Source organism: Arachis stenosperma, chromosome 7 (genome assembly GCF_014773155.1).
Source record: "Arachis stenosperma cultivar V10309 chromosome 7, arast.V10309.gnm1.PFL2, whole genome shotgun sequence".
NCBI classification, from domain to species: Eukaryota; Viridiplantae; Streptophyta; class Magnoliopsida; order Fabales; family Fabaceae; genus Arachis; species Arachis stenosperma.
In genome coordinates, this window is record NC_080383.1 from 77,530,991 (window position 1) to 77,603,079 (window position 72,089).

Consider the following 72,089-nt stretch of genomic DNA (forward strand, 5'->3'; position numbering starts at 1 on the left):
AAGTATCTCAGGCCACCAACAGCCACTACCAGCCAGTCCACAGAACAAGCTGCAGATGTTCCCCCTTCCACACCAAGTCAGTTGCTCCATCAAATACTGGAGAGGTTGGACCGGCTAGAACAGAAGACGAAGCTACGAGAGCGCCGCAACCAGCGCCGATTCAAATACCTCAAGGAGCTATTCACAGGCAACCACAGACCTGACGAGGACCCAGACACTCTGGACTCCACTTTCTTTACCAGCACAGGGAGTCATGACGGTCCCGACTGTGAAAATACTGCCACCAGCCCACTCTTGTTCCTGACAGATGGCACTGAGGACGGTGCAAAGCCTTAAGTGTGGGGAGGTCGGTCAGTACCTGACTTCCGGAGGTAATTCTTTCCCCTAACACCAATTTCTTTTTCTTTAGAATATGATAGATTGCATAGTAGTAGGTTAATTGCATGCATGTTCTACCTGATTGAAAAGATAATAAGTTTCTTTTAAGGCCATATTTTTTGAAAATTTCACTAATTTAAATCAAAATATTTATGTTAAATTTGTTTGAAATTGAAATTGGAACATGGTTTTCAAGCTAAAAACACACAACCTGTGAGACTTTGAGCCTAAATACATGGTTACACTATTTAACCATAAATATCTTTTTCTTGTATGTCTACTTCTCTATGATTGTAATCTGAATTTTGTTTTATCCTATATGTCCAGTGTTAATGTGTTATGTGCATGCATATGATTGAGGCCATTGCTTGTTTAGCTCACTTACCCTAAATAAGCCTACCCTTTTAATTACCTTCGTTAGCCACTTCGAGCCATTTTAATCCCATTTGTTCTACATTTTACCACATTACTAGCCTTAAGCAGAAAAATAATTAAATACCCCAATTGAATCTTTGGTTAGTTTAAGATAGAAATGGTGTGTTAATTGAGTATGGAAAAATTGTGGGAATAAAGGGTAATAATGGAATATATATATATATATATATATATATATATATATATATAGTTATTTTAGTAAATAAGTCAAAGTTCAATAATCAATGTACATATGATAAAATTAAAATAAAGGTTGATGCATGAGTATGGAATGTGAAAGGGAAAATCTGGGTAACTAAGTATGAATGTTGAAATTATATAGAGTATATGTATGTTAGGTGAGAGCTTATGTTAATTAAAGATTCAATGTATAAGCTCACTTAGCCATATGTGTACCCTCACCATACCTTAGCCCCATTACAACCGTGAAAAGACCTCATGATGTTTGCATTGATACTTTAAATGATGTTGATTGGTTAGGTAAAAAACAAAAATTTTTTGAAAGCATGATTAGAGAAGGATAGAGTGATTACCCCATATACTAGAGAAGATTAGAGCGCACACGCACCAACAGTAAAGGTTTAATGCTCGATCTTGTGTTCCCTGCTTTCACGAGCTATCTTCTTACAAATTTACTTGATTTTACTGCATGATTTGAATTAGTGGAATCTGCTCCATGCTTTGTCTTAGAGAACTTATCTAGCTATTTTCAATCATAGGGACTAAATTATATAGTTGCATTCATATATATATATATAGGTTACATTGCATTACATGAGTCTTACATGTCCCTATTCATTCATATTTATCTCCTTCAACTTAGCATGAGGACATGCTAATGTTTAAGTGTGGGGAGGTTGATAAACCACTATTTTATGATTTATATTGTATTTAATTGTGTGATTTTATCAAGTCTTCACCCACTTATTCATATGATTTGCATGTATTTACAATTCCTTCCTAAAAATATTCTATGATTGAAAACTTGCTTCCTAAAGACCTTTTAATTGTATATTTTTATTTTCTTTCGTACCATTCGATGCCGTGATCTGTGTGTTAAGTGTTTCAGGCTTCATAGGGTAGGAATGGCGTAAGGAATGGAGAGGAAGCTTGCAAAAATAGAAGGAACACAAGAAATTGAGGAGATGACCAGCGAGAAGTGACGCAGGCGCATGGCTCACGCAATCGCGCGAAATGGAGGAAATCACAGTGACGCGCTCGCATGCCTGACGCGACCGCGTGGATTGAAAACGCTGAGTGACGCGAACGCGTGGACGACGCGGTCACGTGATGTGCGCGATCTGCAGAATTACAGAAGTCGCTGGCATAGATTCTGGGCCGCGTTTTAACCCAGTTTTTGATCCAGGAACACAGATTAGAGCCAGGAAACATGCAGAGACAAAGAGAAGGAATTCATTCCGCATAATTTCTAGTTTTTAGATCTGAATTTACTCCTCCCCTAGGTTTCTCTTTTTACATTCATAATTTAGGATTTGAAGATTTTTTTGGCTTTGGCTTTTGAGAAGAGTCTACCTCCGAAACTGGTTATTATAGTTTGTTATTTACTTTTCATTTACTCTTTCATATTCTTAATTTGTCCAGAGTTGATATTGGATTATTTTCAGAATTCATTAATACAAGACTATTTTTACTTTTACTTAATCTCTTTGATTATTGTTTATTATGGCTCTTTTTATTTTTCCATTAATTTTGTGAAGTCAATATTTATGATGATGGAGTAGTTCCCCAACTTGATTGAGAGTTGATTAAAAGGAGAACCTTGAGTTAGAATACTCAAGAGTTCAATTGTAATTGGCTCATTGTTGGTTAACTTGTTAGTCACTAACTCTAATCCTTCCCAAGGGAGAGGATTAGGACTTGTGAATAGAAGTTGATTTTTAATTTGACTTTCCTTCATTTGTTGAGGGTTAACTAAATGAAAACAATGACTAATTATTAATTGATCTTGACAAAATTCCAACAAGGATAGAACTTCCAATTAATCTTCTCCCGGTCAAGATTTTTATTTAAATCATATAAATTCTCTAATTTAATTTTCTGTTCATCAAACTCAAAACCCATTTAGAAAACCTCTAATTGATAAAATAGCACATTTTCCTGCAATTCGTTGGGAGACGACCTGGGACTCATACTCCCAATATTTTATTTCTAAAATTTGTGATAACTCTTTTCTAAATTGATAAGTGAATTTTCGCCGGTTAAAAACTGTACTTGCAACGCCATTTTTTTAATTAATTCTTAATCTGCCAATTTCCGCCTACGTCAACCGGTTCGTTCTCGCAACCTTGCTCAAAACTCTTAATAGTTTCTTATCTTATAATTTTGGCAATTTTTTTAGTAGAATTTGGGTGTTTTAACATAAAAATAGTAATAGAAAAAAAACTGTATTTAACATATTAAGAATGCACTTGTTTAATGTCTTATAATGTATTAATTATATTATGTAACTATTACAAAAGAGTATAAGAGACTACAAATTCTAATTATAATTCCATAATACTATTAATACATTACAGGGTTATTTTTTAATTATTAATTGTATAATAATAAAAAATTAATTTAAAAAATATTGTATCAATTTTTTTAGGATAAATAGTTCTCTAATAAATAGATCTTTAATTTAATATTAAAATAATGTTGTTTTATTTGAATGAATATAAACAAATAAATTTTCATTAATTTGAATTTAGAGATAAATAATTTTCTGTCTATTTTATATGGACACTTAACATCTAACTCAATATGTTAATATGACATATCAACAATCTCTATATATTATCAAATGAAATCAAAAATAAAAACCGAAGTAGATCATTTTTTAGTTAAAAATCGCGTTATCATTTTAAAAAAAAGACAAGAATTAAATTGGTGCTTTATTCTTTTATTAAGTAAAATAAATAACTGCTGAAAAGATTTTTCTAATAGTGATAGATAGTTCACACATATCTTAGTTGGTTCTTTGTGAGGTTTTTCTGTTGCGATGTTTTTTTAGTCTCTGCTTCAAAATAAAAGTACTGATTTTTAAAAAGTAACAATACCTACCATAGTATAGTAATATTTAATCAGTGAAAATTTTTAGTTATTATGTGAAAAATAAAAAAATTTATTTTAATGCTCATATTAATTAGGAGTTAAGTGCAAATTATATATTTTTGTGTGTAAATAACTCCTCTAAAATAACATGTAAGTTACCCTTTATTATGTGTCACATTGTAATTGGTTCTTATCTTAACCATAGTTGAGTTATTTTATAATTTATTATTCTTAAAATATCAAAGCTCCACTCCCGTTAATTGAAGCACATTCCACTCCTCTATTTTTTGTTCATCACTTCATCACCTAGATTCGGTCCTTCCAAGCACCGTTGCGTTCGTGACAAGACGCACCAACGTCATCGCGATCTACTGCCTTCCCACACAACCTCTATTTCTTTAGTGCATCATCCCTTAGTCATGTCGTTGAATTCCGTCGCCCATAACTTATCCTTCCTAGTATAGTCAGCGCTTCTTTTTGCCATGTATCACTGCTTATCCATATAATTAATGGTTAATTTTAGTTATTAAATTTTTTTATTAAAAAATATATCTTTATTTAATTACGTGACGGAACATATATTTATATGTAAAATATAATATAATAAAATAAATCTATTCAAAGTATTTAAAAGTATAATTAAAATTATGAACATACAAATATAATAATAAAATTTGTACTCCAAACAAATAAACATATTTTTTTATCATACATATATTATTTAAAAAATAAATATATTATTAAAATTAATAACAGAAATTTAAAATAATAAGATTTAACTTTCTTACCGTATTTTTTATAATATTTTTATTTTTTTAATTTTTAATTTATTAGTACTTTATTATTTAATTAAAAATTAAACAAATTATTTTTATAAAAAATTATTATTTTGTATTATATTAGAGAAGAGACCAATATAGCAGTTTAAAAAATAAATTGTATAAATATTTAAGAGATAAATATGAAATACATACCTAAAATAAATAAAACAGACAAAATGGGAGTACTATTGAGAAATGGAAAATTATTTTTGTCTGTTTTATTTATTTTAGGCATGTATTTCATATTTATCTCTTAAATATCTATCTATATAATTTATTTTTGTATTTAAAAATTTTAATATTATCTATTTTTTATTTAAAAATCATTTTTACATTATTTTTTAGACTGTTATATTGGTCTCTTCTTTAAGATATTACAAAAAATAATTTATCATGAAGATAATTTATTTAATCATTAATTAAATAATAAAGTACGAATAAATTAAAAATTAAAAGAATAAAAATACTATAAAAAATACTTGTAAGAAAGTTAGATTTTATCATTTTAAACTTGTGTTATTAATTTTAACAATTTATTATTTTTAAAATAATTTATGTACAATAAAAAATATATTTTTTATTTTAATTATACTTTTAAGTACTCTAAATAGAGTTATTATATTATATTTTACATATGAATATATGTTCTATCGTGTAATTAAATAAAGATTTATTTTAATAAAAAAATTTAATAACCAAACTAAACATATGTTCTATCGTGTAATTAAATAAAGATTTATTTTAATAAAAAAATTTAATAACCAAACTAAACATTAGTTAGGTATGTATTTCATATTTATCTCTTAAATATTTATACAATTTATTTTTTAAACTGTTATATTGGTCTCTTCTCTAATATAATATAAAAAATAATTTTTCATAAAAATAATTTGTTTAATTATTAATTAAATAATAAAGTACTAATAAATTAAAAATTAAAAAATAAAAATACTATAAAAAATACGGTTAAAAAGTTGAATTTTATCATTTTAAATTTCTATTATTAATTTTAATAATATATTTATTTTTAAATAATATATGTATGATAAAAAAAATATATTTATTTTTTTGGAGTACAAATTTTATTATTATATTTGTATGTTTATGATTTTAATTATACTTTTAAATACTTTAAATAGATTTATTTTATTATATTATATTTTACATATAAATATACGTTCCATCACGTAATTAAATAAAGATATATTTTTTTAATAAAAAATTTAATAACCAAATTAATCATTAATTATGTGGGTAAGCAGTGATTCACGCCAAAAAGAGACACTGGCTATACTATACTGGGAAGAGAGGTTGTGTGGGAGGGCATAGCGATGACGTTAGCGCTTCTTGTCACGAACGCAACTGTGCTTGGAAGGACCAAATCTAGGTGATGAAGTAATAAACAAAGAATGGAGGAGTGGAATGTGCTTCAATTAACGGAAGTGGAGCTTTGATATTTTAAGAATAATAAATTATAAAATAATCTAACTATGGTTAAAATAAGGACCAATTACAATTTAACACATAATAAAGGGTAATTTACATGTTATTTTAGAAGGGATTGGATAGCATTCAGCTTCTTATAAATATGAATATAAATTATTACTAACTAAATACTAATTTAAAATAATAATATTTACTAATTACGTAGCATTTTTTATTTTTTTTTACGCCTTTCAAAATAAATATCTTTTTACTTAAATTGATGTATAGCTAGAATGTTAATATAAAAAAGCGAAATATAAATATATTAACTTTTGGAATTACGAATTTATCCAAAGAAACATTTCTTTTAAAATATAATGAATTTTTCGTTATTACGTACTATAAAAATAATTTAGTCTAATTTCAATATTATCATTTCAAAATTTACCATCTCTTTTTATTCACCTATTTCAAAATAAATGTCGTTTTAGATAAATTAATATATTATTATTTTTTAGAACAATTAGAATATTTGTTTGAATGATACTTTATGGTCTCTTATAAATAATAGAATAATACATATTTATTACTTTGATTGTTTTCTGATTTATTTCTTACTTATAATAAATTGATTGAAAATTATATTATATATTCACACAGTAAATATGCATAACATACATATTTCTCAAGCATCTTCCCTTTGATTTCTAACAATATTGAAATATGAATTAATTACTTGCAATTATGTTGCTTTTTAGAAGTATACTAATTTATCCGAAGAAGCATTTATATGAAAAATTATTATTATTATTCCAAAATTAAATTCACCCCAAAGTGTACTGTTTTGATGAATATTCATGTTGATATCACGGTTGATACGCATGAATAGATACATAGGACCAAAGAATCTTGACCAATGACCATACATATATCTTGTCCAATAATTAAATGTTTTTTTTTTTCTATCGGACTAAGAAAAGTAGAAAACCTAATAAACGCAGTAATATTAAAGGATTGTTCCTAGAAGTTGGTGTATATGTTAACCGCTTATTATACGTTCAAAGTTAAAATTGGTGTTGCAAAGAAGGAAGAAGAAAAGTTCTTTCTTGTTGAATTGGGTCATTGCTTCAAACCTTGAAAATTCTTCACATACACATAATAAGTCGGGTCACTAGTCACTAGTCTTCTCTCTAGACCCAAAAGAAAAATCAAAATAACAATAACAATAAAATAGTTTGAAATAATTCATTCTAAGTATCTTAGACCAAAGACAAAGTCTTCATTTCCCACCCAAATTTCACATTATTCCACTTTAATTTTCTTTATTTTGGTACGTAGTGCCAGCCATAATGTTAAATGGAAACACAACATAAGTGCTTCTTTTTTTAAGCACCAACGTAGAAGTTTACAAAGAAGAAAATTTGTATGTGTTTAGTTCTTAACAACCCTCCTTTACATATTTATTTTTCAAACTTGAAATAATAACATGGAAAGTCACCAAAGGTAAAGAGGAACTAACATCAAGAAATTAAACCATGGAAGAGGTGTTGAATTCGATTAGCCATGGTTGCGAATTAGCGAAGAAAATAGAATCGGAGCAACTAGCAAATATGGCGAATAATATCCAACCTGATATATTGGTTTCTTCTATTGATGAAGTTGTGAAGGCATTCAATGGTGCAAAGGAGAAGCTGTTGATGACTATGGTGAATAACAATTCTTCTTCTTCTTCTTCTTCATTTGCTCAACAACAAATGGGTGCATGCGGGGCAAGTTCTTTCTCAATTATGATGCAAGAATGGATGATGAAGTCTTCTTCTTCTACAAGCTATGCTGCACAGACAACAATGGATCAGGTTTTGTTGCAAATGCAAGGATTCCCTGCTGGCGGCGGGGATCTTCAGCAGTTAAGAAATGTTGAAGGATCATCATCTATGGAGAAATCAATGAAAGGCCTTGAGGTACATCAACTATCACCTTCAAGGCCACGGAAAAGGTATCTATATATTAAAATTAGTTACTGCACATCAAGAATAAATTAAATATAAATATATAATTACTAATTTTTAATATCTACGTAACATTTTTGTTATGTGTATATAGTTTTTATATATTTTAGTTTCCCTTATGATTGTAATGTCCTACAATAACAATGCGGGAAAAAAATAAAAAAAAAACCAACGGGGAGTACTAAGTAAATAATGATTATCTTGAATAATATGAACAATCACCAATCAAATAAAAGTATAATATACTCTAATTTAATGTTACTAATCAAATTTACTCTTTTAACCATATTAATTCACATTATTCACAGATTGCTTAAAAATGTTGTTAGTTACTTATACTTTTCCAAAACCAATTTTTATTTATCTAGTATTACTCAATTTTAGGGTTTAAGTTTACAATTTAGTATTTAAAAATAAAAATTTAATAATTTTGAAGAAGTTAGTTGACGTTGGGTTGAAAATAGTTGACCCTAACATTACTCATGCAAAAATTGTAGCTCCAACTTCCAACTGTGACTATATATAGCTTATCATAATTTTAGAGTAGAGAATGAGTCCAATTCATAAACTATCTAACTGAACTTATTTTACTCTCAAAAACTAATTCAAAAAGTGAGAGAATATCAGAATATTCGTACTTAGGTATTACCTAAAAGTCATATATATCCTTAGAAATTTTAAAACTTGTAACAAGTTACAAAAATAATTATGTCAGTTTTAGAGACATGCTAAGTGTATGTATATAGTTGTCCAGTTTTGAGTTTAGTTTGCATTCTGTTATATATATGAATTTTTCGAACTCTCCAAAAATTAATGAACGATTGAACTTTGTCTAAGTGACAGATTAACCCCTTTGAACTTTTTAAAAGAAAAGTGTATTTGATAAAAGGTTAAAAGATACACACGAATCGATTCTATCAACATCCTCTGTTTACTCCTATCATCTGTTTTACCTAACCCAAATTATTTGGTACTTATTAGCTTCTCACTTTTCTGGTCGGGCTACTTTGTTTGATACAAAAATTCGTAGAGGTCAAATTGCAATGTTTCTCAAATATACATATATATATATATATATCTTAGTATTTTGGATTAAGTTGTATATATATCTAATATGTTTCTATCATTTTGATCACTTAACCCGTTGGTTTATGGTTACAAATGGTTGCCTTGGTAGTCGGGTAAGGGTTTTTGTCTAGTTTTGACATGTGCAACAAATACAATTCATTCCATCTCCAATAATTGATCAAAAGAATGTTGTTTTCAGTTTTGGAAGCTTTAGCTACCACAAATCATACTCTATAATATTGGAATATGAAAAAGGGGTTTTGTTAGGTAGAAAATGACTTTTTTAAATAATATGAATAATAGGTTTTAGAATTGACATAATAAAGTAAAAAAAATACTTCACTTTTAAATTACTTTCTAAACCTTAATATTAGGATAATTATCTACATATCTAATGAATTGAGTATTCAATTATTGTTAACTGTGTATGAGTAAATTAAATAAATAATAAAAAATTATTCAATTAAAAATAATTAACATAATCATCTATATACCTATTAAATTAAACATCTAATATATTTATTATTCACATTATTTATTATTTTTATTGTCTTTCTATATTTTACGTGAAAAAGAATAATGGGGACGAAGTAAAGCAGACTTTTCCAAGTAGACCTGTCTTGGTAGTAATCATTAGGGAACAAATTAAATTTTCCTATTTTTTTATTTTAAAGATGCATGTATGAAATTTATTTCACTAAATGTCATTTTTTATTTCTGATCACTTGTTCGAAGGATAAACATTTATCCACAATTCAAAAATCTCTAATAAGTTTTCACTTATTCAAATAATTAGTCTAAGCGGTCGTAATAAACAATAATCTGTTAATGTGTCAAAGGCCACTTAGATTAATTATATAAATAGTTAAAAATTAATTAAAAAATTTTAAATTATAGAAGAGTATTTTATCTTTTAAACAATAATTAAAAATAAAAAAGAACATTCTAGAAAAAGTCTTGAGAGATAACAGTTTTATTGAATTTTACCCAGCATGTAATCAGCAGAGGAAGGTGAGCCATTGAATGAAATCCCACACCAATCTCACACCATCAAATTATCATTGATGGCTAGTTAATGGCTAACAATCACAAAAATTACTGATCCCTAACATTACTCTTTATTCTAATAATAATCATGAAAATTTATTGATTGATGACACTGTAATAATTATCTTAAGTGATTTTTATTTTTATATGTATTGGGTCTAATTAAAGATCATATCTTAAAAACATTTTGAACAGGAAGAATGATGCGGAGAAGAGAGTAGTGAATCTTCCAGCTCAACAACTTGGAAACACAGAAATGCCTATGGAAGATGGATTCACTTGGAGAAAATATGGTCAGAAAGAAATACTTGGTTCTAAGTATCAAAGGTACATATGCTTAATTAATTAATTAATTAATTAATTATTAATTTAGTTAAATTGAGTGGATATACTTAATCAATTTAACCCGTCAACTGGTCGCTTGCTAGCTAGCATGAATTGAGGAATTAAAGTAGTCCTAATAAAAGTAATGGACCCATATTAATAACTTGCTTCCATTGAATAAGTAAAACTTAAATTAAAAGCGTACACACATACTTGTAATAATAATAATAGTCCACTGAAGATTACATATATATATATATATATATATATAACGTTGACGGGTATTGCGCATGTTAATTAGAGTTTGACACCATCAATTCAATGCTTATAGAATACTACATACATTGTTAAGAAGACCTCTTTACTCTTTCTCTCTTTTGTGCGAGACTTGTTTCTTCTGTCTGAAAATTCACTGGCACAATTCAAGGGCCCAGAAGTAGTTGACCCATTCACACGTTGACTTGTTATTTGCACATAATGTCTCTCTTAGATGCATGCCATGTAATAAAGACCATAAAGTGACAACTTAGCTAGCTAGCTAACATTGAAAGTTCAACACAATACATATACTTTTTAATTTCAATAATATTGACATATATAATTTAATTTAAAAGAAAGAACATATAATAATGCAACACATTTAGCTAAGTTGATTGATGAGAAATTAATTAAGAATTTTATATATTAGTTTAGGAATATAATTTATATTATATATCTCCTATAACCATGTGAATTTAAAAAAATATATGTACTGAATAAATTTTAATCCTAAAATATTTTTTCCATATATATATATATATATATATATATATATATATATATATATATTGTTCATAAAATTTGAATAAAAAATTTTTTTAAAATAAAACAGTAAATTGTAGAATAATAAATATATAAAACAATCTTACATAATAAAGAACAAGAAGTGAAGAATTTATAAAATAAGAGATCCATAAATTTATGTCTTAAAATATTTTGATGAGTTGGATATTGTGTTTTTATAATGTGTTATCTCATTTATTTAAACTTTTATTTTCAGGATGACCCAACATAAATTAATCATTTTGATTATTTATACAATTAAAAGAATAATTTACACACAGATATTCAATTATACAAAAAAAAGTTACTTTTTGCATTAATACGACTTGTTAAATAAGTATAGAGAAATTATGTCATTTGAACTATAACTCATTGGATTTGCATCAGTTATTAGTTGATGAATAATGATGTTTAAAATTAAAGTGAGAATATTAATTAATAAGATGATGAATAATAAATGTTTGGTTAATTAAATTGCAGGAGTTATTACAGGTGCACCCATCAGAAACAATATGGATGCCCAGCAAAGAAACAAGTGCAGAAAATTGATAACAATCCAAACATATTTGAAGTAACATACGTTGGCGATCACACATGCCACATGTCATCAACAGCACCATCATCATTTCCACAGCAACTTCAACTTGATAACATTAACATAATGCCTCCCAATAATCCTCTTCAAGGAGCAGGAGGACCTAACACTTCCTCTCCTTCTTCTTCTATGTGGATGCACTCAGTTAGCCTCAGTCTCGGCGGCGGTGGCGATGGCAGCAGCAGCGCTGGTGCTGGACCCTCTACTTTGAAATACGGTGTCGGCGGTGCTGATTATCTGGTGGCGGATATGGCTGATGTTATGTTTAATTCTGGGAGTAGCAGTGGGAATTGCAGTATGGAATCTCTCTTCCCTACTTCTGATGATCCAAGTGAAAAGAAAACTTGATGGAATCTCTCTGTTCAAGAATTTAACATTTCTCTAGAAATTCTTACAAGTTTCTTCGGCTGTAAAAAAAACGAAACAACACGTTTCTTATTTATCATTCGATACATGCCATGGTTATTATATTAATAGCCTTTCTTATTTTCCATTTTCATTGTGTAATACTGTTTATGGTAAAATATACCTTTTTTTAAATTCGTAAAAAATTTTAAACACATTCTTAAAATTTATTTTATTTTAATTTTATCTCAAAAAACTTTTATTTGTATCAAATATATTTTTTAATAGATATATTTTCAAGACATACAGGATCAACTTAGTAATAATGTCTAGCAACTAAGATACAAACCATTTCTTTTCTCAACTATTTTAACACCTTTTCATAATATACTTGTTTATTTTCAATTTTTAAAAAGTTTTAAAATACTTATCTAATTTATAATACTATTTAGGTATTAATTTTTGTATTACTTTTGTTCTTGATAGAAAAGTGGCATAAGATTAAAAACAATGCATGGATTTAACTTTTTTTTTCAATATCTTATAATGTTTTTAAAATTATTTTGTTTATTTTAAATTTTAAATCCTAAATCATAAATCTTTAATCATAAATTTTAAATTATAAATTCTAAATCCTAAAAAAAGTTGACTATATTACCTAACTAAAAGTTAATTTTGTATATTTTTTTCTAATATTAATTGTAATAGTAATAATAGTTTAATTTTATTCTTTTATGAGAATAACATTGCTTATCAAAATACTTTTTTTTCTTAATTTTTTTTTTGAGGCGTTTATATATAGTGAAATCGATGAGTATTTGCTAGGATATATTGTGATTTTATCTGATTTATATTATCCTTTGGTGTAGATACTTCAAAAAGTTAATTAATCGTTGGCTAATAATTCGTTAGTGTTGTGTTATTTGTTTATACAAAACTTGGTATTTATTAGTACTCAAGTAAAATCCAATTACTAGCAATCTTATATATATATAACAAGGAATTTTTAAAAGAAATGTGATATAAAATTTTTATTCTTTAAATATCTTTTATTATATATGCTCATAAAATAAAAATAATTTTTTACTACTTTCTAAACTTAGCTTGAACCTAACATTTCATGATTACAGTTTAAGATATTAGTTATTATATCGAGACTAATTTAACATTTTTTCTTATTATAACAATGCATATTGAATAAATAAGAGAATGAAAGAGTACTTTAATGCATATTAATTCACCAATATTAATAATAAGAGTTTAAGAGATTTAGAGAATTACACTAGAAAACTTAATTATTATGATTAAGTGTTTTTATTTTGTATTGTTGTGGTGGTGGACACATGATTGGAGGTAAAAAAAAAAAAAGAAAAAAAAAGAAAAGAAAAAGCAGATAACCAAGTTGGTATTTACAATTCTTACCTCATGATATTTTCAATTTTGCACAATAAATGTATACTTTCCTCAGTACATGACGAGATCAAACAATTGTGCCAAATTTGAATATTCAATTTTAGTGTGCAACATGCGCGTACATATTATATACATAAATTTTATGAAGGGTGAGTTCAATAATCCAATTATGCATTCACATCATGATTCGTGTATAGATACTTATATATGATGAAAATTCAACTTGCTTGTTACCTAACTTTATTTTTTGCCCTAAAAAAAATAGATGTTTCCACGCAAAAATCCAAACACACAAGAAATTAATTATTTTTTATTAATATTTTATTATATATCTCGAACTTCATGAACATGACACTACAAAAATTTTACAAATTAGCGACGAACTTTTACAAAAAATATTTTTTGTCATTAATCCAAAACTAATTAGTGATGAATTAGTAACACACGAACGATAAAATTAATGAACGGTCACAAATTAATTGACAAGTGAAAATGTCCTAACGAATCAGTCACTTAGGAGTTCAATCGAATAAAAGTAAATTTACGAGGAATATTGTTAGTTGTCATTATTCCGTCGCAAGTGTTTGATATACAATTAACAAGAAATAATTCACACACTAGTTCGTCGCTAAATAAACTTTGTACAAAAAGGCTAATTAGTGAGAAACAATGTTCCTAGCTAATTCGTGACAAAGACTTGAAATACATTTTGTGATGGACAATTTCCTAACTAATTTGTCATCAAAGTTTTTATTTTTAGCGAGCAACTCGCCAATTTGTTGCATAATATTGTAAATTTTAAATTAGGTTAACGACGAAAAATAGTCGTCGCTAACTCATTGCAACGGATAAATCATTCAGCTAGGGAATAGTGATCCTTGCTAATTAGTCGCTAAAGTAGAAATATGGATATTGAATACCTAGGTTCTTAGTAGCGAGAAATTTGCGATCCTTTAACAACTGACTCACTTCGTTCACTAATTTTAAGTCGCTAATTAGTGAGCGAAATACATTTGTCGCTAAGTTGTCGCAATTTTATTTAGCGAGCGACTTGGCAACTGCAATCTTATCGCAAAATAAAAGCTATATCCTACTTATTTTGTAGTAAATTACTCGCTAATCTCATAAAAATCTGCCACAGAATTATAACGAATCCAAAGCTAACTGAAAAAATTTTAGATGTAATTAGTCGTAATTGGGTCACTAATCAAAAGCTTATTTAGTAAGAAATTAGTGACCGCTTAACAATTGATAGACTTTCCTCACTTATAAATTCATGAAAAATTCATAAAAAGTTTGAAACAACTTTGCCAAGCACGCTAATGTAATTTGCACAATTATGTCACTAATTTAAAATTATTTTAAACGAGAGAATAATTAAAGTCCCAAAGTTGTCACTAATAATTACCTAGCTATTTTTTAATAACTAATAACTTATAATATTTTAGCAAGATGTCAATTTTCAAAAATTTTACAAACAACTCAAATCAAAAGCATTTTCTTAAAAAAGAATTTTTTTTAAATTAGATCACAAATTTATCGTTATTTTTAATGAGAAGTTTGCTATTAATTTAAATTGACGTTTAAAATTAATATAATTTAAAGACAAGTTTAAAAATTCAATATTTTAAGAAATGGGAGAATAATATTGATAATTTTCAATCACAAAGCAAGTATACTAAAAAATATATATATAATAGATAAGATAATTAAATTGTTATATATGAAGATTTATTTCCATATAATCATACAAGTTTCATTATTAATTAATTAGAATCATTTTGAAATTCATTCAATAAAAATCAATCTGATATAGCTCTTGAATTAATTAGGATCGTCAAAATGAGCTAAATTCGTCAGACTAGCTCATTTACTTAACTTAAATAGATGGGTACTTAACTTTAAAATCAAACTCGTAAAAATGCAAGTTTAAACGACTTAGCTCAATTAACCAGAAAAAATAACAAATTAAGTTGGTCGACTCGTGGGCCAAACGGATGCCTCTTTTTTTAAAAAAATAAGCTAGTACATTTTTTGTTTATGGATCTGACTTAAAATCCGACCAGCCCCTAAAAAAAGTAACACGATAAACTTAAAATATTTTTTTGTGGCTAATAATATTTTTTTCAAAATTGCTCACCCCAAATTGAATTTTTTTCCAATATTTAACAAAAAAAAACAAAAGGTTAAACGGATTATACTCTGGCCATAAATGGTTCGAGATAGTCAGAAAATTGAACCCCATAAATAAAAAAATTAGAGTTAATACTCAATTTGACCCCTGAAATTTGGAGTCAAACTAAATTTGACCCTCAAAATTTTAATGAACTCAAATTGGACCCTGGTGGACGAAATTGTGATCATCAACAATGGCTCCAAAGACTTGGTGCTCTCAAACGTGAATCTCACTTTGTCACAACTCCGCACAACTAACCAGCAAGTGTACTGGGTCGTCCAAGTAATACCTTACGTGAGTAAGGGTCGATCCCACAGAGATTGTTGGTATGAAGAAAGGTATGGTCACCTTGTAAATCTCAGTCAGGCGGATTCAAATTGATAGTGGTTTTCGGAAAATATAAAGAGATACTTAATTAAATAATAAAGGATAGAAATACTTATGTAAATCCATTAGTGGGAATTTCAGATAGGTGTATGGAGATGCTGTGTTCCTTCTGAATCTCTGCTTTCCTACTGCTTTCATCCAATCTTTGTCACTCCCTTCTATGGCAAGCTGTATGTAGGGCATCACCGTTGTCAATGGCTACATCCCATCCTCTCAGTGAAAATGGTCCAAATGCTCTGCCACAGCACAGCTAATCATCTGTCGGTTCTCGATCATGTTGGAATAGAATCCCTTGATTCTTTTGCGTTTGTCATCACGCCCAGCAATCGCGAGTTTGAAGCTCATCACAGTCATTCAATCCCGGAATCCTACTCGGAATACCACAGACAAGGTTAGACTTTCCGGATTCCCATGAATGCCGCCATCAATTCTATCTTATATCACGAAGATTCTGATTAAGGAATCCAAGAAATATGCACCCGGTCTAAGGTAGAACGGAAGTGGTTGTCAGTCACGCGTTCATTGGTGAGAATGATGATGAGTGTCACGGATCATCACATTCATCATGTTGAAGTGCAACGAATATCTTAGAATAAGAATAAGTCGAATTGAATAGAAAATAGTAGTAATTATATTGAAACTTGAGGTACAGCAGAGCTCCACACCCTTAATCTATGGTGTGTAGAAACTCCACCGTTGAAAATACATAAGTGATGAAGGTTCAGGCATGGCCGAGAGGCCAGCCCCCAAAACGTGATCACCGGATCAAAATACAATCCAGGATGAAAATATAATAGTAAAAAGTCCTATTTATACTAGACTAGCTACTAGGGTTTACAGAAGTAAGTAATTGATGCAGAAATCCACTTTCGGGGCCCACTTGGTGTGTGCTTGGGCTGAGCTTGATCTTTACACGAGCTGAGGCTTATCTTGGAGTTGAACGGTAAGTTGTAACGTGTTTTTGGCGTTCAACTCTGGTTCGTGACGTGTTTCTGGCGTTTGACTCCAGAATCTAGCATGGAACTGGCGTTGAGCGCCAGTTTACGTCATCTAATCTCGAATAAAGTATGGACTATTATATATTGCTGGAAAGCTCTGGATGTCTACTTTCCAACGTCATTGAGATCACACTATTTGGAGTCAGTAGCTCCAGAAAATTCGTTTTGAGTGCAGGGAGGTCAGAATCCAACAGCATCAGCAGTCCTTTGTCAGCCTTCTATCAGAGTTTTGCTCAGGTCCCTCAATTTCAGCCAGAATTTACCTGAAATCACAGAAAAACACACAAACTCATAGTAAAGTCCAGAAATATGAATTTAGCATAAAAACTAATGAGAACATCCTTAAAAGTAACTAGATCATACTAAAAACTACCTAAAAACAATGCCAAAAAGCGTATAAATTATCCGCTCATCACAACACCAAACTTAAATTGTTGCTTGTCCCCAAGCAACTAAAAATAAATTAGGATAAAAAGAAGAGAATATACTATAAATCCCAAAATATCAATGAATATTAATTCTAATTAGATGAGCGGGACTTGTAGCTTTTTGCCTCTGAACAGTTTTGGCATCTCACTTTTTCCCTTGAAGTTTAGAATGATTGGCATCTATAGGAACTTAGAATTTCAGATAGTGTTATTGATTCTCCTAGTTAAGTTTGTTGATTCTTGAACACAACTAATTTTATGAGTCTTGGCCGTGGCCCTAAGCATTTTGTTTTCCAGTATTACCACCGGATACATAAATGCCACAGACACATGACTGGGTGAACCTTTTCAGATTGTGACTCAACTTTGCTAAAGTCCCCAGTTAGAGGTGTCCAGATCTCTTAAGCACACTCTTTTTGCTTTGAATCACGACTTTAACCACTAAGTCTCAAACTTTTCACTTGGACCTGCATGCCACAAGCACATGGTTAGGGACAGCTTTGATTTAGCCGCTTAGGCCTGGATTTTATTTCTTTGGGCCCTCCTATCCATTGATGCTCAAAGCCTTGGATCCTTTTCACCCTTGCCTTTTGGTTTTAAGGGCTATTGGCTTTTTCTGCTTGCTTTTTCTTTTTTTTTCTTTCTATTATTATTATTTTTTTCGCCACTTTTTTTTCGCAAGCTTTTGCTTTTTCACTGCTTTTTCTTACTTCAAGAATCAATTTTCATGATTTTTCAGATTGTCAATAACATTTCTCTTTGTTCATCATTCTTTCAAGAGCCAAAAATTTTAACATTCATGAACAACAAGAGCAAAATTATGCACTGTTCAAGCATTTACTCAGAAAACAAAAAGTATTATCACCACATCAATATAATTAAACTAAATTCAAGGATAATTTCGAAATTCATGTACTTCTTGTTCTTTTGAATTAGAAACATTTTTCATTTAAGAGAGGTGAAGGATTCATGGAATTGTTCATAGCCTTAAGACATAGTTACTAAATACTAATGATCATGAAGTAGAGACACAAAACATAAACAAACATAAAGCATAAAAATAGAAAAACAGAAAGTTAAGAACAAGGAAGTTAAGGAATGAGTCCACCTTAGTGAGGGTGGCGCCTTCTTGAAGGACCAATGGTGATTTTTGAGCTCCTTTATGTCTCTTCCTTGCTTCTGTTGCATGATCCCTAGTGATTTTGGTGTTTCTATCCTTAGTTGCTCCCAATAATTATGTGGAGGAACATGTATCCCCTGAGGTATCTCAGGGATTTTTTGATGAGGGAATTCCTCATGCTCTCTTGATGTGCAGTCAAATGCTCTATTACTGAGCTATGGACCCTTGAGATGAATCTCTCCATCTCCCATGACTCGGAGGTGAAAAAAAAATTTTTTTTGTCTTCCCTTTTCTCTTTTTTTTTTTTAGGTTTCTCTGGCCTTAGGTGCCATCAATGGTTATGCAAAAACAAAAAGCTATGCTTTTACCACACCAAACTTAAAATATTGCTCGCCCTCGAGCAAAAGAAGAAAGAATAGAAGAAGAAGAAGATATGGAGGAAATAGAGGGATGTGAGTAGTGAGTGGGATTGGGTGGGAAAGAGATTTTGAATTTTGAAGGTAGGTGGGGTGTATGGGGAAGAATGGATGGATGTGAGTGGTGAGTGGAAAACAGAAGGGATGACCGTGAATGGAGAGGGAGAGGGTGAGGTAGGTGGGGATCTTGTGGGATCCACAGATTCTGAGATGATCCTGTGGGGTCCACAGATCCTAAGATGTCAAGGATTTACATCCTTGCACCAATTAGGCATGTAGAATGCCTTTGCATACAATTCTAGCGTTTAAACGCCGAAGTGATGCTCATTCTGGGCGTTCAACGCCCATGTGCAGCATGTTTCTGGCGTTGAACGCCAGGTCCATGCTTGTTTCTGGCGTTCAGCGCCAGATCCATGCTCTGTTCTGGCGTTGAACACCAGCCAGATGCTCCTTACTGGCGTTTAAATGCTAGTAAGTCCTTCCTCCAGGGTGTGATTTTTCTTCTGCTGTTTTTGATTCTGTTTTTAATTTTAGTATTTTTTTGTGACTCCACATGATCATGAACCTAATAAAACATAAAAGAACAATGAAAATAAAATAAAATTAGATAAATAAAAATTGGGTTGCCTCCCAATAAGCGCTTCTTTAATGTCAATAGCTTGACAGTGAGCTCTCATGGAGCTTCACAGATGTTCAGAGCATTGTTGGGACCTCCCAACACCAAACTTAGAGTTTGAATGTAGGGGTTCAACACCAAACTTAGAGTTTGGTTGTGGCCTCCCAACACCAAACTTAGAGTTAGACTGTGGGGGCTCTGTTTGACTCTGCATTGAGAGAAGCTGTTCATGCTTCCTCTCATTACCAAATTTCTTGGCATTTAGCTTCATGATGGCTCCTAGATATTGAACAACTTGCTCTCCAGTTACATCTTCGTCCTCTTTAGAGGAATAATAGTCTTCAGAGCTCATGAATGGAAGAAGGAGGTTTAATGGAATCTCTATGGTCTCTATATGAGCCTCAGATTCCTTTGGGTCCTCAATAGGGAACTCCTTCTTGGTTGGGAGACATCCCATGAGGTCTTCCTCATTGGGATTCACGTCCTCCCCTTCCTCCTTGCATTCGGCCATATTGACTATATCAATGGCCTTGCACTCTCTCTTTGGGTTCTCTTCTGTATTGCTTGGGAGAGTACTAGGAGGAGTTTCAGTGACTTTCTTACTCAGCTGGCTCACTTGTGCCTCCAAATATCTAATGGAGGACCTTGTTTCACTCATGAAACTTAAAGTGGCTTTAGACAGATCAGAGACTATGTTTGATAAGTTAGAGGTGCTCTGTTCAGAATTCTCTGTCTGTTGCTGAGAAGATGATGGAAAAGGCTTGCTATTCCTAAACCTATTTCTTCCACCATTATTAAAGCCTAGTTGAGGCCTTTGTTGATCCTTCCATGAGAGATTTGGGTGATTTTTCCATGATGAGTTATAGGTGTTTCTATAAGATTCACCCATGTAATTTACCTCTGCCATTGCAGGGTTCTAAGGATTATAAGCTTCTTCTTCAGAAGATGCCTCTTTAGTACTGTTGGATGCATTTTGCCATCCATTCAGACTTTGAGAAATCATGTTGACTTGCTGAGTCAACACTTTGTTCTGAGCCAATATGGCATTCAGAGCATCAATTTCAAGAACTCCCTTCCTCTGAAGTGCAACGAATATCTTAGAATAAGAATAAGTCGAATTAAATAGAAAATAGTAGTAATTGTATTGAAACTTGAGGTACAGCAGAGCTCCACACCCTTAATCTATGGTGTGTAGAAACTCCACCGTTGAAAATACATAAGTGATGAAGATTCAGGCATGGCCGAGAGGCCAGCCTCCAAAACGTGATCAAAGTCCTATTTATACTAGACTAGCTACTAGGGTTTACAGAAGTAAGTAATTGATGCAGAAATCCACTTTCGGGGCCCATTTGGTGTGTGCTTGGGCTGAGCTTGATCTTTACATGAGCTGAGGCTTATCTTGGAGTTGAACGCCAAGTTGTAACGTGTTTTTGGCATTCAACTCTGGTTCGTGACGTGTTTCTGGCGTTTGACTCCAGAATGCAGCATGGAACTCGGTTGAGCGCCAGTTTACGTCATTTAATCTCGAATAAAGTATGGAGTATTATATATTGCTGGAAAGCTCTGGATGTCTACTTTTTAACGCCGTTAAGATCGCGCCATTTGGAGTTCTGTAGCTCTAGAAAATTTATTTTGAGTGTAGGGAGGTCAGAATCCAACAGCATCAGCAGTCCTTTGTCAGCCTTCTATCAGAATTTTGCTCAGGTCCCTCAATTTCAGCCAGAATTTACCTGAAATCACAGAAAAATACACAAACTCATAGTAAAGTCTAGAAATGTAAATTTAGCATAAAAACTAATGAGAACATCCCTAAAAGTAACTAGATCATACTAACAACTACCTAAAAACAATACCAAAAAGCGTATAAATTATCCACTCATCAGACCCTAAAATTTGTAATCATAACTCGCATTAGTCCTTGAGCTGATTTTTGTAAACGATGTGTTGATTTAATACATTAACTTACTGTGATTTAGATTCTTCTCGTAGGTTCCGTGTGGTCAAGACCTATTAGAGTTTTCAGAAGTTCTAGAGTTCTAAAATTTCCAAATTGAACTTATTTGTCATCTTCGTGAGGATGTTGGGAGTTCGTCAAATTTATAGGAGCTCAAACGTCCATAAAAGTGACTTACGAGGGTTTGAGCGAGGAAAGCAAGAACATCATTGAAGTGTTGACGGCCATATTTGGGAATAGACCACTGAACTCTCGCCATGTGATGAGTGATTGGGATGCTGGTCGTCAGTATGTGGGTAGGTACCTTGGCATTTTGCATTGTCTTTTCTTATTTCTGTTTTCGTTGGGCTCACGGGCTTTTTTTTTTGCAGTTGATATGGCAGGCGGTCTCACCCTAAGCTGAGGAAGCCGTTGACTTGAGTGTTGCTTCGGAGGCCAAGGTTGGAGGGTCTCACGAGGCAGCTAGGGCTCGGCCCAAAGACCATATTCATGAGATCATGCCCTCCTCGCCTTGAAATAAAAGGAAGGGGTGTTTGAAGGGAAAAGGGACTATGGCTTAGCTTCTTCTGTAACAAAGAAGTTCTTTGACGCCTTTACCTTTATTGACGAGCAGCTACTCTCGGGCACTGAAAAGGTTTTTGCTAGTTGCGACCTGGCAGCTTAGACAAATTGGGTTTATCACTCTCTGCTCTGCTCGACGGCCATGGTGTGCAAGATGGAGACGGTTCTAAGACATTCTCACGTCTTGGATGGCAAACTTTGCAAAGCTCAGGTGGACTTAGTGATAGCTCGTTAAGAGAAAGAGTCAGCTGAAGAGACCACAGTATAGGCGGAGAAGTTGGCTCAAGAGGCTAGTAGCAAGGTTTAACGTCTTAAGGATTTGAAGACACTACTAAGGTCGAAGGTTGTGAAGGCAGAGAGTGATGCGTGGACATCTTATAGCCTTTTGACTAGTATTTTCTAGTTGTTTTTAGTTAGATTTTATTCAGTTTTACTTTATTTTAGTGCAAAACTCTCTTTGGATGCTACTTTGAGTTACTTTAGTATTTTTATGGCTTCAGTTGAAATTCAGAGCAATTTGGCGGACTTTAGAGCAAAATGGAAGAAATGCTGGCAGCACCCTCCCTGGGCGCTAATCGCCCAACTAGCGTTTAGTGCCAGCAGGGGACTTAGGCCAGAAATGTGCACTCTCCTTGGGGTGTTTAATGTCCAATCTGGCATTAAACGCCAGCAGCTGTTCGAATTCACATTCATTTGGGCCTCCAATTGGACTTAGCACTTTTTAGTTTTATTTTATTTTCATTTTGTAATTTTTAATTACAAAGAATATCTTTTTACATCTAGGATTTATTATTAGGTTAGTATTTAAAAGAAAAGATCACTTGTATTTTGGATCTTCTTCCTTCCGCACTTTTTCAGAAACCTGTTTTCTCTGTAAGTATAAGCAACTAAACCTCTTGGTTAAGGTTAGGAGCTCTGCTTCTTTCTATAGATTAGAGCTACTATTCTTCTATTTTAATTTATGTTTGAATCAATTGTAAAGATTGTTTTCGTTCTTAATCTTATGAACTGGGTGGAACGAGAGTATGACTTTTTTCTACATGAGTTCTTGTGATTCTTGAGAGAGTTATCTCGCTTGAACTACAGCTTGAAAACAAATTCCTCTTAAATCTCTAATTGCATAAACTAATTTGGATATGTGACATATAATCTTGTTAGTCTTGGGTAATTAGAATTTTCGTGGTGCTAAACTAGTTTTCTGAACTTCACCCTCTAACTAGAATTAAGTGACCACAAGAGTGGCGGTTGATGAAGGTTAGAGGAGGCTAAATCACTAAGAGATTAGAGTTTAGACACTTATGGTTTGCCATAGAATGAATCATGCATTGTTAAAATAGTTGATAAGAACTTTTAATCCAGAAAGATAAACATCTCCCAGACCTTAACTGTTTTCTCACTCTGTTTTCACACCAAATTATTTATTGCTTTCTTTATTTTCCTTGTCTACTATTTATGCGTTTTTACCATCAACAAACCTTTTTTCTGATTTGCCTTACTAAGTCCAACTGGACAACCATTGCTTGCTCAGTCTGACAATCCTTGTGGGATCGACCTTCACTCACCTAAGGAATTACTTGGATGATCCGGTGCACTTGCTAGTTAAGCTATGCGAAATCCTAATTCAGCACACCAATTTTTGGTACTGTTGCCGGGGATTATTTGTGATTGACAACTACTAGTTGTCTTATTGTTTAGATTAGGTATCTTTTAGTTTTTGTTTATTTACTTTTTCTTTTTAATTTTAGGAATTTTTACTTTAATTGTTTTTCTTTATTTTCAAATTTTACCCTATTTATTTCTTTTAATTTCTAATTTTAAGTTTGATGTCCCTTTTAGTGTTTTTCCTTTCTTTTAATTTCAAAAATTTTAGAGTCCTTTTCTTTGTAGTTTTCGAAAATTTTTAGGTTATTTTTGCATTCTTATTTTCGAATCTTTTTAGTTCATTGTTTATTTTATTTTATTTTATTTTATTTATATAGGATATCTCACTATGAGTTCTCTATACTCTGACAAAGAGACTCCCACCTTTTCTTTATTTCTTGTTTGTTTATGAGCAGAAACAGGGACAAAGAACCCCTTCTTGAGTTGAATCCTGAGCCTGAAAAGACCTTGAGGCGGCGTTTGTAACAAACCAAAGCCTACAAGGCCGGAGAGAATCTCAAGGAAACCTTTGAGAAGGAAGCTAAAGAATCCACCATGGAGGCTAATGGTGGAAATGCTGGGGAGCAAGCAAGGAGAGTGATTGGCTTATACACTGCACCTCCTCCTGACTTCTATGGGCACAATATAACTGTACCTACCATTGGTGTAAATAACTTTGAGCTTAAACATCAACTGATCACTCTAGTGCAGCAGAATGGAGTGAACCCTGAGGTTTACAAGCTTATGCTCTTCTCCTTTGCTGTGAGGGACAGAGCAAAGCAGTGGCTTGACTCACAGCCCATGGAGAGTATAGATACATGGGACATGAAACTGGGGTCTAGGCCTGACATGTCTGTTGAGGTCTGGGCAAAGAGATCCCTATTTTCTCTCAAGAGGGATGCTAGGGGAGTTTTTAGTTCGTACGAAAGGATGCGATTGACGAAAGTGTACTTGTCCTCCGTCTCCCCGATTTGTACCTTTTCGAGGTCCCCTTCCAGTTCTGTCCTGGGGCGTTCTTCTATCCTTGCGTCTAGATCTGCTAAGAATATTCTCATTGCATCACGAGATTTTTTCCGAAGGCTCAAGCTGGTGTGATCACAGGCTATTGTCGCTCCAAATCGCCATATATGGTTCCAATTGTGCTGTCGTCTGCCCAAAACTTCATGGTTAGGTATCTTGTGAAGACCACCATGTAGAAGTCGTTGAGTGTCTTTCTTCCCAAAATGACATTGTATGCAGTGGGGTCTTTGAAGACGACGAAGTCGGCTATGATAGTTCGCCTATTGACCTCGTTTCCAACGTTGATTGGGAGCTTAACCAACCCATTTGGCTTGATAAAGAAGTCTCCATGCCCACCTCCCCATTCTGGTGTGTGTGGAGGTCAGAGTCATGGGGCCCGAGGGCATCGAAGGCATTCTTAAACAGGATATTGAAATCGGTGCCAGTGTCTACCAGTATTCTCTTTATGAGTCTAGATCCTATCCTACTAGCCATGATAGCCATGAGCGGGTCATGGGTAACATCTTGAATCTGGTAATCCTGTGATCGGAATGTGAAATTGGGAAACGTTGTCGGCGTGAGGTGTTCTGAAGCAGTTGCTGTAACACCCTACCATATAGAGCCTTACGCTTAAGTCGTAAAGTAGAGGTGACGAGGTCTTACGACCTCTAAAAGTAATATTCGTATACAAATATAGTTGAAAGAATTTATAATTAGTAGCCTTGAAGAAAAAGTTAAGCAAAAACAAAAATAGAAATTCGTGTCACACTCGCAGGGTTAATCGTAAAGTGGATAAGGAAAGATCAAAAGAAGACCAAAATAATAATATACAGAATGGAGTTCCAAAATACAGATGTCAAGCTCCAGACTCGACCTACGAATCCAAAGTCCGCCAGAGTATATATATATATATATATATATATATATATATATATATATATATATATATATATATATATATATATATAACCCAAATAAAACTCAAACTACAGAGTAAGCACCTATTTCTCCAAGTCAACCTCTATGAGGGACAAACATAAAATATATACAGAGAAGAATCTCTATACATATATACATAGCATAAATACAAAATACAACATCCCAAAATAACCAAACTTCGCTTGAACAGGAAACTCCAGATGCTCAGCGTGGTGCCTCTTGACTTGCATCTAAAATCAACAACATATGTATGGAATGAGAACCGGAGGTTCTCAGCATGGTAATGATGCCCACATATATAATATATAAGGTCCCATAATAGGGTAGTTTATCTAAGATTCTTATTTCTAATTCCTTTATAACTTAAGCCCTAATTTTCACCTTCCTCCAATCCTCCAATACTCTGGTGCATAGACAAATAATACAGACAAAGCAAACCCATGTAGGTGTTTATAAGCTCAACCTGGAGCAAGCAGGACAAACCACAATCCTTGCTACTATCCAAGTATCTCAAACATTGACCCGGAACAAGCAGAACGAACTTCAATCCTTGCTACTACCCAGATATCACAAACATACATTCATTCAATCTTAATCGGATAAACTATTCTTCCATCCAAATTAACTAATACAGAACTTCCCAAAAATTCTCAGATAAATCGGTCACAAAGTCCATTGCAATTCCTTCCCACTTCTACTGAGGAATCTCAAGTGGCTGTAACATTCCTGACGGTTTCTAATGCTCTATCTTCACCTTTTGACAAGTCAGGCACTTTGACATAACTGTAGCTACATCACCTTTCATCCCAAGTCACTAGAACATCTTCTTTAAATTATAGTGCATCTTAGTACTTCTTGGGTGAATGGAAAACCCACTGTTGTGAGCTTTCAACAACAATTCTTGTCTCAGACTCCCGAGATCCGGCACACAAATTTTCCCTTTATACCTCCACAATCATTCACTATACTTAGTGAATTCTCCATGCCTCTTTTTACCAACTGGTTGAAATAATTGCTGAAGCTTTTGCTCATCTTACTGAGCCCTCTATATCTCTGATTTAAACGTACTTGAAATCTGCAACTGATTCAAACAAGCTCTTCCGGAAACTTCACCAATATCCAGCTTAAGATCCACAAACTTATCCACTAACTCCTCTTCCTTGATTCTCATCCAAGCTATTGTTAAGGACTTTCGACTCAACGCATCCGCCACCACATTTGCCTTTCCAGGGTGATAACTTAGTTCAAAATCATAATCCTTTAGCAACTCCATCTGCCTCCTCTGATGCATATTAAGCTCTTTCTGATCAAAGATGTACTTGAGACTCTTATGATCAAACAACACGCTAAACCTCACTCCGTACAAGCAATGCCTCCAATTCTTCAATGCAAACACAATCGCCGTTAATTCCAAGTCATGAGTTGGGTAATTTACCACATGCGGTCTCAGCTGACGTGATGCGTAAGCCACCACGTTTTGGTGTTGCATCAACACACAACCCAAACCCTTCAAGGAATCATCACATTATACTTCAAATGGTTCGTGCGGTTCTGGCAAAATCAAAATAGGCGGTGAAGTTAACTATTGTTTCAAGGTCTGAAAACTTTCTTCACACTCCGACGTCCACACAAACGGCACCTCCTTCCTTGTCAACCTAGTCATCGGTAGTGCAATCCGGAAAAATCCTTCAATAAATCTCCGGTAATACCCGACTAAGCCCAAGAAACTTCTGACTTCCGTCACCATTGTCGGTCTTTCCCATTCCATCACCGCCTCTACTTTCGAAGGATCCACCACTATTCCTCCCTTGCTCACCACGTGACCTAAGAACTTCACTTCCTCCTTTCATAACTCACATTTGGACAACTTAGCATACAATTTTCGCTCCTTCGAGATTTGCAACAGAATTCTCAAGTGTTTCTCATGCTCATTCACCGTCTTAGAATAAACTAAGATATCATCTATGAAAACCACCACGAATTTGTCCAAAAAGGGACAAAATACTCTGTTCATGTAATCCATAAACACAGCAGGTGCATTTGTTAACCCAAAGGACATCACCGCGAAGTCATAGTGTCCATAGCGCGTCCTAAACGCTGTTTTTGGAATATCATCCTCTTTCACCCTTATCTGATGGTAACCGAATCTCAAATCAATCTTGGAAAGCATTCCAATTCCTTGCAATTGATCCATTAATTCATCTATCCTTGGCAGCGGATACTTGTTCTTTACAATCACTTCGTTCAACTGTCGGTAATCCACACAAAGTCGCATTCCTCCATATTTCTTCCTTACTAATAAAACTGGCGCTCCCCACAGAGATACACTCAGTCGAATGAACCTCTTATTCAGAAGCACCTCCAACTGAGCCTTTAGTTCATCCAGCTCCATCAGAGTCATTCGATACGGTGCAATCGACACTGGTCTGGCTCCCGGCACCAATTCAATTACAAATTCAATCTCCCTTTGAGGTGGGAACTCAGGAATATCTTCCGGAAACACCTCCGAAAAGTCTCTAACCACTGAGATTTGATCTAGCTCATGATTATCACCTAACGTAGTCGCAGCCAACAGTATATAACCTTGACACTCGTCTCCACTGCAGTTCACCATTACAGAGTTCAGGTAATTACCCTCAGCTACTACTGCTCTATTTTCTCCTTCCGGCATAAACTAAATTGACCGCTCAAAACAATCCAATAAACCCGATTCTTTGACAACCAATCAAATCCCAAAATAATCTCCAACCCAACCATTGGTAAACAAATCAAGTCATGCACAAAGTCTCTACCCTCAAGTTTAAAACCTACTTGTCTACAACCTGACCTAGTCATAACCGTCTGACGCAGAGTAGGTACATGCAATTCAAATGCTAATTCTAACACTTTCAAGCCTAGCTCCTCAACTTTGTCAAATGAAATAAACGAATGTGAAGCTCCAGTATCATATAACGCAACTAAGGTTTTATCACCAATTAAACATATACCTCTCATCAACGGATCCGCCTTAGCAGCATCTTTGGCGTTCACAGTAAATACTCGCCCTTGGTGTTGACTCTGACCCGTATTTGGGTTCTTCCCACGAGTGCAATCTCTCGCAATGTGACCAAGCAAACCACAGTTGAAGCAACCACTTATACCAATCTTGCAAAAGTAATATAGATGAAAACGTCTACAACGATCACAAGTTAAATTCGGAGAAACCTTACTCTGATTTCCTCTCCCTTTGCCACGCTGGTACTGATCATAAGTGTTCTTTCTGAAGCCTCATTGACCTTGAGGTGCGTGTCCTCCTTTCTTGAAATTCTGACCCCTTGGCTGAAAGTACTTGCCACATCCCCGACTAGTGTTTCCTCCATGAGTGTCCCTTGACGAGGCTACCGTCTTTGCACATTCCTCAATAACTCTCGCCTTGTTCACAAGATCGGAGAAGATTCGAATCTCCAAAGGAGCCACAGCATTCATGATGTTATCCTTCAAACCCCTTTAATACTTAATGCATTTCCAGCTTTGATAGGTCTCCAGGGCACCTTGACACATCCTAGAGAACCTACAGAGCTTCTCAAATCGGCTAGTATAGTCTGCCACAAACAAGAAACCTTGCTTCAGCTGCATAAGTTCCATCTCCTTCACTTTCCTTGCAGATTCAGGAAAGTATTTCTTATAGAAAGCCGTCTGAAATACATCCCAAGGGATGTCGGCATTCTGAAGCTAGAGCAAGCGGCATTCTCTTTGCCACCAATGTTGAGCCTCTCCCAAAAGCTGATACGCAACAAACTCTACATACTGGTTGTTCGGAACATGCTGTACTTGTAAAGCATGCTTCATGGCCTGGAACCAATTATCCACTTCCGTAGGGTTGGTTGAACCTCTGAAACTTGACGGATGAATCTTGAAAAAAGTAGCCAAGGTCATCGGAGTACCTCCCATGTTATCACCATTTTCTTCAGCATTATCATTCTCATTTCCATCTCCGTTTTTGTTTTCAGATGGTTGGTGATAAACCACTATTTTATGGTTTATATTGTATTTAATTGAGTGGTTTTATCAAGCTTTTCACCCACTTATTCATATGATTTGCATGATTTTACAATTCCTTCTTAGTTTAGTTCTATGATTGAAAACATGCTTCTTTGGTCTTAATTTAGCTAATCTTAATCCTCTCTTATTACCATTCGATGCCTTGATTTATGTGTTAAGTGTTTCAGGCTTCATAGGGCAGGATGGCATAAGAAATGAAGAGGAAGCATGCAAAAGTGGGAGGAACACAAGGAATTGAGGAGATGACCAGCGAAAAGTCACGCGGTCGCATGGCTCACGCGACCGCGCGAATGAAAGAAATCACAGTGACGCATTCGCGTGCCTGACGCGACCGCGCGGATTGGAAGCTGCACGAACGACGCGAATGCGTGGACGACGTGCACGCGTGGTACGAAAAAATGCTAAGTGACGCGAACGCGTGGACGACGCGGCCGCGTGACCTGCACGATCTGCAGAAATTACAGAATATGCTGGAGACAGTTTCGGGCTGCGTTTTGACCCAGAGTACGGCCCAAAAACACATATCAAAGTCAGGGGACATGCAGGGACTCAATATCGGAGATCTCCAGTTATTCACTTTTCATAATTTAGATGTAGCTTTTAGAGAAAGAGGTTCTCTCCTCTCTCTTAGGTTTTAGGATTAGGATTTCTTTTAGTCATTAGGATTGTTTCTTCGTACTAGGTTCAATAATTTATGTTTCTCTTCTATTTTTGTTTACTCTGAAGCTTTTATTTGTATTTGATTTATGTTGCCCAATTGGCTTATGAACTTTTTCATGTTAAAATTAACATCTCCATTCAATATATTTGAGGTATTCCAGATATTTATGATTTTAATTTGGCTTTCCATATTCTTGGTTTTGGTTGATTAATTGGTAACTCTTGAGTTATCAAACTCATCGTGATTGATAATTATTATTATTCTTGCTGATTAATTTAGATTCCTATAACTCTAGTCTTTCCTTAAGGAGTTGACTAGGACTTTAGGTATTAAATTAATTTGTCCACTTAACTGACCTTCATAGTTAGAGGTTGACTTAGTGGAAGCAACTGTATAATTCTCATTACCATTGATAAGGATAACTAGGATAGGACTTCCAGTTTTCATACCTTGCCAAGAGTTTTATTAGTTATTAATTTATTACTTCCTGCAATTTATTTCTCTTGTTGAAAACCTTTTCAAAACACAAAAACACTGTTTTGCATAACCAATAATAATTCATACTTTCCTTCAATTCCTTGAGAAGACGACCCGAGGTTTGAATACTTCGGTTTATAATTTTTATTGGGTTTGTTACTTGTGACAACCAAATGTTTGTAAGAAAGGTTGATTGCTTGGTTTAGAAACTATACTTACAACGATAATTTATTATAACTTCTAAACCATCAATCTTTAGTTCTTCAGTTGGCCTAACCTCTGCACGGCTTGCAGAGTCGCAGCAGCATTTGCCTCCATAGTATTAGCGAGGTTAGCCATTGCTGCCATGAATTTGGCATTGTTATCGGCCGGTTGCTCATTTCCATTCTCTGCTCGTGAACGTGTACAACTTTGTCCGCGAGTGGCCATTAGGGTTCCTGTCTACACCAAACAATCAATATCAAGGTGATCAGTGTCAATATCAAAAGCCCAGTGCTTCAATTATCCCAAAAGGCACTCACAAACAAGCACACTATGCAATATCAATGGGATAACCTAAATAGCATCAAAGAAAAAGACACAGAGTATGCATTGAAGGACAATTGGTCTATCTCTCAGGCTCACGAGGACGAACCGCTTTGATACCACTAAATGTAACACCCTAATTATTCTAAGCCTTACCTCATGTCGTAAAGCAAAGGTTAATCAAAGGTTACGACAGTTCTATAGCCTATACATATAATATAGAAAGAAGTAATATATTCTAGAAGCCCCATGAAGGATACAACTCAAAAACAGGATATAAAGAGCGCAAAATGTACACACGAAGCTACAAACTTAACGCACAAGATATAGATATAATATAACAAAATATCAAAGTATAATAGTATAAATATCTAGTCGTGGCCCGCGGAGTTTAAGCTGGCTAGCTATACATAGACAATACAGAATTTTGAAAGTTAAAACATCTTATACAAGTTTTTCTTTCAAAGCAAGCCGCTAGGCAAAAGTAAATACAAAAGTGAGAGATTAATACAAAATAATCAAAAGATTCCAAAATGAGATAGAGATCCTCCGCGCTATCACCACCAAAACAACTAACCGAGATGGGTTGCGACTTGCATCTGAAAAACAACAATAGAATATGGTATAAGAACCAGAGGTTTTCAGTATGGAGACAGTGCCCAGTTATGTAAGATATAAGACCCCGGGACGCTAGAGGCAATCCTAGAACTTCATATCCATCACAAGATTCATCTTAAAGGATAGCTAAACATTAAAGAATAAATTAAACCTTAACATAATAAAAGGGGTAGTCTATCTTAGGGGATTTTCTAATCTAACAGTTCTCTGCTGTCCCACAGCCTTCTCCAACCTATCCTCCATGCGATCCCATCACCACTGCCTTCCGAACTTCCTCAATCCCAGTAGAAAACACAATTAATATCAATGCAAGTAAAACACAAGTATAGGCATATATGGCAAGTAATTCAAGTAGGCAATTAGGCATGCTATACAGTTAGGCAAGCAATTACAAGTCGGCAAAGCAAACAAATAGATAAAAGATGCACATGATTAATGCATGTCCTATTGGCTGTGATATCACATTGTCGGTTTAACTGCCAACCCGACACATCTCCATAGAGATGTCGCCCTTCGGAATCATAATGGGAACCCCCGAGATATGGTGCTCGAAACACCATCCAGGATTTTGTGCCTGCACACTCTAGTGATCCGAAGGGATGCGAACGGGATACTCTTTCCACGGACCTCACATCTCAACGTACGTGGGACAAACCACCGCCCTTACTCCGTCGCTACCTCGACAGGCGGGATCTAACCACAGTCCCTGCCAGGCGCATAGCGTCTCAACAATCTCAATTTAAAAAATGTTATAGCAGTGGTTTTTCAAAAATTCATTATTTTAGTATATCAATGATTCATCATTGAAACTCCGAGTCCTCGACTCATCTCAACCACTGTCAATTCATAATTTCCATTCCGAACTCGTTAGTTCATCAGTTTCTCAATTCATATATTATTCTTCCTTCTCTCTCCATCAAACCCATCCTCAGTACACCAGAAACCTAAGCCTTCGTTCGAACTTTTCAAGGTAATATCAATTTAAATCTCCTAAGACTTTTTCTATGTTTTGATACCCAAAAATAAACCAAAGAGTCTTATATAAGTGTCACGGAAGTTTACAAGCTTGTCTGGAAGGTGAAACAGTTGAAAACAAGGTTTTAGCTGGAAAACAGGGCATGTGCGTACGCACAGGGGTGTGCGTACGCACAGGGGTGTGCGTACGCACAGGGGTGTGCGTACGCACAGGTGTGTGCGTGCCAGGATTTTCAAAATGTGTTTGTACGCATAGAGGTGTGCGTACGCACAAGTGTTAAATTTTCCAATTCTGTTTGCTTGCACAAGGAGTGCGAACACCCTCAACAGAATGCACCTTCCAACGTGTGCGTGCACACAGGGCTGTGCGTGCGCACAACTTGCAGAACTTCCCTGGTTGTGTGCGCGAACAGAGCATGCTAGCGCTCCCATCGGTAGCCATGTCCCCGTGTGTGTGTGCGCACGAGGCGGTGCGTGCGCACAAGGCTGTGTGTGCGCACACAAAGCAGAAATCACAAATTCTGCAGCATTCACAGAATTCAGATTTTTACACCAAACTTTGAATGATCAGAACTTGCTTTACGAAAATCCATTTCTTACAAACTTTATATTCATTTAAATAAATTTCAATGAACTTTAATTTAAAGCAAATTTCAACAAATTTTGATAACTGAGGCTCAAGTTATGATCCGTCAAAGTTTAACAAAACTCCGTTTTTACCAAAATTTCATAAGTTCTCAATTTTTCCAATTTCACAACCAAAACTAAACCACCATTTCATCAACTCCCAAAACACATCAGATTTCACACTTTTTATACTTCAATTCACCACTCCAACTTATGCAATCATCAATCCCCATTATCAAATACATAACAATGCATTCATTTTTCAACTAACACATTAATCAAATTCCATTCTACCATTTCCAACAATCATCATAATCAGTTTTAATCTCAATCTTCAATACCATACTATCAACATCAACATTTCAATTTATCAACAACCTAAATAATCAAATCATCATACATCATCATACAACAATTCCAACAACCAATTTAATTCAATCCTATCCTATGGGTCACTAGCCTAAGTGTCTAGAAATATTATATATTACATAGAAAAAACTGACACCATACCTTGGCCAATTCCTAATATGTACTAAATCACCAAGTTGACCTCAACCAAGCTTCCACAAGTTCTCAAACTCAATCAGGCCATCATTTCAACTCCAAGCTCTAAGTAAATGCCAATAATCACAACTTCAAACTATATATACACATAATTTCATAACCAATCAACCTAGGGTTCAACTTAATCATAATTTCACAAGGGTTCAAGACACTCTTACTTTACCCAACAGTTTTGGAAGTAAAGCCCAATAGTAATCAAGTACTAGAGTGTACCTAAACACCCAAAATAACAAAATTTCACTCAATACAAAACTCTAAAAAATCAAAATTTTGAAAGGAAGAACTGAGAGAGATTTTATGATTTTATTACTAGTTTCTTGGGTGGATTTTGTAGAGCTCTTCACGAAGATCGTATGGCAGCAAACGGTGCGGAGATCGAAGCTCCGTAGCTCAAGTTATGAGCTTGGGAAGATGATGATGAATAGAGCTTCTTCTCCCTTCTCCCTCTTTTCTTTCAGCTGGTGTGTATTGTGTTTGTGTGTGTTAAGTGCTGATGGGTTCATTAATGGAGTGTTTTATATGTTGGACTTGGGTCCAACTTGGATCCGGTACAACCCATTAGCGTTTTTAGTCTGTTTGGCCCAACTTTGGGCCAAACCTTTAAAATTAACGCCTAGTTTTTTACTTTAAATATTTTCCTATGGTTTTCTAATATTTTTAATTTTTCTCGCACAGTACCAGACAGACTTAAACCGGTTCGACTGGTTCAGCTGCCAGTTTGCGATTTTACTCAGTTTTTCGCAGAAAATACATTTTCTGACTCAGAAAAATCTATTGAGTCCAAAAATCATATTTAAATCCTCCAATTCTCATTCTAAATTTTTGGAACCTAATTTGGGCGATTTAATTATTTAATTAGATGGTTAATTAGTCTCGATTCTTACACCGTAAGGATCTTTAACTCTTTCTTTTGAGAAGACTTTGACTTTTCACTTGGCCTTACAACATCTACGTTGACCATGATGGTAAGGTCCACCTCGGCTTCTTCCCTTGAAGGTGGTCTGGCAGCTCGGGGGGTTATGGCCCTCTCCCGTTTCCAGGGATCTCTCTTTTGTAGGTTTTCGGAGTTTACATATTATTTTCGTGAATTAAAAGAGTTTTCCGTCACGGAGGTAATCACAATATAGGGACTTGTTTCCTCTAGTTTGCTCCTTGAGTTACCGTGCCTTTGGTATTATGCCACGGCCGGCTATCTGCTGGTAAATTTCAGTGGTCGGAGCAATTAGAGGGGTGTAGTTGATGAACTTCATGATCTTTAGGGGTTAGGGATTTTTCCAACTGTTCTTTGTCCCCTTCTTTCGGGGGAGGGAGGGTGGCCGCCTGATGAGGAGAGACAGTGGTTGAGGCATTCCGTTTGTTGGCAGCCACAACCTAGATGACTTCTTCGTTATTTATATATTCTCTTGTCATGTTATGGATCTCATGCATGGTCCATACGAGATTAGTAGTTAGGTGCTTTCGGAAGTCCTTGTTAGTTATCCCGTTGATTAGGTAGAGGGTGGCAATAGAATCCGTTAGGCTGTTGATCTTTAGATATTCATCATTGAAATGGTCCAAATACTTCTTCGTGGGCTCGTTTTTGTGTTGGGTAACATCCAAGAGGTTTATAGGGTGTTTGGCCTTCGCAATCCTAGTCATGAATTAGGCTAGGAATCTTCGAGATTGATGAGCGGATAATTTATACGCTTTTTGGCATTATTTTTAGTATGTTTTTAGTATGTTTTAGTTAGTTTTTATTATATTTTTATTAGTTTTTAGTTAAAATTCACTTTTCTGGACTTTACTATGAGTTTGTGTGTTTTTCTGTGATTTCAGGTATTTTTTGGCTGAAATTGAGGGATCTGAGCAAAAATCTGATTCAGAGGCTGAAAAGGACTGCAGATGCTGTTGGATTCTGACCTCCCTACACTCGAAGTGGATTTTCTGGAGCTACAAAAGCCCAATTGGCGTGCTCTCAATTGCATTGGAAAGTAGACATCCTGGAATTTCCAGAAATGTATAATAGTCCATACTTTGCCTGAGATTTGATGGCCCAAACAGGCGTTCCAAGTCAGCTCAAGAAATTCTGGCGTTTAACGCCGGAACTGGCACAAGAATGGGAGTTAAACGCCCAAACTGGCACAAAAGCTGGCGTTTAACTCCAAGAAAAGTCTCTACACATGAAAGCTTCAATGCTCAGCCCAAGCACACACCAAGTGGGCCCGAAAGTGGATTTTTATGTCATTTACTCATCTTTGTAAACCTTAAGCTACTAGTTCTCTATAAATAGGACCTTTTGCTATTGTATTTTCATCTTGGTTATTCTGGTTCCCTCTCTGGGGCCGAAGCCAATGATCACCATTATCACTTATGTATTTTCAACGGTGGAGTTTTTACACACCATAGATTAAGGTGTGGAGCTCTGCTGTACCTCGAGTATTAATGTAATTACTATTGTTCTTCTATTCAATTCAGCTTATTCCTGTTCTAAGATATTCATTCGCACCCAGGAACTTGATGAATGTGATGATTATGTGATGCATCTCACTATGAACACGTGCCTGACAACCACCTCTGTTCTACAAGCAAACAAGGCTTGAATGTGTATCTCTTGGATCCCTTAATCGGAATCTTCGTGGTATAAGCTAGAATTGATGGCGGCATTCAAGATAATCCGGAAGGTCTAAACCTTGTCTGTGGTATTCTGAGTAGGATTCAAGGATTGAATGACTGTGACGAGCTTCAAACTCGCGATTGTGGGGCGTTAGTGACAGACGCAAAAGAATCACTGGATTCTATTCCGACATGATCGAGAACCGACAGCTAAATAGCCGTGCTGTAATAGAGCGCGTTGAACATTTTCACTAAGATGACGAGACTGTAGCCATTGACAACGGTGATGCCCAACTGATGAGCGGATAATTTGTATACTTTTTGGCATTGTTTTTAGTATGTTTTTGATATGATATAGTTAGTTTTTGGTATATTTTTATTAGTTTTTAATTAAAATTCACTTTTCTGGACTTTACTATGAGTTTGTGTGTTTTTCTGTGATTTCAGGTATTTTCTGGCTGAAATTGAGGGACCTGAGCAAAAATCTGATTCTGAGACTCAAAAGGACTGCAGATGCTGTTGGATTCTGACCTCCCTGCACTCGAAGCGGATTTTCTGGAGCTATAGAAGCCCAATTGGCGCGCTCTCAACGGCGTTGGAAAGTAGACATCTTGGGCTTTCCAGCAATATATAATAGTCCATACTTTGCCCAAGATTTGATGGCCCAAACCGGCGTTCAAAGTCACCTCAAGAAATCCCAGCGTTAAACGCTGGAACTGGCACCCAAATGGGAGTTAAACGCCCAAACTGGCACCAAAGCTGGCGTTTAACTCCAAGAAGAGTCTCTACACGAAATTTCTTCATTGCTCAGCCCAAGCACACACCAAGTGGGCCCGGAAGTGGATTTTTATGTCATTTACTCACTTATGTACTAGTTTTCTATAAGTAGGACCTTTTACTATTGTAAAGAGGAGAAGACTTTGGTAGCTATCTTTGTTTTATGCTATCTTAGACCTTTGGGAGGCTGGCCATTCGGCCATGCCTAGACCCTGTTCTTATGTATTTTCAACGGTGGAGTTTCTACACACCATAGATTAAGGTGTGGAGCTCTGCTGTACCTCGAGTATTAATGCAATTACTATTGTTCTTCCATTCAAATTCCACTTGTTCTTTATCCAAGATATCACTTGTTCTTCAACATGATGAAGGTGATGATTGACGCCCATCACCATTCTCACTCATGAACAAGGTGACTGACAACCATTCTTGTTCTACACGCATCCGAGGCTTAGTGAATATCTCTTGGATTTCTGATTGCATGATGCATGGTTGATCGCCTGACAACCGAGTGCTCGCCTGACAAACGAGCCAGCCATTCCGTGAGATCAGAGTCTTCGTGGTATAGGCAAGAACTGATGGCAGCATTCAAGAGAATCCGGAAGGTCTAACCTTGTCTGTGGTATTCTGAGTAGGATTCAATGATTGAATGACTGTGACGTGCTTCAAACCTGTAACCTACTGGGCGTTAGTGACAGACGCAAAAGAGTTATTCTATTCCGGTAGGGGAGGGAACCAAACCGGTGATTGGCAGCACTGTGACAGAGTGTGTGCATTAGCTTTCACTGCGCGGATGGGAGGTAGCTGCTGACAACAGTGAGACCCTATACGAGCTTGCCATGGAAAGGAGTAAGAAAGGATTGGATGAAGGCTGTAGGAAAGCAGAAAGACGGAAGGGAAGGCATCTTCATACACTTGTCTGAAGCTCATACACCAATGATATACATAAGTATCACTATCTTTATCTTCTATGTTATTTTCGTTCATCACCATATATATCTGAGTTTGCCTGACTAAGATTTACAAGATGACCATAGCTTGCTTCATTACTAACAATCTCCGTGGGATCGACCCTTACTCACGTAAGGTTTATTACTTGGACGACCCAGTGCACTTGCTGGTTAGTTGTGCGAAGTTGTGTAATGCCATGGTATTGAGCGCACCAAGTTTTTGGAGCCATTACCAGGGATTATGAGAGTTGTGAAAAAGTATAGTTCACAATTTCGCGCACCAAGTTTTTGGCGCCGTTGCCGGGGATTGTTCTAGTTTTGAGCAAGCCTTTGGTAACATCAGAGCCAAGATCCGGCAACAACATCAAATTTTTGGTGTTATTGCCCGGGATTATTTAGGCTGGACAACTGACGGTTCATCTTGTTGCTTAGATTAGGTATTTTTTTTTCGAAATTCTTGATGGTGAATTCTAGAGTTTCATGATGATTTGTTGAAATCTGGCTGGCTGAGAAGCCATGTCTAATCTGATTGGACCGAGGTTTCAACTTATCACCACAAGAGCTTGTTGATTTCGTATCAATCTTGCTTTTGGAGCAGTGATTTGCTAAGGCTTGGCTGACCTTTGGTCATGTCTAGTGTTTTGGACCGAAGCTTTCCTTGAAAGCTTGGCTGGCTGTGAAGCCATGTCTAATTCCTGGACCGGAGTCTTAGACTAGCATTGCACTGATTTCTGGAATTCTCATTAAGAATTTTGATACCTTTTTCCACTTAATTTTCGAAAAAAAATACAAAAAAAAATTTGCAAAATCATAAAAATCCAAAAATATTTCTTGTTTGAGTCTAGAGTCTCATCTTAAGTTTGGTGTCAAATGCATGTTTTTGTTATATTTTTCGAATCCATGCATATATTTTGTGTTCTAATCTTTGAATTCTATTGACTTGAAGTATTTTGTGTGTCTCATATGCATTCTCATATTGTTAGTGTCAGCAGTACACAAACTGCTAAGTTTGGTGTCTTGCATGCATTGTTATTTGATTCTTGTTGCATTTTGATTATTAAAAATCCAAAAATATTTTTAATTTGTGTCTTTTCAAGTCAATGATACAAAGAATTGAAGATTTAGAACATACTGCAGAGGAATTATACAGAAAAAGCTGAGCATTCAAAAATGCCCAGTGAAGAAGGCAGACTGGCGTTTAAACGCCAGCCAGGGCACCTGGTTGGGCGTTTAACGCCCAAAAAGGTAGCATTTTGGGCGTTAAACGCCAGAATGTATACCATTCTGGGCGTTTAACGCCAGGATGGTGCCAGGGGGAAGATTTTGTTTTCAAAATCAATTTTTTTCAAGTTTTCAAAGTTTTTCAAAACCAAATCTTTTTCAAATCATATCTTTTCAATCAAAATGTTTTCAAAATCAATTTCTTTCCTTTTTCAAAGATACTTACTAACAATTAATGATTTGATTGAACATTTTTTGCCTTTTCTATTAAGGAAGGTTTTATGTTTGAATCATATCTTTTCTTGTTAGGCAAGTCATTAGTTTTTAAAATCAAATCTTTTCAAATTATTTTCAATTCATATCCTTTCAAATTGTTTTCAAATCATATCTTTTAAAATTGTTTTTAAACCATATCTTTTAAAATTGTTTTCAAATCATATCTTTTCAATCATATCTCTTTAAAACCATAACTTTTCAATCAATTTTTTTCAATCACATCTTTTTCAAAATAGTTTTCAATCAAATCTTTTTAATTTCTAATTTCAAATTCTTTTTCAAAAATCACTTGATTTCTTTCTCACTTTGAATTCTCGAAAATTATCAATCAAATTTTCAAAATGTTTTCAAAATCTTTTGATTGAATTTTCGAAAATTCTCTTCCCTCCTTCCCACATCCTTCTATTTATGGAGTACTACTCCTTCTAAATGCACAATTCGAACCTTATCTAATTAAAGTTCGAATTCTCCTTCTCCTTCTTCTTTCTATTTCTCTTTTCCTCTGACATTTCAAGGAATCTCTATACTGTGACATAGAGGATTCCACATTCTCTTTTTCTCTTCTCTTTCTTATGAGCAGAAGCAGAGACAAAGGCATTCTTGTTGAAACTGACCCTGAACCTGAGAGAACCTTGAAGCGAAAGCTAAGAGAGGCCAAAGCACAACTCTCTTTAGAGGACTTGACCGAATTCTTCAAGGAAGAAGACATGGCAGCCGAAAACAACAACAATGCCAACAATGCAAGGAAGGTGCTGGGTGACTTTACTGCACCTACTCCTGATTTCTATGGGAGAAGCATCTCTATCCCTGCCATTGGAGCAAACAACTTTGAGCTAAAGCCTCAATTAGTTTCTCTAATGCAACAGAATTGCAAGTTCCATGGACTTCCAATGGAAGATCCTCATTAGTTTTTAGCTGAATTCTTGCAAATCTGTGACACAGTCAAGACTAATGGGGTTAACCCTGAAGTCTATAGACTGATGCTATTCCCTTTTGCTGTAAGAGACAGAGCTAGAATATGGTTGGATTCTCAACCAAAGGAAAGCCTGGACTCTTGGGAAAAGCTAGTCAACGCCTTCTTGGCAAAGTTTTTTCCACCACAAAGATGGAGTAAGCTTAGAGTGGAAGTCCAAACCTTCAGACAGAAGGATGGAGAATCCCTCTATGAAGCTTGGGAAAGATACAAACAATTAATCAGAAGATGTCCTTCAGACATGCTTTCTGAATGGAGCATCATAGGTATTTTCTATGATGGTCTCTCTGAACTATCCAAGATGTCCTTGGATAGCTCTGCAGGAGGATCTCTTCATCTGAAGAAGACGCCTGCAGAAGCTCAGGAACTAATTGAAATGGTTGCAAATAACCAATTCATGTACACTTCTGAAAGGAATCCTGTGAACAATGGGACTAGTCAGAAGAAAGGAGTTCTTGAGATTGACACTCTGAATGCCATATTGGCTCAGAACAAGATATTGACTCAACAAGTCAATTTGATTTCTCAAGGTCTGTCTGGAATGCAAAATGCACCAAACAGTACTAAGGAAGCTTCATCTGAGGAAGAAGCTTATGATCCTGAGAACCCTTCAATGGAAGAGGTGAATTACCTAGGAGAACCCTATGGAAACACCTACAATTCTTCATGGAGAAATCACCCAAATTTCTCATGGAAGAATCAAGAGAGACCTCAACAAGGTTTCAACAACAATAATGGTGGAAGAAACAGGCCTGGTAACAACAAGCCTTTTCCATCATCTTCTCAGCAACAGACAGAGAGTTCTAAGCAGAGTACTTCTGACTTAGCAACAATGGTCTCTGATCTAATAAAGACCACTCAAAGTTTCATGAATGAAACAAGGTCCTCCATCAGAAATTTGGAAGGACAAGTGGGTCAGCTGAGCAAGAAAGTTACTGAACTCCCTCCTAGCACTCTCCCAAGTAATACAGAAGAAAATCCAAAGGGAGAGTGCAAGGCCATTAACATGGCCGAATTCTGGGAGGAAAGAAAGGAGGTGGACGCCACTGAGGAAGACCTCAGTGGGCGTGTACCAACCTCCTCTGAGTTCCTCAATGAGGAACAATGGGAATCTGAGGCTCAAATGAGACCATAGAGATTCCATTGGACTTACTTCTGCCATTCATGAGCTCTGATGAGTATTCCTCCTCTGAAGAGGATGAGTATGTCACTGAAGAGCAAGTTGCTAAATACCTTGGAGCAATCATGAAGCTAAATGACAAGTTATTTGGAAATGAGACTTGGGAAGATGAACCTCCCTTGCTCACCAAAGAACTGGATGACTTGTCTAGGCATAAACTGCCTCAAAAGAGGCAGGATCCTGGGAAGTTTTCTATACCTTGTACCATAGGTACCATGACCTTCAAGAAGGCCTTGTGTGACCTAGGGTCAAGTGTCAACCTCATGCCCCTCTCTGTAATGGAGAAATTAGGGATCCTTGAGGTGCAAGCTGCAAGAATCTCATTGGAGATGGCAGACAATTCAAGAAAACAAGCTCATGGACTTGTAGAGAATGTTTTGGTGAAGATTGAAGACCATTACATCCCTACTGACTTCATAGTCCTAGAGACTGGGAAGTGCATGGATGAATCTATCATCCTTGGCAGACCCTTCCTAGCCACAGCAAAGGCTGTGATTGATGTTGATAGAGGAGAGTTGGTCATTCAAGTGAATGAAGAATCCTTGGTGTTTAAGGCCCAAGGATATCCCTCTGTCATCATGGAGAGGAAGCATGAAGAGCTTCTCTCAAAACAGAGCCAAGCAAAGCCCCCACAGTCAAACTCTAAGTTTGGTGTTGGGAGGCCACAACCAAACTCTAAGTTTGGTGTTGAAACCCCACATTCAAACTCTAAGTTTGGTGTTGGGAGGTTTCAACAAGGTTCTGAGTGTTTCTGAGGCTCCATGGGAGTCCTCTGTCAAGCTAATGACATTAAAGAAGCGCTTGTTGGGAGGCAACCCAATGTTTTATAATTAATTATTTTCTTTTGTTATTTTATCTTTTTTGTAGGTTGATGATCATAAGAAGTCACAAAAATAATGAAAAAAGCAAAAACAGAATGAAAAACAGGAAGAAAAACAGCACACCCTGGAGGAAGAAGCTGCTGGCGTTCAAACGCCAGTAAGCCTTGCTGTTGGGCGTTTAACGCCCAGTCTGGCACTATTCTGGGCGTTTAACGCCAGAAAGGGGCACCAGACTGGCGTTAAACGCCAGTAAAGGGCAAGAACCTGGCGTTAAACGCCAGGAATGGGCACCAGCCCGGCGTTTAACGCCAGAAATGGCTCAAAACGTGATTTTGAGCAACTTTTGGTGCAGGGATGACTTTTCCTTGACACTACAGGATCTGTGGACCCCACAGGACCCTACCATCACTCTCTCTCTTCTTCCCCATTCACCAATCACCTCAATACCTCTTCCCCAAAAACCCCTCACCCATCAAATCCCATCTTTCTCTTCACCACTCACATCCATCCTTCATAAAACCCCACCAACCTCACCCTTCAAATTCAAACCACTTTCCCTCCCAAACCCACCCTAATGGCCGAACCTTTACCCCCCTCTTTCCTATAAATACCCTTCTTCAACCCTTCATTTTCACACAACCTAAACACCCTTTCTTCCCTTCTTGGCCGAACACACTACCACCTCCCCTCTTCCTCATTTCTTCTTCTTCTACTCCCTTCTTTCTTCTTTTGCTCGAGGACGAGCAAACATTTTAAGTTTGGTGTGGTAAAAGCGTTGCTTTTTCGTTTTTCCATAACCATTTATGGCATCCAAGGCCGGAGAAACCTCTAGAAAGAGGAAAGGGAAGGCAAAAGCTTCCACCTCCGAGTCATGGGAGATGGATAGATTCCTCTCAAGGGTGCATCAAGACCACTTCTATGAAGTTGTGGCCTTGAAGAAGGTAATCCCCGAAGTCCCCTTTTCACTCAAAAAGGGTGAATATCCGGAGATCCGCCATGAGATCCGAAGAAGAGGTTGGGAAGTTCTTACCAACCCCATTCAACAAGTCGGAATCTTGATGGTTCAAGAGTTCTATGCCAATGCATGGATCACAAAGAACCATGACCAAAGTGTGAACCCGAATCCAAAGAATTATCTCACTATGGTTCGGGGGAAATACTTGGATTTTAGTCCGGAGAGTGTGAGGGTGGCGTTCAACTTGCCTATGATGCAAGGAGATGAGCATCCTTACACTAGAAGGGTCAACTTTGATCAAAGGTTGGACCAAGTCCTCACAACCATATGTGAAGAGGGCGCACAATAGAAGCAAGATTCAAGAGGAAAGCCGGTCCAATTGAGAAGGCATGACCTCAAGCCCGTGGCTAGAGGATGGTTAGAGTTCATACAACGCTCAATCATCCCCACTAGCAACCGGTCCGAAGTTACCATAGACCGGGCCATCATGATCCATAGCATCATGATTGGAGAAGAAATAGAGGTTCATGAGGTTATAGCCCAAGAACTCTATAAGGTGGCGGACAAGACCTCCACCTTGGCAAGGTTAGCCTTTCCTCATCTCATTTGTCACCTCTGTTATTCAGTTGGAGTTGACATAGATGGAGACATTCCCATTGATGAGGACAAGCCCATCACCAAAAAAAGGATGGAGTACACAAGAGACCTCACTCATCATGAGATCCCTGAGATTCCTCAAGGGATGAATTTTCCTCCACAAAACTATTGGGAGCAACTAAACACCTCCCTAGGAGAGTTGAGTTCCAACATGGGACAACTGAGGGTGGAGCATCAAGAACACTCCATCATCCTTCATGAAATTAGAGAAGATCAAAGAATCATGAGGGAGGAGCAACAAAGACAAGGAAGAGACATTGAGGAGCTCAAGCACTCCATAGGATCTTCAAGAGCAAGAAAGAGCCGCCATCACTAAGGTGGACTCGTTCCTTGATTTCCTTGTTCTCTATTCTTCTGTTTTTCGAATTTTTTGTTTGCTTATGTTACCCATGTTTGTGTCTTGTGATCATTAGTGTCTTAGTATCTATGCCTTAAAGTTATGAATGTCCTATGAATCCATCACCTTTCTTTAATAAAAATGTGCTTAATTGAAAAGGAAAGAATTGCATGAAGTCTGGATTTTATAGCAGTTTAATTATCTTGATGTGGTGGCAACACTTTTGTTCTCTGAATGTATGCTTGAACAGTGCATATGTCTTTTGAATTTGTGGTTCATGAATGTTGGCTCTTGAAAGAATGATGAAAAAGGAGACATGTTACTGAGGATCTGAAAAATCAATAAAATGATTCTTGAAGCAAGAAAAAGCATTTCAAAAAAAAAAAAGCCGGAAAAAAAAAACGAAAAAGAAAGAAAAAAAAAGAAAGAATAAGAGTTGTGATCCAAGGCAAATAAGAGTGTGCTTAAGAACCCTGGACACCTCTAATTGGGGACTTTAGCAAAGCTGAGTCACAATCTGAAAAGGTTCACCCAATTATGTGTCTGTGGCATGTATGTATCCGGTGGTAATACTGGAAGACAGAGTGCTTTGGGCCACAGCCAAGACTCAATAAATAGCTATGTTCAAGAATCATCATACTTTACTAAGAGAATCATTAACACTATCCGGATTCTAAGTTCCTAAAGAAGCCAACCATTCTGGATTACAAGGGATAGAGTGAGATGCCAAAACTATTCAGAGACAAAGAGCTAAAAGCCCCGCTCATCTAATTAACACTGATCTTCATAGATGTTTTTGGAGTTCATTGCATATTCTCTTCTTTTTTATCTTATTTGATTTTCAGTTGCTTGAGGACAAGCAACAATTTAAGTTTGGTGTTGTGATGAGCGGATAATTTGTATACTTTTTGGCATTGTTTTTAGTATGTTTTTGATATGATATAGTTAGTTTTTGGTATATTTTTATTAGTTTTTAATTAAAATTCACTTTTCTGGACTTTACTATGAGTTTGTGTGTTTTTCTGTGATTTCAGGTATTTTCTGGCTGAAATTGAGGGACCTGAGCAAAAATCTGATTCTGAGACTCAAAAGGACTGCAGATGCTGTTGGATTCTGATCTCCCTGCACTCGAAGCGGATTTTCTGGAGCTACAGAAGCCCAATTGGCGCGCTCTCAACGGCGTTGGAAAGTAGACATCCTGGGCTTTCCAGCAATATATAATAGTCCATACTTTGCCCAAGATTTGATGGCCCAAACCGGCGTTCAAAGTCACCTCAAGAAATCCCAGCGTTAAACGCTGGAACTGGCACCCAAATGGGAGTTAAACGCCCAAACTGGCACCAAAGCTGGCGTTTAACTCCAAGAAGAGTCTCTACACGAAATTTCTTCATTGCTCAGCCCAAGCACACACCAAGTGGGCCCGGAAGTGGATTTTTATGTCATTTACTCACTTATGTACTAGTTTTCTATAAGTAGGACCTTTTACTATTGTAAAGAGGAGAAGACTTTGGTAGCTATCTTTGTTTTATGCTATCTTAGACCTTTGGGAGGCTGGCCATTCGGCCATGCCTAGACCCTGTTCTTATGTATTTTCAACGGTGGAGTTTCTACACACCATAGATTAAGGTGTGGAGCTCTGCTGTACCTCGAGTATTAATGCAATTACTATTGTTCTTCCATTCAAATTCCACTTGTTCTTTATCCAAGATATCACTTGTTCTTCAACATGATGAAGGTGATGATTGACGCCCATCACCATTCTCACTCATGAACAAGGTGACTGACAACCATTCTTGTTCTACACGCATCCGAGGCTTAGTGAATATCTCTTGGATTTCTGATTGCATGATGCATGGTTGATCGCCTGACAACCGAGTGCTCGCCTGACAAACGAGCCAGCCATTCCGTGAGATCAGAGTCTTCGTGGTATAGGCAAGAACTGATGGCAGCATTCAAGAGAATCCGGAAGGTCTAACCTTGTCTGTGGTATTCTGAGTAGGATTCAATGATTGAATGACTGTGACGTGCTTCAAACCTGTAACCTACTGGGCGTTAGTGACAGACGCAAAAGAGTTATTCTATTCCGGTAGGGGAGGGAACCAAACCGGTGATTGGCAGCACTGTGACAGAGTGTGTGCATTAGCTTTCACTGCGCGGATGGGAGGTAGCTGCTGACAACAGTGAGACCCTATACGAGCTTGCCATGGAAAGGAGTAAGAAAGGATTGGATGAAGGCTGTAGGAAAGCAGAGAGACGGAAGGGAAGGCATCTTCATACACTTGTCTGAAGCTCATACACCAATGATATACATAAGTATCACTATCTTTATCTTCTATGTTATTTTCGTTCATCACCATATATATCTGAGTTTGCCTGACTAAGATTTACAAGATGACCATAGCTTGCTTCATTACTAACAATCTCCGTGGGATCGACCCTTACTCACGTAAGGTTTATTACTTGGACGACCCAGTGCACTTGCTGGTTAGTTGTGCGAAGTTGTGTAATGCCATGGTATTGAGCGCACCAAGTTTTTGGAGCCATTACCAGGGATTATGAGAGTTGTGAAAAAGTATAGTTCACAATTTCGCGCACCACCAACATACAGCTTGCCTTGGAAAGGAGTAAGAAGGATTGGATGAAGACAGTAGGAAAGCAGAGAGACGGAAGGGACAAAGCATCTCCATACGCTTATCTGAAATTCTCACCAATGAATTACATAAGTATCTCTATCTTTATTTTATGCTTTATTCATCTTTTAGTCATTAATCCTCCATAACCATTTGAATCCACCTGACTGAGATTTACAAGATGACCATAGCTTGCTTCATACCAACAATCTCCGTGGGATCGACCCTTACTCGCGTAAGGTTTATTACTTGGACGACCCAGTACACTTGCTGGTTAGTTGTGCGAAGTTGTGATAAAGAGTTGAGATTGCAATTGAGCGTACCATGTTGATGGCGCCATTGATGATCACAATTTCGTGCACCAAGTTTTTGGCGCCATTGCCGGGGATTGTTTGAGTTTGGACAACTGACGGTTCATCTTGTTGCTTAGATTAGGTATTTCTCTTCAGAATTTTTAAGAATGAATTCTAGAGTTTCAAGTTGATGTTTTTATCATCACCAAAGCTGATTGATTCTCATCAATTTAGCTCTTGAATGTAATGTCCTGCTGAAGTTTGGCTAGCCATGTCTAATTTCTTTAGACTAAAGCTTTAGACTAACATTACATGATTCCTGGAATTCTTATTAAAAATTTTGAATCTCTTTATTTTACTTCTCTATATAATTTTCGAAAAAGCACAAAAAAAATTACAAAATCATAAAAACCAAAAATATTTTTTATGTTTCTTGTTTGAGTCTAGTGTCTAATTTTAAGTTTGGTGTCAATTACATTCATCTAATTTTAAAAAAAAATTGCATGCATTGTGTTCTTCATTGATCTTCAAGTTGTTCTTGATGATTTCCTTGTTCTGATCTTTAAATTCTCTTGTCTTGAGTGTTTTGTTGTTCTCATATGCATTCTCAATTTGTTAGTGTCAGTAGTATACAAACTTCTAAGTTTGGTGTCTTGCATGCATTGTTTATTTGATCTTAGTTTCATTTTGATTATTCTTCATTATTAAAAATTCAAAAAAATTTTAATTTGTGTCTTTTCAAGTCAATAATACAGAGAATTGAAGATTCATAACATTTAGCAGAGGAATTACACAGAAAAAGCTGGGCGTTCAAAACGCCCAGTGAGGAAGGAAAACTGGCGTTTAAACGCCAGCCAGGATACCTGGCTGGGCGTTTAACGCCCGCCAGGATACCTGGCTGGGCGTTTAACACCCAAAAGGGTAGCATTTTGGGCGTTAAACGCCAGAATGTATACCATTCTGGGCGTTTAACGCCAGAATGGCACAAGAGGGAAGATTTTGTTTTTAATTCAAATTTTTTTTCAAGTTTTCATAATTTTTCAAAATCAAATCTTTTTCAAATCATATCTTTTCAATCATATCTTTTCAAAATCAATTTCTTTCCATTTTCAAAAATACTTGGTAACAATTAATGATTTGATTCAACATTTCAAGTATGTTGCCTTTTCTGTTGAGAAAGGTTTAATGTTTGAATCATATCTTTTCTTGTTAGCCAAGTCATTAATTTTAAAAATCAAATCTTTTTAAATTATTTTTTTCAATCATATCTTTTCAATCATATCTCTTTAAAACCATAACTTTTCAATCATATCTTTTTTAATCACATCTTTTTCAAAATAGTCTTCAATCATATCTTTTTGATTTCTAATTTCAAAATCTTTTTCAAAAATTACTTAATTTCTTTCCCACTCTTAGTTTTCGAAAATCATCAATCAATTTTCAAAATTCTTTTAAAATCTTTTAATTTATTTTCAAAAATTCTTCCCCTCTTCTCACATCCTTCTATTTATGGACTAACACTCCTCCATTATCAATAATTCGAATTCTATCTTTCTAGATAAGTTCAAATTCTTTTACCCACTCCTTCTATTCTTCTTTTCCTCTGACACCTCAAGGAATCTCTATACTGTGACATAGAGGATTCCATATTTTCTTGTTCTCTTCTCTTTCATATGAGCAGGAGCAAAGACAAAAGCATTCTTGTTGAGGCTGACCCTGAACCTGAAAGGACTTTGAAGCGAAAGCTAAGAGAAGCCAAAGCACTACTCTCAGTAGAGGACCTAACAGAGATCTTCAAACAAGAAGAAGACATGGCAGCCGAAAACAACAACAATGCCAACAATGCAAGGAAGGTGCTGGGTGACTTTACTGCACCTACTCTCGACTTCTATGGGAGAAGCATCGCTATCCCTTCCATTGGAGCAAACAACTTTGAGCTTAAGCCTCAATTAGTTTCTCTAATGCAACAGAATTGCAAGTTCCATGGACTTCCCTTGGAAAATCCTCATTAGTTTTTAGCTGAATTCTTGCAAATCTGTGACACTGTCAAGACCAATGGGGTTGACCATGAGGTCTACAGACTTATGCTATTCCCTTTTGCTGTAAGAGACAGAGCTAGGATATGGTTGGACTCACAACCTAAGGAAAGCCTGAACTCTTGGGAAAAGCTAGTCAATGCCTTCTTGGCAAAGTTCTTTCCACTTCAAAAATTGAGTAAGCTTAGAGTGGAAGTCCAAACCTTCATACAGAAGGAAGGTGAATCCCTCTATGAAGCTTGGGAAAGATACAAACAATTGATCAGAAAGTGTCCCTCTGACATGCTTTCTGAATGGAGCATCATAGGTATCTTCTATGATGGTCTGTCTGAACTGTCCAAGATGTCATTGGATAGCTCTGCTGGAGGATCTCTTCATCTGAAGAAGACACCTGCAGAAGCTCAAGAACTCATTGAAATGGTTGCAAATAACCAATTCATGTACACTTCTGAAAGGAATCCTGTCAACAATGGGACGAATCAGAAGAAAGGAGTTCTTGAGATTGATACTCTGAATGCCATATTGGCTCAGAATAAAATATTGACTCAGCAAGTCAATATGATTTCTCAAAGTCTGTCTGGAATGCAAGCTGCACCAGGCAGTACTAAGGACGCTTCATCTGAAGAAGAAACTTATGATCCTGAGAACCCTTCAACGGAAGAGGTGAATTACATGAGAGAACCCTATGGAAACACCTATAATCCTTCATGAAGAAATCATCCAAATCTCTCATGGAAGGATCAACAGAGACCTCAACAAGGTTTCAACAACAATAATGGTGGAAGAAACAGGTTTGGCAATGGCAAGCCTTTTCCATCATCTTCTCAGCAACAGACAGAGAATTCTAAGCAGAGCCACTCTGACTTAGCAACCATGGTCTCTGATCTAATCAAAACCACTCAAAGTTTCATGACTGAAACAAGGTCCTCCATTAGAAACTTGGAGGCACAAGTAGGTCAGCTGAGTAAGAAAGTTACTGAACTCCCTCCTAGTACTCTTCCAAGCAATACAGAAGAGAATCCAAAAGGATAGTGTAAGGCCATCAACATGGCCGAATTTGGAGAGGAGGAAGAGGCAGTGATAGCCACTGAGGAAGACCTCAATTGACGTCCACTGGCCTCCAATGAGTTCCCTAATGAGGAACCATGTGAATCTGAGGCTCACACTGAGACCATAGAGATTCCATTGGATTTACTTCTGCCATTTATGAGCTCTGATGAGTATTCTTCCTCTGAAGAGGACGAAGATGTCACTGAAGAGCAAGTTGCTAAGTAACTTGGAGCAATCATGAAGCTAAATGACAAGTTATTTGGTAATGAGACTTGGGAGGATGAACCCCCTTTGCTCACCAAAGAACTAGATGACTTGACTAGGCAGAGATTATCTCAAAAGAGACAGGACCCTGGGAAGTTCTCAATACCTTGTACCATAGGCACCATGACCTTTGAGAAGGCTCTGTGTGACCTAGGGTCAAGCATAAACCTCATGCCTCTCTCTGTAATGGAGAAGCTAGGGATCTTTGAGGTACAAGCTGCAAGAATCTCACTAGAGATGGCAGACAATTCAAGAAAACAAGCTTATGGACTTGTAGAGGATGTTTTGGTAAAGATTGAAGACCATTACATCCCTGCTAATTTCATAGTCCTAGAGACTGGGAAGTGCATGGATGAATCCATCATCCTTGGCAGACCCTTCCTAGCCACAGCAAAGGCTGTGATTGATGTTGACAGAGGAGAATTGATCATTCAAGTGAATGAAGAATCCCTTGTGTTTAAGGCTCAAGGATATCCTTCTGTAACCATGGAGAGGAAGCATGAAGAGCTTCTCTCAAAACAGAGTCAAACAGAGCCCCCACAGTCAAACTCTAAGTTTGGTGTTGGGAGGCCACAACCAAATTCTAAGTTTGGTGTTGAAACCCCACATTCAAACTCTAAGTTTGGTGTTGGGAGGTTCCAACATTGCTCTGAGTATCTGTGAGGCTCCATGAGAGCCCACTGTCAAGCTACTGACATTAAAGAAGCGCTTATTGGGAGGCAACCCAATGTTATATTTATCTATTTTCCATTGTTATTTTATGTTTTCTGTAGGTTGATGATCATGGGAAGTCACAAAATCAATTGAAAAAGCAAAAACAGCATGAAAAACAGAAAGAAAAATAGCACACCCTGGAGTAAAATCTGCTGGCGTTTAAATGCCACTGAAGATAGCAGAATGGGCATTTAACACCCAGTCTGGCACCATTCTGGGCATTTAACGCCAGAAAGGGGCACCAGACTGGCGTTTAACGCCAGGAAAAGGCAAGAAGCTGGCGTTAAACGCCAGAAATGGGCACCAGCCCGGCGTTTAACGCCAGGATTGGCAGAAGGAGCATTTTTGCTCGCCACTTGGTGCAGGGATGAATTATCCTTGACACCTCAGGATCTGTGGACCCCACAAGATCCCCACCTACCCCACCACTCTCTCTCTTCTTCACCCATTCACCAATCACCTCAACACTTCTTCCCCAAAAACTCCTCACCTATCAAATCCCACCATTCTCTTCACCACTCACATCCATCCTTCATAAAACCCTACCTACCTCACCATTCAAATTCAAACCACTTTCCCTCCCAAACTCACCCATACATGACCGAACCCTACCCCTCTCTCCACCCCTATATAAACTCATCTTCACTCCTTCATTTTTACACAACCTAAACACTACTTCTCCCCCTTGGCCGAAACACAAAGCCCCCCTCCATCTCCTCTATTTCTTCTTCTTCTACTCTCTTCTTTCGTCTTTTGCTCGAGGACGAGCAAACCTTCTAAGTTTGGTGTGGTAAAAGCATTGCTTTTTGTTTTTCCATAACCATTTATGGCATCTAAGGCCAGAGAAACCTCTAGAAAGAGGAAATGGAAGGCAAAAGCTTCCACCTCCGAGTCATGGGAGATGGAGAGATTCATCTCAAGGGTGCATCAAGACCACTTCTATGAAGTTGTAGCCAAGAAGAAGGTGATCCCCGAGGTCCCTTTCAAACTCAAAAAGGGTCAACTTTGATCAAAGGTTGGACCAAGTCCTCATAGATACCACTAAGAAGAGGATGGAGCAAACAAGAGATCCCACTCATGGACATGAGGAGATTCCTCATCATGAAATCCCTGAGATGCCTCAAGGGATGCACTTTCCTCCACAAAACTATTGGGAGTAAATCAACACCTCCCTAGGAGAATTGAGTTCCAACATGGGACAACTAAGGGTGGAGCATCAAGAACATTCCATTCTCTTCCATGAGATTAGAAAAGATCAAAGAATCATGAGAGAGGAGCAACAAAGACAAGGAAGAGACATTGAGGAGCTCAAGCACTCCCTAAGATCTTCAAGAGAAAGAACAAGCCGCCATCACTAAGGTGGACCCGTTCTTTAATCTCCTTGTTCTTTATTCTTCTGTTTTTCGAATTTTTATGCTTATGTTTATCTATGTTTGTGTCTTATGATCATTAGTGTCTTAGTATCTATGCCTTAAAGTTATGAATGTCTTATGAATCCATCACCTTTCTTAAATGAAAAATGTTTTAATTACAAAAGAACAAGAAGTACATGATTTCGAATTCATCCTTGAAACTGGTTTAGTTATTTGATGTGGTGACAATACTTTTTGTTGTCTGAATGTATGCTTGAACAGTGCATATGTCTTTTGAATTTGTTGTTCATGAATGTTAAAATTGTTGGCTCTTGAAAGAATGATGAAAAAGGAGACATGTTACTGAGGATCTGAAAAATCATAAAAATGATTCTTGAAGCAAGAAAAAGCAGTGAATTCAAAAAAAAAAAGAAGCAAGCAGAAAAAGCCAATAGCCCTTTAAACCAAAAGGCAAGGGTAATAAAAAAGATCCAAGACTTTGAGCATCAGTGGATAGGAGGGCCCACAGGAATAATATCCTGGCCTAAGCGGCTAAACCAAGCTGTCCCTAACCATGTGCTTGTGGCGTGAAGGTGTCAAGTGAAAACTTGAGACTGAGCGGTTAAAGTCGTGATCCAAAGCAAAAAGAGTGTGCTTAAGAACCCTGGACACCTCTAATTGGGGACTCTAGCAAGGCTGAGTCACAATCTGAAAAGGTTCATCCAGTTATGTGTCTGTGGCATGTATGTATCCGGTGGTAATACTAGAAAACAGAGTGCTTTGGGCTACGGCCAAGACTCATAAGGTAGCTGTGTTCAAGAATCAACATACTTAACTAGGAGAATCAATAACACTATCTGAATTCTAAGTTCCTATAGATGCCAATCATTCTGAACTTCAAAGGATAAAGTGAGATGCCAAAACTGTTCGGAGGCAAAAAGCTACTAGTCCCGCTCATCTAATTGGAGCTAAGTTTCATTGATAATTTGGAGTTCATAGTATATTCTCTTCTTTTTATCTTATTTGATTTTCAGTTACTTGGGGACAAGCAACAATTTAAGTTTGGTGTTGTGATGAGCGGATAATTTATACGCTTTTTGGCATTGTTTTTAGTATGTTTTTAGTATGTTTTAGTTAGTTTTTATTATATTTTTATTAGCTTTTAGTTAAAATTCACTTTTCTGGACTTTACTATGAGTTGTGTGTTTTTCTGTGATTTCAGCTATTTTCTGGCTGAAATTGAGGGACCTGAGCAAAAATCTGATTCAGAGGCTGAAAAGGATTGCAGATGCTATTGGATTCTGACCTCCCTGCACTCGAAGTGGATTTTCTGGAGCTACAAAAGCCCAATTGGTGCGCTCTCAACTGCGTTGGAAAGTAGATATCCTGGGCTTTCCAGCAATGTATAATAGTCTATATTTTACCCGAGATTTGATGGCCCAAACAGGCGTTCCATGTCAGCTCAAGAAATTCTGGCGTTTAACGCCGGAACTGGCACAAGAATGGGAGTTAAACGCCCAAACTGGCACAAAAGCTGGCGTTTAACTCCAAGAAAAGTCTCTACACATGAAAGCTTCAATGCTCAGCCCAAGCACACACCAAGTGGGCCCGAAAGTGGATTTTTATGTCATTTACTCATCTTTGTAAACCTTAAGCTACTAGTTCTCTATAAATAGGACCTTTTGCTATTGTATTTTCATCTTGGTTCTTCTGGTTCCCTGATAAACTCCATTTGTAGGGTTTATCTTGTATTGATTTTTGGGGATTTTATCACATTTTATCCACATTTATTCAATGAAATAGCATGGTTTTGTATATTCTCCTTTAATTGTGCTTAAGAGTGAAAACATGCTTTTTAGGACTTAAAATAGCTAAATCTAATTCTCCTTGATTCCATTAGATGCCTTGATATGTTTGTTAAGTGATTTAATGTTTAGGAGGCAAATATTGGATCAAGGGAATGAAGAAAGAAAGCATGAAAAGTTGGAGAACTCATGAAGAAATGAAAGAACCGGAAAGCTGTCAAGCCGACCTCTTCGCACTTAAACAACCATAACTTGAGCTACAGAGGTCCAAATGATGCGGTTCCAGTTGGGTTGAAAAGCTAACATCCGGGGCTTCGAAACAATATAAGATTTGCCATAGTTGCTATACGTATAAGGACGTGTACGCGCACTGTACGCGTACACGCCGTTGGTGCACGTGGTTCACTTCATGCAAACTCGTGGCTAGCGAATTTACAAGCCTTGTGGGCCCAGTCCAACTCATTTCTGATCCTATTTAAGCCAAGGATTGAAGAGGGATGGACATGTTAGTTACCATTAGCATAGTTTAGTAGTTAGAGTTAGTTTCTAGAGAGAGAAACTCTCACTTCTCTCTAGGATTAGGATTAGGATTAGGTTTAGTTCTTAGATCTAGATTTTAATTTATTTTCTTCTACTTCTACCTTTCAATTCTTTGTTGTTACATTCATCTTCCTCTATTCTTTTGTTGTAATTTCCTTTATGTTGTTCTTATACTTTGTTGTAGATATACTTTTGTTCCTCCTATTCTCTTTCAATTCAATTAGAGGTAATTCATAATAACTGTGTTCATTTGATTGGTTGTTGTTTAATTCCTTGCAATTGAGTAGTGTAGATTTACTTTTCTTGCAATTTTACTATGCTTTCCTTTTATGCCTTCCAAGTGTTTGATGAAATGCTTGGTTGGATTTTAGAGTAGAATTTTATACTCTTGGCTTGGAAAGGTAACTTAGGAACTCTTGAGTTACTAATGTCCAAGTAATTGATGATTGGGAGCCATTTACTCTAGTTCTCACTAATTGAATTAGTGGAGAGTTAGGACTTATGGACTAGGATTGATATAGCTCATTTGACTTTCCTTTACTACTAGTTAGAGGATGATTTAATGAGATTAATCCTTGCCAATTCTCATATTGTGGTTAGTGATTAGGATAGAGATCCTTGACCACCAACCCTTGCCAAGACCTTTTTAGCCATTAGTTTACTTTCTTGCCATTTATCTTTCATGCCTCTTATCAAAACCCCAAAAATAATTCATAACCAATAACAAGACACTTTATTATAATTCCTAGGGAGAACGACCCGAGGTTTCAGTACTTCGGTTTATAAATTTAGGGGTTTGTTTTAGTGACAAACAACTTTTTGTATGAAAAGATTATTGTTTGGTTTAGGAACTATACTTGCAACGAGAATTCATTTGTGAAATTCTAAATCATCAAAAATCCAATCATCATTCCCTCTATGGGGCCGAAGCCAATGATCACCATTATCACTTATGTATTTTCAACGGTGGAGTTTCTACACACCATAGATTAAGGTGTGGAGCTCTGTTGTACCTCGAGTATTAATGCAATTACTATTGTTCTTCTATTCAATTCAGCTTATTCTTGTTCTAAGATATTCATTCGCACCCAAGAACTTGATGAATGTGATGATTATGTGACGCTCATCATCATTCTCACTATGAACACGTGCCTGACAACCACCTCTGTTCTACAAGCAAACAAGGCTTGAATGTGTATCTCTTGGATCCCTTAATCGGAATCTTCGTGGTATAAGTTAGAATTGATGGCGGCATTCAAGAGAATCTGGAAGGTCTAAACCTTGTCTGTGGTATTCTGAGTAGGATTCAAGGATTGAATGACTGTGACGAGTTTCAAACTCGCGATTGTGGGTCGTTAGTGACAGACGCAAAAGAATCACTGGATTCTATTCTGACATGATCGAGAACCGACAGCTGAATAGCGGTGCTGTGACAGAGCGCGTTGAACATTTTCACTGAGAGGACGGGACTGTAGCCATTGACAACGGTGATGCCCAACATACAGCTTGCCATGGAAAGGAGTAAGAAGGATTGGATGAAGACAGTAGGAAAGCAGAGAGACGGAAGGGACAAAACATCTCCATACGCTTATCTGAAATTCTCACCAATGAATTACATAAGTATCTCTATCTTTATTTTATGCTTTATTCATCTTTTAGTCATTAATCCTCCATAACCATTTGAATTCGCCTGACTGAGATTTACAAGATGACCATAGCTTGCTTCATACCAACAATCTCCGTGGGATCGACCCTTACTCGCATAAGATTTATTACTTGGACGACCCAGTACACTTGCTGGTTAGTTGTGCGAAGTTGTGATAAAGAGTTGAGATTGCAATTGAGCATACCATGTTGATGGCGCCATTGATGATCACAATTTCGTGCACCAGGGATATATATGTGAAGCCCTCGATGGATCCCTGAGGTAGGGAGTTAAACCATTTGATCGCTGGTCCAACAAGTATTATTGGAAAAGCCCGACAACATACCGCATCACCCCTTCCTGATTCATTCGAGTCTCAAATGCTATTAGATGCTCTTGCGGGTCTTTTGTCCCATCATATCGCATGTCAAAGTGCCTTGGAAGGCAGACCCGGAGGATATTGTCGGCAAAAGGGGTTACTCCTATGACTATGGGCTCGTTTTCTTCCCTGTCGGAGATCGTTCGTGTCCCTTGACTTGTCGTCTTAGTCGTTCCTGGCTCGAAGAATTCGAATTACTGTTATGTTTCTGGGATGGATCAGTCTTGTCTCACCGCCTCCTGGTTTGTTGCTCCGAGGGATCTACTGGGCGTCGTTATCAGGGCCTGGCCCCGAATGTCCCTCTGAAGACGACAAAAAACAATCCTTGGTTGCTACCTCCCTCTCTAATTTCTGCAATCGGTGTCGCAACTCTTGGATTATTCGAGAGTTGTCTGACCCTGTTCCCCCGAAGAGTCGCGAGCCGGCTTCGGGGTTCAAGTGTTGGCGATTCCGTGGCTGGTGGCTGGACACCTCCGTGTGGACTACGCTTGGGATTTGAACCCGCCAACACAATATCCTCCCGGGGTTCTGGTCACCCATGGGCTCGGACGCGATAGGAGTCTTCTGGTCGCGCGGTCCCCACAGATGACACCAATATTCAGGTCTGACCTGACTCGATGGAACCCATGACCAGACAATGAGAGTTCGATTGTTGTGGCTCTCCAGGGTGTTGAATGAGAAATGGATGGGGTGGACCTGCAATGACACTTCGATGCTAAAGTCAAAAAAGTGTCTATGAGGTCGAAAGTTAGGATTATTGTGCGTACTTTGGGAGAATCGTGATTCTCCTTTTTATAAGACTCTGGTGCTCTTCAAGTCAAAAATATATAATACGTATTTACAGTACTAAATGTTAGAAATGACACAAGCAGACTTCTCGAGATGCGTCGGGTCACTGCACTGGCCCCTGATGAGTTGGATCTGAGATCCGTCCATCCTTGGAAAGTCGAAATTAAAGAAAATAAAATATATGAATAGAAAATAAAATAAAAATAAAAATAGAGATAAAATGAATAACAAAATAGATGAATAAATAAGAATTATCCATATACAATAAATAAATTGTAGTTTAAAGTAAATAGAAAAGAATTTAACGTACTTGAAAAGGAAAATAAAGCAAAGTAAATTGAAAATGACAAAGCAAAATAAATTGGAAATAAAAAGAAAAAATAAAGGAAATGAATAAAAAAGTTTATTCTAAACATTCACATGCACTTTATGATCTTTCGTTGCATCGATGATACTGAGAATTTGTAGAATTTTATGTAATGATGTAGTGTATTAAATTGAAATCCGATTCGTTTTGACTTTTGTCTTTCAGCTATTTATAGATTAAAAGGATAGATTTACAAAATATTTTTTTCTTCCCTCGATCTAACTTTCTCCTATTTCTCAAGTTACGACACTATCTTGACCATGAAAAATTTTGATCTTCAAATTTGTCATCCCATATATTCATTTACCTTAATTTTCAAGTTTCACATTCCATAAAGTGCTTTTGGATAAAACTTTCATCTCATTTCAACTTTTAGAAGTCATTGATTCGATTTCTTTTAAAGAAAATCAAACCCTGGCCTTGTGTCAATGTTCTTATGAAACAACTCATATTATGGTACTTCGACCTAACAGCCTACATGATACGGTATTTCGATATACATATTATCGACATATTCGTAAATCAAACGATATCATAGTCGAATCATATGTACCGTCGAATTTTGTGCTAACAAAAAGAAAAATATTGATAATGGTTTATTCGATGTGACTGAAACGAGATAAATACGAAAAGAGTAAAGCTAGGGAACCAAAAGCATATCAGCCAAAATCCAGCCAAATACCTTTGGATGAATTCAAAATCTCTACGAGTTAATATATATGGATGTTTCTTCTACTAAGTATCAGAATGTTTCTTTTTTATATTAAATGGATGTTCTTTTATGTATTTTTCGAATTTGTGTTTGTTGGAGGTAGATAGGTTAATGTGAGAGAAAAGAGGAAGGTTTTTATAGGTTTTAATTAGGTTTACTTAATCAATTTAAAATCGACGCCGTCAATGATATCTAGTGTAACGATGAATTGTGCCACCAAATAAAAGAGAAAGTTTGATTCGGATTTGACCAAAGGAAAAATGAATTTTGGATCGGGCCTGCTGAAAGGGTTCCGTGATCCCAGGGGTGGTTATTGGGGATTTGAAACATATTAGTCAATGAGAGATTTCATTCAAAACGGCAATTAATAACAAACATTAAAAATTAAATAAAAATTAAATTAATTAATTTAATGTTGTTTTGTTTATCTTTTGGCTGATCCCCTTTTAGTTCCACATACTTTTCCATACGAAAAATAAGAGGTAAAAGTGACATTTTTATTTTTTTTCTATATTTTTACCAAACATGTTACAATAACAAATTTATTTAGGTTTCTGTCTCTAATATTTCTCTCTCCATCTTTTCGTTTATGTATTTGTGTTCCAAGATTATTCGATGAAGGCTTTAAAGTCATGGTTTTGGTACAAGGAAATTTTTTATATAAATATATATACAAAGAAGGATATTTAAACAATTTTGTTTTATTTCTTTCATCATGCTATAAAAATTGGCATCATGTATCTATGCTAAGCATATGTAGCTCCAAAAGTGGAAACAAATCATGCATCTAGAAAGGTATCACATAAATCAATCAATTAATTAACATAAATTACTTTATTTTCTGTTCCCACTGGTCACAACTCACATACATACAACTTTGTGCCATCGCTATTCCGTGTTGAAGAGGCCTCCGAATTAGAGTCTTTAGATCAATGCTAGTAGATTCTGAAAATGACCCTTCTTCATGATCTTTAAAAATGAACTCGTCAAGTTCATACTCATAATAATAATATTATGTCTTCTACCAATTAATGTTAATTAGGATTGTTACTAATGATTTTGTCTCGGAATGCATCTTACAAAAATGCAAATTTAAACCAATTTTAGTTAATCGAATAGATAGATAAATTCGCTTTTCAGTTTAAGCGAACATTAAAAATTTAAATTTTATTATATATATAATAATTTATTGGTAAACGATAAACTGTTAAATAGATTTTAAATTTATAACAAATTAGTTTTTAATTTATCAACTTAAAAATATCTTAAAGAATCATACAAATGTGAAATCTTTTAAGTAGAAAATCTTTAAAATTTAGACCTAGCTATATGATAAAACCTAATTAATTAAAGACCTGCTTTAATTTTGATGGATTAACTATAGGGAGTACAACGTACCTAAATTTTATTTGAAAGGTACCATTTAATTACCTTCTATGTAGGATGTATGTGTTATTATGGGATTCCATGTCCACTTGCTCAAGTCACGCGCTATCGTCATGCTGTACACCACAAAACCCTATCTTTCTATGTGACTAAGTTTGATGACAAAAGCACTCATATAATTGTCAAAACCCCACCATATGTATATGTCGTTGGTTTAAAGGACCCATAGTGCCCTACACTCTTTCCAAGAATTTCCCATCAAATTTGGAGGATATACATGATATGATTTGCTCTACAGATTCTGAAATTATTATTATTATTCATTTCTTTAATTATAATATATATATCTGCATGGTATAGTATATATGTGGGTCTTTTAGTTATAAATATCAAAATTATGAATTCTAAAAATAGAAAAATTTTTATACTAACATTTGTTTGGATGGAAGATAAAAAATGGAAGGAAAAAAATAAAAGAAAAGAAAATAAAAGAGAAAAAAATAAGAAGAAAAGTTGATTTTTTTATGTTGTTTGGATGAAAAAAAAGAGAAAAAAAATTATAACTAAATAAAATTACATTAAAATCTTTTATTTTTCTTTTGTTTTTTTTAATATCATGGATAAATGAGTAATTTGACATTTATTTTGTATATTATCATCTATTTTTATCACAAGAGTGAGAAAAAAACTTGAGAGTGGGTCCCACTGCAAATCGAATTAGAATAGTCAACATTTTACTCGTAACTCTTTTTATTTTGTAATCGCTATAATTTTCAATAAATAATAGGACTTGAATGTTCATAGTTCTATTGAGCTAAAATAAAATTCTTATTAAAAGAAATGTGTGACTTAAATTGATATAAGTTTTACATTTTTATTAATTAATAAAAAATAATTAACTTAATCTACCAAAAAGAATGAATATGATAATATGACTGTTGGAGACTATATACTTCAGATAGCCTTGGAGGGGAGAATAAAGGGCATGCATATGACTCTTAGCATTTGATTGTAATAACTTCTTTTAATTTGTAATATAGTGAGTAACCAAAAGAATATTATCCAAGAACATAGTTATATAGAAATTCATTATTACACACTACTATCATGCAATAAGCATGAAAATCAAAGTGTCCACTAATAACTTATCAGATCATAGTACAGGAAACATGTAAAATAATATACAATTTAATGGATTTTGTCTTATAATAACATTCAGGAAAAAGTGCCATAGTAAATGCGCTTTTGTGCATTTCAATTTGACCTTTTCTCCCCAGTATCAAGCAAAATAATGGAATCAACAATTAATAATAAAGCTTATTAGGAAGCTAAGAAAGCATCAAAGTGGTGGAACTCATCATCATCATGAGTGCCAAAATTCTTTACCAAGTTAATGGAAGGCTTGATGGATGGTTCAAAATCCTTCAAATCCGACCAAACATGATCCAATTTATGATCTCCAACATGACTAGGTGAATCTTCTTTAGCATGTTCTTGTGTGACAGTTGGAGTTAGAGGACTAATTATAGGGTAATAATCCTTTTCATGATGATGATTCTGAGAATTCACAAGCAAACGTGGAACATTATTATTACTATTGGGAGTGGATTTGCATGTATGCATGCCAGTGTAGGTAGTTTGGTACATAATAGGATTCTCTTGTGTCTTTTGCACCTGTTTGATTGCCCGGCAACCCTCATGCTTTCTACTGCATCTAAAGTAGCTCCTGTAAAATATATTTCAAATATATTCCCCCACAACCAGAAATGCTACATCATCAATAAAATTCATCATTTACCTAACTCTAAATCATAAATACTAAATTCTAAGTCGTGTTAATTAATTAGATATTTGTTTAGGCAAGTATAGGGTATGTTATGTATGTGAGGTGTGTTTCAGATCAGAGGAGCCTATATATATGTTGTCTCAAGTAGTATAAAGCAACAAATAATATATAAGCAATATTTTATGATCAACAAAAATTTTTTTTGTTAAATTTTAATTTTTAATAGTATAAAGATAAAATGTTGATTAAAATTATTGGCTAATATTAATAAAAATGTTAGTTCCTAATATTTTTCAAAATATATTAATAAAATTATTTGGAAACAAAATGAGTCAATATAAAAAAAAATGTATTTGATATATTCGAAAGCTTAGTTTAGAGGGACAAATCTATTCATAAAAATCCCAAATAAAATACCTACACTTTCGGTGGTGACGTGGTGACAACAAAGGATTAGCTTGTCAGAGGGATAAGTAAATGGAGAAATAACGAGTAAATTTTTACGATAATCTCTGAAATTTACGGAATTATTTAATTTGATTTTTGAAATTTAATTTTATTATAGTGGTCCTTTAAATTAAGCTGTGATGGTCCTGAAGTTATTTTCGATAATGACTCAATTGTTTTAGTGTTAATGTAGCTATTATAGTAGTACCTAAACCTCACACTTTATACCTTGGCCACCTTCCTCTTGTTCCCCTCCCTCTCCTACACCCTCTCATCTCTCCCCTCTTTCCTCCCTCGCCACCACACCTCATCCCCTAAAACCTGAAAATCATTATTCTTATTCCAATTAATGGAAACGTAACATTTGGATCTTATGAATAATGGCGTTAGGTCGAAGGAGAAGGTGAGAGAGATGGAGAGAGTTGATGAGGATGACAAGAAGAGTCTAAAGGAGAAGAGTGGGGTGGAGAGGAAGGTGACAAAGGTGTAAGGTGTAAGGTGTGGCATCACGGAAATAATTGAGTCATCACTAGAAATGAGTTTAACAATTATTACCATATTCATTAGAACCTCAACTACTAAATTGAATCAGCAGGACATTGTGGACTTTACTTAACAAATTACCAGTCATATACTTTGATCATGTGAGAAAGAGTAGTGTACTATAAGACTGCGTTTGTTTACAAAGATAGGACATTGAAATAGGGACACTAAGACACAAAATCATGTTTGACAAAAGAGACATAGACAGAGACAATGTATCTAAAGACACTAAATTATTATATTTTGTGTTCATCCTGATAGAAAGGACGCGAAAATACTAATAACAAGGGACATAATTTATTTTTTATTTTTTCTTTCATTATTCTTATTAATTTTTTATAATTATATCTTTTATTATTATATTTTTCATTTTAAATTTTTTGAATAAAAAAATAAAAATAAATTAAATTTTTATTATTTGTTCTAGTTTATCACCAAATAAAATTAAAAAAACACAAAATTTTATATCTTATTTTTTTCTATTATATTTTTCAGTGTGTTATTCTATGCTGTTGTCGTCGTAAACAAACGCAACCTAGTAGACATGCGTGGACATTGATTTTGTTTGTTTGATGATGTATATATCATTTCAGACTACTGCAAACCATCAAATTTGTATAGATACAATCCAACATAATTGTTGTTTTTGAGGAATGAATTTGAGAGTCTATTCCAAATATATATTGAATATTCTGAATTTATTTAGAGTAAGATTTATATTTAAAAATATGACAGATTATTATATGAGGTATATATGAAGTTAAAACTATTATGAATACATTTATTTTTGTATTTGTAATTTTACAAAAATACATGAATGTTACACAATACAATCTCCTATTTATAAGTTTGTAGTCAAGTAAATCGTTGTTTATTGGAATGAATGACATTATTTTTAAATATTATTAAATTTATTTTTTATTAAACCGATTTCTTTAACATTATCTTTTATACTAAATCGTTATGCTTTCTAACGATTTATGTAAGATTTTCTCCTATGCTAAATTGTTTTAGAATTACTCAATGCATTGTAAATCGTTCTTACTTGACACATGTCTATTAGGAAATCGTTTTGGGTTAAAATATGTGGGTTACAACTTGTATAAAATATATATAATCAAAATCAATTCAGAAGAAACATATAAAATTGATATAGAACAATTTATCATTTATGTGTTTTATCCTTAAAGCGGGTATAAAAATGGATAGGACAAACTAAAAGGGAAAAGGGAAGAGGGAAAACAAATAATAATAATAATAATGAATATACCTTGGAAATATAGAACTCAAGATTTGTTTCTGTCCATATTTCCTCCATGTGTAATTATCATCAGCAGTGAGCGAAACTATGGTCCATGTGTGTGCACTACTCCTAATATAAGCATGCGTGCAATAACAACAAAATTATTTAAAATAACATATAAATATTGCAAATATGTTTATGCAAAGTCACCAAAAAATATATGTTTATGCAAGTCATTTTCATGCATATAGTATGGTGCACATAAAAAAATGTCTTCTCATATTATTTTTTCTAAATATATATATATTATTCACTCAATTTAAATCTAACCAATATGAAACTCCAAACATCACATTAAAATTCTTTCCAATTTAACCAAATTTAGTTGACTAACTAGTAATTATTAAAAAAATATAAAAAAATTAAATATTTCTAAAACACTATATTTCAATCATTTTAATTATTAATTTTAATTAATATATATTATATTTTTTTTTATAGAGCAATGCTAAGAGGCCAACAACTTTTGTGATAAGTAACCATCAAATAGTCATCAATGATGAGTTAATGGTGTGAGATTGATGTGAGATTTCATCGAATGACTCACCTTTCTCTACTGGTTACATGCTGGCCAAAATTCTATAAAATTATTGGCCTCCTAGACTTTTTTTTTTATAAATGAATATTTGAAATTCTTCCAAATATATTATTTATTTTTTTATACACACGCACAATCCAAGATGTTTCTCCCATGTCTTTGTTACAACAATAATGGCAGATTGCCAGTTAAACACTCAGTGCAACCGTTACCCGTACGAGTTTTTCCGTACAAATTATATACCCAATTTTTCAGACGGAAACCCTGCTCCTGCTTTCTGTGAACCCAAATCATACCCAAACCTTTGCTAATAGCATGTTACAGATTCACATCTTAATTATTATCTTAAATTTCATATTTTGCCTCAACAGTATATCAGCAAATAAAATATCAGAAACCAAATTTATATAAAGAAAAATTAAATTAAAAAAATCCACAGTGAAGTATACCAAACCTTCTTTTGTAGCAACCTCTTCCTCTTGCTGTCTTTGTGGCGGTTCTTTTGTTCTTACACTGATCAGAATCATCTGCCGCCTTAATCCCAGCATTTTGGGAAGAGAGAATGGAAAGGATTTCATTGAAGGATCTGAGGACATTGGCAAGAAGCTCTTCAGCTGAGAGAGAAGACCCTCCATTGGGATTCTTAAGAAGAAGAAGCTTCAGCTGAGTTGCAGCTTCATGGCCATTAAGAAGCTCTCTTGTTATCTTACTCTTCTCACTATCACTATTTATTTTGGTGCAAAGGGTTGTAGTATTGTCCATTTTTTCACTGTTTTTTTTCTGAAATTTTTGCCTACAAATAAAGGGTCCTCTGTGTTTGGAGAATCTTTCCCTTTTCTGGGTCGAATCAGAATTGCTATTGGGTTTTGGATGAGAGAGAGAAAGAAAGGGGCTTGAAGTTTAGGTTTGGGAGTGAAGAAAGGGATAAACAAATGAATGGAAATTGTTGGGAAGTTAACGGGGTAGTGATTGATGTGAGATAATGATGTGACAAGAAAACTTTTCTACCAAAAGAAAGAAAGTTTTCCACACAATAAGACACTTAAATGCATACAGCTAATTAATTAAGCTTAAAAATTAATAAAGTTACTAAAAGTTTTAATTCACCAAGGGATTTAAAATTAACTACTGCTTTCATAATTGCATATCTTTCTTCGATATTTAATTGAAATCTAATTTAAACCATTAGATTTTAAGTTTTAAATTTTAATATTTATATTTAGAGTTGTATTTATTAATTTAAACTAAATAGTATTTAAGTCTTAAGTATAATTTAATATATCTTAAATAATATTAAATAATTAATTATTAATTTAATTTATTATTTTAAAAAATAATTAAATTAAACTAAACTATAAAAAATTATTTTAACTAAACTATAAAAATTTTAAGTTTAAAAATAATATATAACTATTACAAATGAAAAGAAAAAAACATAATTGATTTTGGTTAAAATTAGAGTAGACTTAACGAAATTTCTCTTTTAAAAAATAAATTTTAGTTTTTAATATTATTTTAATTTATTTTTAAAAATATTATATTTTAAAATTTATTAATTTCTTTATCAATACCTTTGATTTTCAAAAAAAAAGTCAATTATATTAATTGAATTGGAATTTTTCGGAACAATTTTTGTTTTTATTCGATTGTTTTCTAGCAATCACTAAGTTTATTATGTAATGTGTCAGATCATCTTTATCTTTTTTTATTTGTATGAAAAATCTTAGTTTTTATATATCAAACAGGTGAAATAAGACGTTAATAAATTATAACTCAAATAGTATAATTTTTTTATATTCATCTAAAAAATAAATTTGAGTCTCTTTATTTTTAGTTAAAGAAAAAAAAACCAGGTGGAACAAGGCTTTTGGGAGTCGCACTTTATTTGAGTTACTTTCCTTCTTCAATTTGTAATTATATTAACAAGATGGTCTAACAGTTTGTGTAGAGTGGTTCCTCCAATTCTCAAGGGGCTTCATCATCTAACATTTTAGAAGACTCTCATTATCCTAAAGAGATTTGGAAGTCTTGCCTTCAGAGACATCCACCTTACTAATTTAACTTTGACAAATTAGTTTGACAATTTATTTAAAAGAATTAATAGTTAAAATCGTCTCTCAAAAATATTTCAATCTCTATTTTTGTCTTCGAAAAATAAATTAATCGAAATCGTCTCCAAAAGATACACGATTTAGTCACGTTAGTTCTTCCGTCAGTTGGATGATGACGTGTCATGTTAAGTGCCACATGGCATGATGACGTGGTGGGTTAATACCACCTGTCACAAGATAATTGGTTGACGTGTCAGATCAGTGACAACTGGCACGCCACGTATTAGATCAGTGACACGTGGTGTAAAAAAGTTATTTATAATCAAAATAGTCTTTGAAAGTTCAGGCATAAGTCATTTTCATCTCTAAAATTTTAAAAATTAATCAAATTAATCTTTATATAATTTTTTTATTTTTTCTTAATAATTTTAAATTTAAAATATTTTTTATACTACTAATTTTAATAAAAATGTAATTGACAAATAAAAAATTAGTAATTATATCTTTTCTTCTTAAAAATTTTTTCAATAAAATTATTTCTCTCCTTTAATTCTTCTCGAAATCTCTCAAAATCTCTCCTTTAGTTTTGTATTTTTTTATGGCAGCTTTCAAATGAGTCTATTTTATTCAAGCATATAAAATTATATACAGAAGAGCCAAAATCCATTCACTCAACTAAATACATTTTATGAACACTCTTTTAAAAATTAAAACCCTGGCCATCAACTAACCTATTGAAGTAACAAGTGGGCATTGTGCGACACCGATGATGGTGTCTGCCGTGCCAACCAGCGACGAATTTAAGGAGTCCAGCAACAAGTATCTCTAATGAGTGGGTGAGCGTCACGCGGTGATAGTGGATTGTGAGCCAAGCAGCGCGTCAAGGGAGAGTACGGAGTCGATGTTCTTTCCCGCGGTGGTTGAAACCGACACCGAGATTGGCTTCCGGTGAGGGAGAGAGAGGCGCGAGGGGAACGACGGACGCGCGACGAGGAGGAAGAGCCGGTCGGCGATGTTGGCTGCCGGCGAGGGAGAGAGAGACGCACGGAGGTGAGGACTACTTGCTGAGAGGCGACGACATGATGACCCCAGAAGGTGATGATGATTGCCGGTGAGGGTGCGATTGATGCCGGTAAAAGGAGATGATTGATGAAGGTGGGGTGGTAGAGGGTTTGAGGAGAAAAACTGTTTGGCATAGTTAAATTTTTTGATTAACTGAATGGATTTTTTTTATTTGAGTAATTTGGAGATTGTTTTTTATTTTTTATCTGTATTGGACTAGATTTTCAGCCGATTGTTTTCATTGTTAAAAAATTCCATTTTCTTCCTAGCGAAATTGATAATAATCATATCTAGAGCTAAGTTTCTTTACCGATTTGAATTCTAGTTGTAATTGACAGATTCAAATTTCTGTTTGAGAAGCTAAGTAAATATGAATATGGATTAATACCTCTTGTGCAAAATGACAACTAATAACAGATGCTTGAAGGATGCATATGCAGAGAGTCAGAAAGTAACATTGTAGTCATCAACACGCCACTCTTCGTATTGTTTGGATTCAGTTTGCGTACCTGCAAATATTAGGAAAATCGTGTCCTTCTCCAAGTGATCTTGTAATTCTTGACCATAGATTGAAAATAATATAGCAAGGTGGCGTCAGGTTAGGAAGTTATCTTCTACAAAGGCAACATACTTCACTGCTTCAACCATGGATCCATAGTGGTAAAAGAGGAGTGTTATGGGTCAGTAATTTTTGTGTTTTGTAACTATCAATCAGCCATTAATAATATTTTTAATGGTGTGAGATTAATTTTTTTTGATGGTTAAGTGCTGGCCAAATTGTTAAAAAAACGCTGGCCCTTAGACTTTTTCGTGGTAGAAGAGGAGTGTTAGAAGGTCAGTAACTTTTGTATTTTATAACTATCAATTAGCCATCAATGGTATTTTTTATTTTTAAAAATTGTTATCTATTGAATACGTGATTAAGAATTCTTGATAGAAATTTACTATTTATAATGCTAACTCAACTTCACATAACCATCCATATAAGTAACTCTCTAACTAACTTCTAAGTTCTAACTGACTATAACCTCTCTTTTTATTTGTGCAAATTGATATTTTTAAATTATTTACTAATATGCCATTCTATTGTAGAGACACTACAAAAGAATGCGTGCCTCCATAAAAAAATTATTAATGCTATACTGTATCAAAACAGTGACATATTTTTAAATATATAACAATTTATGTATATGTATTTAGTAGATTAAAATTTTGGAATAAGAGATTGATCATGATATGATATCAAAATTTAAGATTAAAAGATACACAATTTAATTTTTATTATTTCTAAAATAAAAAAATAACATTATACAAAATTCACATTTTAAGTCTAAAAGAATTCTTGCATAAGAAAACGTGTTATATATTAAATATATGCACATAAATGATTATATATTTAACAAATATCTTTATTAATACAGTATAGCATTAATAATTTTTTATGGAGGCAGATTTTTTTTAGTGTCTCTACAATGCAATGGCATAATAATAAATAATTTAAAAAATATATTAATTTAGTAATAAGTCTTAAGAACGGTGGCAATTAAAAGTTTTATATGGAACTTCTATATTAAAAGAATATATAGATTAAGTAGAATGATAAAAATCTCACATAATTCACTACTAACCAATTTACCTTACCTTCATATATATGATCTGTATCATAATAAGCAAGACATTCATATATATATGCCCCACATTTGATGAGCTCAAGCTCCAGTTGATTAGTGTTACTTTCAAATACTGAAATAGAGACAAAGATATAAGCACTGGAGAATGCACAAAATAAACAATATATACAATATTTTCAATCTTATTAGTAAAGACAAAAAGACAACAGACAAATTATTTTTCTATTAAAATATTAATTTTATTCTTATATATACCATAATCACTATACCGCTATTGATCACTAGTTCAACCATCTCAAACAACTAAAATGATAAAATCAAGAAAAAGTCATGATTCCCTAAAATGAACTAAATCCACCCCCAAAATCCATATCCGAACATTGAGAGCTTGGACATGGATATACATTGTTTGCATTATCATTAGATACCATATTTGGTGGCATAATAATGGAAGGCTTGTATGGTTCAATAATATCCTTCAAATCTGACAACATAGAAGGAGGAGGAGGAGTAGTGTCTTGTTTTATAGTTGGTACCTTACAATCCACCATGACCAAACATGGAGCATCATTAGGGGTGGCTTTGCACGTGTGCATGCCAATGTATGTGATTTGGTACATACAAGGATTCTCTTGTGTCCTCTGCACATGTTTGATTGCCCGGCAATTTTGATCATACTTTCTACTGCATCTAAAGTAGCTCCTGCGTGCAAATTGTAGATCATTAATAAACTACCTTTTAAATCACAATTATTAAGTTACGTTGCACAATAAACCAATAGTCTCAATCATACTTTGAATCCAACCACACATGCATAAAACGTGAAATTACTGTCATAATAATATAGAAGCGAAGCTTAAAATAGAAATAAAACACAAGAAACGAATGTAGTTGGGTATAAAATAAAGAAGCTCACATTTCACATCAACTTAAATTCCAGGACAAGTAACAAAACTAAAGAATCAACTATGTTTCGGCCAACACGACATTGAATATTTGCATAAAGAGGTTGGTGCATGATCCGATAGAACAAAGAAAGATATTAAAAGAACTATGGTTCAGGTCTTTCTGCATCAGTGTATGCCACATATTCAAGGAAGACCTTTAATTTTCCCCTCATGAAAATAAGGAAACCACTTCATTTCATTCTTACTTCATAATCTTAGTTTGATTTGGTTTTTGAAGATAGTGATGGTGGTCTTGATTCGGGAAGCATTTATATGGATCGAAAAGAACCTTCAACTGTGGTGGCAGAACAAATTAAATGCAGCAGCTTCCAAAGCTTCGCTTCAAGTGGAAAAGAAGAGGAATATGCCCCACGCACTAATGATCAAGTTTAATATATAGATTAGTATATTATTAGAATTTAGGCTATTTATGTTTATGACTTCATGCCTTTAGATTATATTCTCTTCTCGTGAGTTTAGTAATATTTAATTTTGAGGTGGTTGCTCAACCTTCAAGAAAAGCACAAGCTAAACTTTTTTCATAAGATAAATAAAAAAATTGTGTTTTTTGCTCTTAAGAGCTCCTGTGAGATATTTTTTAGACCCTTCAAAGTCCAATAT

At 35.2% G+C, this 72,089-nt stretch overlaps 4 protein-coding genes and 2 non-coding genes across 12 annotated transcripts in view; 1 reads left to right on the forward strand and 5 right to left on the reverse strand.

The window, feature by feature from the left end:
* The first annotated feature begins 7,481 nt into the window (after positions 1 to 7,481).
* LOC130940303 (WRKY transcription factor 55) lies at positions 7,482 to 12,464 on the forward strand. The gene is made up of 3 exons (XM_057868408.1): positions 7,482 to 8,109; positions 10,433 to 10,564; positions 11,864 to 12,464. Exons 1-3 carry the CDS (start codon positions 7,649 to 7,651, stop codon positions 12,324 to 12,326), a joined length of 1,056 nt encoding a protein of 351 aa, XP_057724391.1. The 5' UTR covers positions 7,482 to 7,648; the 3' UTR covers positions 12,327 to 12,464.
* Positions 12,465 to 28,614: 16,150 nt separating this feature from the next.
* Positions 28,615 to 29,436, reverse strand: LOC130939967 (uncharacterized). Its single transcript, XM_057868026.1, has 2 exons — positions 29,300 to 29,436; positions 28,615 to 29,143 (listed from the first exon to the last, which is right to left on the reverse strand). The coding sequence occupies exons 1-2, from the start codon at positions 29,434 to 29,436 to the stop codon at positions 28,615 to 28,617; spliced, it is 666 nt and encodes a 221-aa protein (XP_057724009.1).
* An 11,951-nt stretch (positions 29,437 to 41,387) lies between these two features.
* LOC130942497 (small nucleolar RNA R71) lies at positions 41,388 to 41,495 on the reverse strand. The gene has a single exon (XR_009071065.1). It is a non-coding gene; the product is annotated as a small nucleolar RNA R71 (small nucleolar RNA).
* Positions 41,496 to 50,337: 8,842 nt separating this feature from the next.
* On the reverse strand, positions 50,338 to 50,445 carry LOC130942439 (small nucleolar RNA R71). The gene has a single exon (XR_009071009.1). It is a non-coding gene; the product is annotated as a small nucleolar RNA R71 (small nucleolar RNA).
* An 11,783-nt stretch (positions 50,446 to 62,228) lies between these two features.
* Positions 62,229 to 66,751, reverse strand: LOC130940732 (probable WRKY transcription factor 70). Its single transcript, XM_057868966.1, has 3 exons — positions 66,232 to 66,751; positions 65,207 to 65,308; positions 62,229 to 62,886 (listed from the first exon to the last, which is right to left on the reverse strand). The coding sequence occupies exons 1-3, from the start codon at positions 66,537 to 66,539 to the stop codon at positions 62,481 to 62,483; spliced, it is 816 nt and encodes a 271-aa protein (XP_057724949.1). The 5' UTR covers positions 66,540 to 66,751; the 3' UTR covers positions 62,229 to 62,480.
* A 1,739-nt stretch (positions 66,752 to 68,490) lies between these two features.
* Positions 68,491 to 72,089, reverse strand: part of LOC130940661 (WRKY DNA-binding transcription factor 70-like) — a 7,407-nt gene continuing 3,808 nt past the window's right edge. Inside the window, exons 3-6 of one of the 7 annotated variants that reach the window (XR_009070353.1) lie at positions 71,058 to 71,223; positions 70,532 to 70,633; positions 69,279 to 69,447; positions 68,491 to 69,013 (exon numbers count right to left, since the gene is read on the reverse strand). Coding sequence is in view for 5 of the 7 variants with exons in the window: in XM_057868868.1 (XP_057724851.1) it covers positions 69,298 to 69,399; positions 70,532 to 70,633; positions 71,058 to 71,223 (370 nt within the window). In the remaining 2 variants the exon portion in view is untranslated. Of the gene's footprint in view, positions 69,526 to 70,531; positions 70,634 to 70,816; positions 71,224 to 72,089 lie in introns of those variants that run through there. The other 6 variants (XR_009070354.1, XM_057868868.1, XM_057868870.1 and 3 more) reach the window with 6 other exon arrangements.

Excerpts from the sequence above, each read along its gene's own strand:
- LOC130940303 (XM_057868408.1), top strand. The coding sequence starts at position 7,649 with ATGGAAGAGGTGTTGAATTCGATTAGCCATGGTTGCGAATTAGCGAAG. Across the intron at positions 8,110-10,432 it reads CCTTCAAGGCCACGGAAAAG|GAAGAATGATGCGGAGAAGA; the intron begins GTATCTATATAT and ends CATTTTGAACAG. Across the intron at positions 10,565-11,863 it reads CTTGGTTCTAAGTATCAAAG|GAGTTATTACAGGTGCACCC; the intron begins GTACATATGCTT and ends ATTAAATTGCAG.
- LOC130940732 (XM_057868966.1), bottom strand. The coding sequence starts at position 66,539 with ATGGACAATACTACAACCCTTTGCACCAAAATAAATAGTGATAGTGAG. Across the intron at positions 65,309-66,231 it reads AGAGGTTGCTACAAAAGAAG|GAGTAGTGCACACACATGGA; the intron begins GTTTGGTATACT and ends TGCTTATATTAG. Across the intron at positions 62,887-65,206 it reads TTGAGTTCTATATTTCCAAG|GAGCTACTTTAGATGCAGTA; the intron begins GTATATTCATTA and ends TATATTTTACAG.
- LOC130939967 (XM_057868026.1), bottom strand. The coding sequence starts at position 29,436 with ATGAATGCTGTGGCTCCTTTGGAGATTCGAATCTTCTCCGATCTTGTG. Across the intron at positions 29,144-29,299 it reads ACTAGTCGGGGATGTGGCAA|ACGTTTTCATCTATATTACT; the intron begins GTACTTTCAGCC and ends TGATCGTTGTAG.